Consider the following 60,948-nt stretch of genomic DNA (forward strand, 5'->3'; position numbering starts at 1 on the left):
GAGATTAAGTACGATTTTTGGTGTGAACGCGACATAAGGGGTACTCACGGAACTAAACGCGAAAAGTACGGTGAAAAGTACTCCGGTGTGAACGCGGCTATTGGTGCTCTAGGAGGAGATTCAGGTGATAAGGGGGGGGGGGGGGTACCTTGGTTGCTGATTGGCTAATGGTTACACAAGTCAAAACATCGTTATGACATCATAAAGTGGGCAAAATCTGATCAGCTCATTTTCAGACAGGTTTTTATATAAATGGATCAGGACAAAAAGAGAGAGAATCTTTTTTCCTGAAACTTTCAGAATCTCTTTACACAGAGGGGACACATGTTGATGTAGAAGAGACATGAACAAGTGGATTTTGCATAATAGGTGACCTTTAAAGATACTTCATAAACAGACACACAACTGCTAGGATGTTTGTGATATTTTGGTGTGTTTATCAAGACGACCGAGAATGATCAATGGTTATGGAGTGGTTTCTGTGTGTGTAGCTAATGATATTAATGAGCATCTTTTGAAGAAGTGTATTAGACAAAAATCACCAAACTACGGTCATTTTAAGTTTAAGTTTTATCTTAGGCCCCGCTTTGTGTGTGAGAGAGTTGAATGAGTGTGTAATGTGGTACATATGTTCTGTGGTTCTGCGTGTTTGTGGATCAAGGACTGGGAGCGCTTGGGAAAACAACGTTACCCAGAGTACAGTTCCCCTGGATCACAGGTTAGAGCCCCAGGAGGGTGTGGGATAGGCTGAGGGAGTGGATAGACCTGACAGGGACTCTGTGTGTGTGTGTGTGTGTGTGTGTGTGTGTGTGTGTGTGTGTGTGTGTGTGTGTGTGTGTGTGTGTGTGTGTGTGTGTGTGTGTGTGTGTGTGTGTGTGTGTGTGTGTGTGTGTGTGTGTGTGTGTGTGTGTGTGGGTGTGTGTGTGTGTGTGTGTGTGTGTGTGTGTGTGTGTGTGTGTGTGTGTGTGTGTGTGTGTGTGTGTGTGTGTGTGTGTGTGTGTGTGTGTGTGTGTGTGTGTGTGTGTGTGTGTGTGTGTGTGTGTGTGTGTGTGTGTGTGTGTGTGTGTGTGTGTGTGTGTGTGTGTGTGTGTGTGTGTGTGTGTGTGTCCCAAAATGAGCGGGAGGAAGAGACTGACACAAGTGACATCATCTCAAAGCTGTAATCACCTCTGACGTTCCTATTTTTTCCACATGTTTTGTCACAATTAAGACCATATGTGGTACAAAGGAGTCACAATAACAACTCTCGGACCAATGTTGTACATTTCAGGATGTTACTCTTAGCATCATAGCAGGTTCAAAAGGTGATTAATGATGATGGACATGCAGTGCATTTTCCATACAGCAGGTGGTGCCACAATGTCTAACAAGTGGAACATAAAACATGACTTCTATTTTAAAGAAGCTTTTTTTACTTTCAGCAACATGACACAGATAATTCTTTTGTTGACAAATCACAAATCCTCCTGACTTAATACCTTATTTTCTTTCAGCAAATGTATCCTCCTTAGGTGATAAAATGGTCATATAATGCCACAAACGTGTGCAGTTATCTCTAACATATGTTGCAATAAAATAAAACTCCAAGCAAAACTATGGAATTTACCACATTCCTCTAAGCTAATTTATCTGCTTCTATTTTGCCTTTTAGTTTCAGTTCTGTTTTTTATCACCGGACATGATGTTGATACTCCCCGTCTCCTTTTTGTCATTATCTTGTTTTTTTCTCCAGACCTTCTAGTAACATTACAACTCTTCACATCTGGGCAGCACCTGTCATGGTGAGAAGTCTGTTTTCCCATGAGGCTTCAGTCTCTGAAGTTTAAAACACCAGCCATTTAATACGTATCAATATTTACCTTCATGAGTTATGATGTAGTCGTTCTATCCTTTGAGCTGTGGTTTCACAAAGCCTTCTTCATCTATAATGAGAACATTGAGTTCAGTACAGTGTGCACGCATACTGTATTGATAACATAAATGATATGAAGACAACAACAAATGAACAATTTGAAGATTAAGAAAGTTAGTAAGAATATCAGGTTTTACAGTTAAGCAGCAACTTAAAGGTGGGGTAGGTAAGTTTGAGAAACCGGCTCGAGATACACTTTTTGTTATATTCCATGGAATGCTCTTAACATCCCGATAGCAATGAATATCTTACGTGCTTTGACAAAAAATCCATCTGTGGAAGCCGTAGTACTGTAAAAAGCACGACCAATCATCTGAGCCGGCCCGGCTAAAATAACTGGATGGCCTACCTGCCTGTCAGCCTTCCATCTGTGCACAAACTTATCTCGTGCCCTTATTGGTCATGTGCGCGTTCGTGTGTGTTGGAGGAGGGGCTCTGTAAGGAAGTGGCATATTTGTTCCGGCTGTGTATTTTCAAATTCTAGCGCACTCGAGCTGGTTTCTCCAAAATCACCTACCCCACCTTTAATAATAATAATAATAAGTTCATCTTTATTTTTAACTAGTTTCAATAATATGAAACCCCTAGTGAAAGGAATAACTCCATTATCCATGTCTTTTTGAAATTCTAATCACTTTTGCAAAAATTAAACAATTTTGTGACCTGAAAACTCTATAGTTAGGTAGTGATTAGTTTAGCCACAACAAATACTTGGTTGAAGTATGTACATGTTTATCCATGGCTGAAAGGAATCACTGTGTTGGCTGTCGGCACGAAATAAGAGTTGTCCCGTGAAAGTCTACTTTTGTTAGTCCCGTTTGTCTCCATGCAGACACTGTGGCAATAGACAAGTCACATTTCTAATGACCACAAGAGGGCTTTGGCACCTGAGTGTAAACAAACAGTATGCCCCACAGTTTCTGGAATATTCCTGTCTAACTCCCAAGCTTGGTGTTTCATGTTTAAATGTGGCTTCTATAGGTTTCGAAATCCTGCATCAGATGTATAGAACATTTAAAAAACAGTTACATTAGCTCAAAACCAACGAGAGGATATTTAGTTCCCTGTGTGTTATGGCTGTGAGACAACATACCCTCTGCTGTGTTTGTGCCTCTGAGCAGCTCACTGGGGAGAGGCTGGCACCTTCTTCTGTGCCGAGGTGAGAACAGTGCCAGGAGCTTTGATACAAAATGGAAACTGGTCTGCAAGGACTAAATGGGCAGACCTAAAGAAGATTGTGCACGTAACAAATTGTAGAATTCATGGCAAAAACATCATAATATAGTTGTTTTAGGTCCTGTAAAGCCTTCAAAATGTTTGATATAATTGATTTGAGCACTTCAGTATTTGGATTTTCCAACCTGTAGCCTGAAGGATTTTTAGTCTTCCATTATAAAAACCATTCACAATGCTTACTGTAATCTTCTGCATTACGATTGCTTGCAGGGATTGTCAATGGCATCCTGATTCACTTACCTTTCATTTCCCTCTCCACAGACTACTTTCTGTGTGCAAATACAATAATGACTGCGTTACAATGCGTATATGAGTATTGGCTGAAGTCTGTGTGTTATTGGATCATCCCCACAGCTGCCCTGAATCATTGTTTCTAAAGCCTGTTGCCGTGGCAGCGAGACGACTAAGGGATCTGACCAAAATACACACATAAATTTGCACTTAAAAGGAAAGTGCCCTTTGCCTCTTTTTGTGTGCGTGTGTGTTCACAAACCTACCTTAAAATATCATCTCCTTCCTGTGTCCTTCAGGGCAAGTGATGTTGTTCTGAAACAGTGGTTGACTGGGACCAAAAGTCAAATATAATGTCTGTGTGGCTGTCAAAAAAAGTTCACATTTTCATCCTGAAAGCAGAAGATCTTGTAAATCTTGATAATCCTTACAATGTTAGTCCTGGTTGAGGACTCAGTGATCCAGTGTTTTTTGTTTTTTGCACCTCTGAGTTGTAAGACTCACAAGGAACAGAAGCACTTCGGAATTACTTTTTTAGACATATAAAATCTCTTGAACGTTTGCTTAAACTGTGTTTGGATTCATACAAAAAAGGTCCTTCTTAATCATTATCTTTGACCGTATCTGTATTTTTCTCTTATTTTGCTTTGTTTGGGATGTTTTCAGGCGTGAAAAATAGCTTTTTATAGCTAATAAACAGCTATTTCAATACATTTAGGATCTTCTATATTCAAAATCTGTCCTCTCTGGAGGTACATTTGAAGAATTATTGCTAATGCTGCTCCCTCTCCATTCTTCACTCACACTCTCCAGCACAGCTGCTGGCTCCCGAGCTTCAGTCGGCCAACTTTAAATGCAGTGCGTTTTATAAATGGCAACCAACAGTTTATCTACTTTAAAGTTATTATAAAATGGAAGTTAAAGGCAAGGCAGTAAGAAAGAGCAAAACAGTTCCCAGGAAAGTGAAATACAGCCTGAAGAATAACGGCTCTTTTGTGATCTTGATTCTCCTATAGCTGTCATCTTCTACTTCAACAGTAGTTTATTAAGATCTCAAGTCCAACAAAGCAGACCCTAAATTGAATTTAGCGACTGAGCGTGAGAGAGAAGACCATGTAGCAGACAATGTAAGGGATTTTACCACGGAATGATAAAATGAGGATGAAAGCAAGCACTGAGATCTGGGAGCGTGTTTGGGAAATGTTAGGGGCTTTCTGATGTGTGAGAGACCTAATTGAGTTAACAGACATTAAGCAGGTCACAACTAGAACATGTACAATAAGTCATACCCCCTTCAGTGGAGGAATGCTGTCCTCGAGACATGCAGTGCTTGTTTGATTCCATTTCAGCTAACTTGAAAAAATGTTACGCTCAATGGTACAACTGGTTGCAAAACATGCCTCTTGGCAGCAACATTTCTCACTAGGGAAGAATAATGGTTAACTGTGAATAGACTCTTCCTTCCAGCTCTATCTGTTATTGAGAACTTCTTTGGATCACAACACACAATACATTATTTAGTTGAACCTCTAAACAAACTATTAGGGGAAGTCCTAATTTTAGTTTATATAATAACTGTTGTTAGCAACACATTTTAGCAAAACCTGAATCTTCATTAATTGTATATTTGATCTTTTTCTTGACAGTAGGGGTCAGTGCAACTAGCCGTAATCACAACAATGACACATTCTCACCTTAAGAAGTTGATGTGGAAAACTTGTAACCAAACACTTAAAGGTGGGGTAGGTAAGTTTGAGAAACCGGCTCGAGATCGCTAGAATTTGAAAATACACAACCGGAGAAAATCTGCCACTTCCTTACAGAGCCCCTCCTCCAACACACACGAACGCGCACATGACCAATGAGGGCACGAGATAAGTTTGTGCACAGATGGAAGGCTGACAGGCAGGTCGGCCATCCAGTTATTTTAGCCGGGCCGGCTAAAATGATTGGTCGTGCTTTTTACAGTACTACGGCTTCCACAGATGACATTTTTTTATGGATTTTTTGTCAAAGCACTTAAGATATTCATTGCTATCGGGATGTTAAGAGCATTCCATGGAATATAACAAAAAGTGTATCTCGAGCCGGTTTCTCAAACTTACCTACCCCACCTTTAATTCCTGATTTATAAATTCAACTTTTAAGCACACAAACAAAACCACAATAAGGCCGAGGAGTAAGTGCTTGGTTACAGACCATCACTAATATGAAAAACAGGCCTCTTTGGAAAAACATAATGTTGCACAGAGTCATGATTTGGAGCTGAGAGTAATTCCAAACAGAGCACAAGTTGCAGGAATTTATTGTGGAGCAGTGCTATCGCTCTGTGTGTGTTTGTGCAACAGGGTTGAGTGTGTGTGGGTGCTTATCTTGCTCACTATGAACATAACACTGACATCCAAAACATGTTTTCACTACTGTGTACACCACACACACACACACACACACACACACACACACACACACACACACACACACACACACACACACACACACACACACAGGTTGCCGGTGAGATCATAGGATCCACCAGTGGTCTTGCTTACTTTGGCCCCTGTGTCTCTTTTCCTTGCTATCCCTCCATCCATCCCTTTCACTTTGTTTTCCATCTCTCGGTCCATCCTCTCTCCTTACCCAAACTTCTGGCTGTCTTTTATACGCGATCAAAGGCTGAGCCCCTCCCTGTGCACACTCATTTTCATCATACCACAACACAACTATGTGCAGCACTCTCCAAACTCCCTGCCTGTCTGTCATGACATACGCTGCTGCTCATAACCAATTGCCCCTTGCAGGATTAATAAAGTTGTTGATTGATTGATTGATTCACACACAAACAAACACACAGTGCATGCAAAGATACTTCATTTGCTCTTTAAGCGGATTTTCAGTCATTTGCATAGCGAATATTTGTAATTAAATGCACTTATATATACGCACACAGTTTAGAGGGTGTGTCTGGTCGTGGGGTTATAGTTGGTCCAAATCTATACCTTGCTTTTGATCAGCAGACAGACCGATGACTCCCTGGAGACTGAAGACTGTCTACCATCCTTTTCTTCAAATTCTTTCCTTCTTTTTCACTTTCTCTCCATAGTTAGCCCTGGGCTTAGACCAACCTCTGGCTTGCTCTATAAAAACAGAACCTTTTGGGTATTTAAATCCTCACCATCTGTTCGGCAAGCCCTCCAAACTTTTCATCACTCACAATCCGCGCTGCTCTCAGTCAGTCATACCTATGACAGTATATCCATCTTAAAACTTGTTTACTACTGAGACCACAGCAGCTGTATTCATTTAAATGTGGATTGCACAATACTGCAGGAGCGTTGATGCTAATGGTTATCCTCCCAGCACTGCACGCCCCAAATGAGCCAATATACAGTTGCTTTAAAGGGTCACATTACTGGTGCAGCAATTTCACTCAAACAAAAACAGCAAGGTGGAATGCACAACATCCGAGCTAACTCTGAATTCCAGCGTTTACAGAAGACTGCATACATAATTTGTGATGTAATGTCAGAGGTGATTTTTTAAAATGCATCACTTGACTTTGTGCAAGTGAAACTGGTCTATAATTGTTACAAACACACATGTTTTACAGCCTGCAAGTTTACTGCGTGGGTTGAGTCTTTTTGCACTCGTACAATTTCAGTCGCTTACAGACTTTTTCTCTGTGAAAAAGCTCTTTACCACTCTTGCATACTATCCTCCCAGCACTAAATATCAGACAAAGTGAGAGACTTCATCGTAAACACAGTGGAGCATAAGCCACCCAAAAAGACAAATATTTTTCCTCAACATTTGGTAGAAACCAAAAACAACAAATGGATGTTAATAATAATTTTCCATGTCTTAAAACATTTAAAAGATTGACCATATTCTTTTCTAAAAGTGTGCTTAGTACAGTTCATTGTGTCATCTTGGGGGGGCTGCAGAGTGTTATTTCATCTTAGCAAGAGGAATACTGCCGTTCCATCCCCAGTTTAAATAAACCAACCGTTCTAATCAGATCTCAGCAGTGACGCAGGCAGGTATTTGCACATTCAGCACTGAGTTTGAGAACACGTACACCCTGTGTGTTCACCATTATGATTATTGCTCACACAATGAAACACATGTACAGTAGCATTTACACACCTAACATCAATGAGAGCAGTGGTTTATGGTTTAACTTACACAAGCTCTGACCTCCACCATACTGTCAATATCAGTGCTGATGTTTTGTTCTGCAAGTCACCTTTTAGATAACCTCTTGTGAAACCTGTTTGGAGGTGAAACAGAAAATACACTGTTCTGGATTCTCAGACAACAGAAGGTATAATTAAGCCAACAGTTTTGACTCAATGCACTAAATTATACTCTGATTCTGATAAGCAATCATGAGCTCCAGGCCTGTACTTTCATAAGGCCCCATTGTCTTAATGTGTGTAGGTGTGTGTGTGTAGGAATCTAGCACTGAGCCGAGTGATATTATCTTAACTCAAGAGTGTTTTAGTGTATTTCAATCATACATTTTTATGAGTTTAAACGTGTATTTTTGTTTGATGGAGTGTAAATATCTTTTGGAGGCTAATGTGTATTGGTGTTAGTGCATTTCTGTGGCGTGAGCTCTTGCATATGTATGTGTGTGGGTTTATAAGAACATGAAGTGTGTGTGTGTTGGCAGTGTGTGTGCTTGTCTGGCCCCAGTGGGTTTGAGATGTGTATCTGGCAGCTGCCTGGTCCGGCATCTGAAAGATCAGAAATAGAACTGTTATTCTAGAAAATGGTAAAAGTGAGATACAGTTTCACACACACCTACACACACACACACACCTACACACCAGTGTACTGTACTTACACAAGTGTACCGTACTCACACACAAACACACGGCCCGTCAGTTGCTTCTGTTCCAAGCTATTCCTCTTTCTCGATGCATTCCTCAATCTGCATTGACCTTTCAACACAGAGGTCAGGATACATCTCAGGGGATGTCCTCTACTGGCGGGGTTTTTCTTAAATTGTTGACTCAGAAACAGTAATTGGTCAGAATTTAGCTCCATGAAGGCATTTCCTAGCAAAGTATTCACCGCAGACATTTCTGACTTGGAAGCTTGGGGGATTTCGCTCCCCAATATTTTTGGCTTTATTCCTCGCCTCAGGCTGTTCAAAGGAGGAATGTACATGAATATCTGAGCACTCACAATTACTTTATTAAAGATGTGGTTTTATGTGTGGAATGTGTTGTTAGTATTATGACCTAAGTCTTATTGTTTGTTATCAAAGATAAATGTCAGTCATGAAATATCTTTTGTATCTTTCATTCCTGGGAAAATCCACAGATACAGGGACTTTTTATCCAAAAGCAACAACATTTGAGTGCACGGACACACACACACACACACGTTGGGGAAAAAAACACACACTGAGCTGCAAGTCATGTCTCAATCAATGTAAGCTGATCCTTGTCATCTGGTTTTGGTTTAGATGGAGCCCATTTCAGGACTGATTTGATCTAAGTTCACCCTGTGGTGTTTCTCTTTTCCAGGGCCTATGTGACTCACACACACACACTGCTTTTCTAGCTGTACATTACACACACACACACACACTCACAGACCTGCACCGGTAGTGAGAGAACAAGAGATGTTTCCTGTGCACTCCCGTCACTTGACCCCATGTCCCAATATGTTAATCATTTCCTGCTGTATAATCCAATGAAATGGTTCAATTCACTGACTTATTAGATTAGTCCGACTGGTGTCCAAAGCGGGGAAGCAACGGCAGAATCAGGATTTTGGATCTGGATTCAATTCGGTGAAGTGATTCCATTACAGACTCTTACCCCTTTTTTTTATATTCGTCTCTCCTGAGGAAGCACTTAGCCGTTTGAGATGCAGTGGGTTCAAATGCCTCTTTTACAAGATGCTGTGCAATGTGATCGATGTAACACAAGATAAATCTCTGATAAGACTCACAAGGCTTCAGTGCTACAGTCAACATGCTAACATCACAATGCTAACGTGCAGATTCTTAGCAGGTATTCTGTTTGCTATGGTAACCAAAGGTATTAGTTAACTAGTTGCGTATGTTAGCATGCTAACATTTCATGCCTAAAATTCAGCTGAGGTGGACGGCATATATTTGGTCGTAAACTAAAGTAAAGGACAATTTAAAAAGTGTACCTGGTAATACAGCTAGATTTCTTAAAGGTCCCCTATTACACTGTTTTTCATCAATATATTATAGGTCTCAGATATATACAAAACATGTCTCTGAAGTGTTTGGCTCCAAATACCAAACAGATCATTGCAGCATCCCATAATCCCCTCTGTTTCAGCCCTGTTTCAAAAGAGCTGATTCTCTGTCTGTTACTTTAGATGAAAATAAGGAGCCCCTCCCCACGCCCCTCTGAGAGATATTTGGTTAAAAAGAACACAATGGTGCTCTAGGAGGAGATTCAGGTGATAAGGTGGGGGGGGGGGGGGGGTTACCTTGGTTGGTGATTGGCTAATGGTTACACAAGCCAAAAAATCGTTATGACATCATAAAGTGGCCAAAATCTGATCAGCTCATTTTCAGACAGGTTTTTATATAAATGGATCAGGACGAAAAGAGAGAGAATCTTTTTTCCTGAAACTTCCATAATCTCTTTCCACAGAGGGGACACATGTTTGTGTATAAAAGACATGGAAAAGTGGATTTTGCATAATAGGTGACCTTTCATTCTTAAGCAGACATAAAACGCTACAGTAAAATTCCTCACTATGGGACCACATTAATGTTGAAATATCAACAACAAAAAAATCAAATATACTTACCTTGTTGTGGCGCTAGAGGCAAAGTCACTTGGCTTGTTGTCTATTAGCCATCAATGTTTGACATACATTGAAGGCCAATTCATCTAAGAGTTGTGCGAACATTTAAATCTGTAACAAAGAGGTAGACTGACCAACAGACTGACATTGCCTGCAACCACTGATGATGGTGAGACTGAACAATAGGCTATTGCAAATACATGTAGGATTCAATTGGGAGATATATTTAATTGACTACAGGTTATGCCAATAAATGCACGTTATTGCAGTAACATGGAGGCGGGACTTCCACAAAGGTCAATATGCTACTTACTTTGAATTCATAAGGTTATAGTTCAGCACATTCGGCATCCATAATATTAAAAAACCTTTAAAATGTGTATATATATAAACCTAACCTGTCTAACTTACCCACTGGGGAAGATCTTTGGATGTCAATTGGCTTCTCAATTAAACTTTGACCCCCACAGTGATTTCCCTTGACCTCGCAGACAGACCCAAATGTCTTCTTCCTGTCTACTTGGACTCAACAGTAATTGGGCCTCTAGTTCTGATGACGCCCAAAGGCTAGAACATGCAGCCAAGCTTCACAGTAGTGGATGACACATTGTGCTGAGGAACATCTGCTGTGTTACTTTCAAAACGTGTACAACCGACCGGCTCAATATGGAGAGACTGAAATGAGTGGTAACTATGACAAGTTTATATTGGGACAGAGATTGCACACAGAGTTTTCCCTGCAGTAAATTCTCCACTCTCACTCCTAATTTCGTTTTGCTCTCTGATTTATAGTGTTCCCCCTCTACTTCTCTCCATCTCTACTTTAACAACTCCATAGCATCTTTTATTCATGGCCTCTTTAAAGCTCCATCGAGTCTCAGAGGGCCTGCATTCATGTGTTTATGTGTGTATGAAGAGGAACATTGAAAGTGAAAGAAGGAAGAGATTAATGTCTCAGCCACCGGATGAGGGAGATAAAGAAAATTGAGGGAGGGATAGTCAAAGGTGATGGAGAAAATGGGGGTTCGAAGTGTGGGTCTACTTTTTGTACTAAGATCCTTACAGCTCTGTGTTTCTTCTCCTGCACCTGGCTAGGGGGGGGGGGGGTGGGGGGGTGTGTGTGTGTGTGTGTGTGTGTGTGTGTGTGTGTGTGTGTGTGTGTGTGTGTGTGTGTGTGTGTGTGTGTGTGTGTGTGTGTGTGTGTGTGTGTGTGTGTGTGTGTGTGTGTGTGTGTGTGTGTGTGTGTGTGTGTGTGTGTGTGTGTGTGTGTGTGTGTGTGTGTGTGTGTGTGTGTGTGTGTGTGTGTGTGTGTGTGTGTGTGTGTAAACCTGTTATATGTTTTAATCAGTGTGCATCTGAGGGGGCTAAAACAGTGCATCTTTGTGTGTGTGTGCCTTTGCAGCCACACAGGGGTTCTCTTATTAGCTCCCCATTGTGTGTCTGAAAGAGCTAGAACAAGCAACCCAACAAAAGAAAGACACAGTCGCATGCAGCAGGATCAACATTCACAGGAGAAACGGAGATCTGTTGACAAAACATTCCTATTACCTTGTCTTTATTATCTCAACAAGGAATAAATGTTAGGATTTGATTAAAATGATATCAGGTCATGGCACAGTGCTGCATACTAATAAATATGTATACATACATTTCCTAATATAAAGAACACTCACAGAGAAGTTAAAGTGGACCTATCATGCTATATTTGAATAATATAGTGTAGGACCATACCTATATAAGGCATATTTATACTTTTTTTTTTTCAAAATACCAAACCGATTATGCATTTTAGCCATGCCTCATTTCGCTCAATTTGACATTTTTTAGCTCTGTTTTTGCCAGGGCAGATTCTGTGAGAACAGCACCACCTACAGGCCTGGCATATGTACTACATCGTCTCCAGCGCTTTCGAACGGCAATGGCCGTGGCTGTCTCCTCCTGATTGGTGGAGTTGGCCCAATAGCCGTAGCGCCACTGTCCTGACGTCAGGACAGTGTTCAAATCTGGATCAGTTTTTATCAGATCCGTTGCAGCCCCTTTTTTAGAGATTTGGGTATGGAGGAAAATAGAGAGGGTTGTGTTTTCTGACACTTGGTGAGTTCCCTGGAACACCGGGGACACATATTCATGTATAAAAGACGTACAAAAGTGCATTTTGCATGATAGGTCCCCTTTAAGTTGCCACATTCAGAAGCAACTGATCACTAAGAGGGTTACAAAGCTTTTCCACCATCAGATAAGGTGATGGAGTGCCCCTTAATGGTATTGTAAAGCAGGCCTACAGTAAATGATCTGTCACAAATCCACACTTATCTGACAGTGTTGAAGTCTATAGTAAGCAGTGAACTGAAGAGGAATAGTGAGTTAAAGACAACCAGATTTTCTTCTCAGAATTTGAAAGATGTCACACAGGTGGCGAGACAGTTGCAGCGTGTCTGATACATGGGTATTAACTTAGGGAAGTCTTTCTTAGAACAATGCTAATGCAGTAAATAAGATATAGTATTTATATTTGTAATATCTAACCAAAGATAAACATTCACATTTTTACTGAACGAATGTGTTTTTCTTGACAAACCCAGTTTTTTCTATTCTTAACTTGACCTCACAAGACGAAAATTACTGCACAGGAATTGCACAAACATTTTCTGTTGGCACAAACTGTAAATAAATCAAGCAGTCGTGACTCCTGTACCCAGGATGTGAGACACAGCCTGTATGCATGGATGCAAACCGAATGATCTGAACTGACTAAGCAGATAAGGTGGTGCTGCACTGCTGGCTGACGCAAGGGAGGAAAAGCAAGGCATCATTTAAATGATAGATGCAACATAGTAATTGTGTAAATGTCAATGTGGATTTAAATGGGGCTTTCTAAACAAAAGACATACAGTACCGTCATTCTAATCTATGTTGTGCTACAGCAAAAGCTAGATGTTTGAATTTCTTCACTGAACAGATGTCAACGTTGGGGTTTGGCATAAGCAGGTAGCATACAGTGTAAATATGAGTTAAAACAGGGTTGATTAGAGTTAAATTCCTTCTTATTCTCCAAAATAATTAGTTAAAAAAAGTTAAAAAAGAGAAAGAGATGCACATTTGTCCGATAGTTTTCGGTAGGCGCTTCACTGAGCAATGTATTTTTTGTGAAGACACCGTAGAAAATGTAACCAAAAATAGAATTCCAGTCATTCACATCACCAGCCACCATTCAAACTTCACAGATAAGTGTATCCACGTCCAGTTTACGTGTTCGTGAGATGGATGTAGGTGACATTATGTCATCATCCAGAGTAAACACTGAGTGAGTCATGGCTGGCCTCGGGTGAATTTCATTAACCGGCAAAGTGCAAACAGCGCCTATCTTTATCTCAACAATCAGACAACAAGATGAAAAGACAGACACGGCACAAGAGGGATAAGCGGACAGAGATTTAACAATAAAGTTGTGACGCAGAGTTATAAACAAATTAGAAATGTGAGAAATATAGAGGGCGAGATGAAGTTAATGATAACAAGAAGATAGGATAGAATCAGCTGTGTTGACCGCATTTTTCATAAAGCAGAACTCGGCCTCTCCCTCCATCTTCCATCTCCATGGTGATTTGAATGTGCGTGCGTGCGTGCGTGCGTGTAAACGTGGCAGACACAGGGAAAAATAGAGCAACCCTTAGAGGATATTAAGGGAAATAAATAAATAGTGTATGAGAGCAGAACGGTTCTCCAAGGTAGATATAGTTATTTATGGTTCCTTCTGGCTTACACAGAGCACATTTACTGCAACTTATAACAATGGCTGCATTGGATACACACATTAATACACACACAAAGAGAGGCACATGATGAAGCACAGATCTATCATTCTCTGCGGTTAAACTTAATTACAACAAGCTCTACAGAAATAGTCAAACACTTCTCTCTCGTACTAACAATTATTTCCCCCTCATTTGCAGTTTTGTTTTCTCGCTCTTCTCTCTTGTTTTTTCTCTCACATGGCTGCATGTGCAAGATGTCAACCCCCTTATCAGTAATACATTGGTTAGCAAATTAATTACACTGTTACGAAGACGCTGTAGCCTGGTGTCAGTGAATGCTTTTCTTCAAGGATCATGGATAAAACATGCACTGGACACATCACAAACATGCTCGTACAGTTACTCATGCTCCCATGGTCAATCACAGGAAATGCATTGAATCTTGAAATGTTTTATTTCCGGAATTTGCGTGGTTTGTTGGTCTTTTTGTCGACAGGATTACGGAAAAACTACTGGCCAGATTATTTATAAGGGTGTAAGGACTGTGTAGGACTGAAAAAACAAAAATATTTGTCACTTATGGAAACAACCTTCACCTTTGTCTGCTGTCTTCAAGCACCCTTTTAGTTTGGCATATTTTGTGTGTACAGAGCAAACATTTGGATTATGCTGCACAAACATCTTAATTGATGTATGTTGTTAGTGCATATACAGATACTATCTTTTTATCTAATTTGGGTAAACTATGTGGTTATGGTCAGAGGAGAGATTCCTTCAATTCTTTAAAGACACTAAGGTTGGTTAGGAAGGAGGACAGGAAGTCTAATGGCCAGGCCTAGCCATACCGAGCGGGGCCGAGCGAGGCCGTGTAGTGGAAAAGCGCCATAAGTCACACACAGTCGCTTTTTCTTTCAAGCTAAGGACCCAGAATCAGAAGTTCTCTAACAGGGCTGAAATAGAGGGATATGAGGGATGTCTAATGGCGCATTTCCACTACACGGCCTCGCTCGGTATGGCTAGGCCTCGTTAGGACTGGCTCACTTTATGGCGCATTTCCATTACAGTTTAGGAACTGGGGTAGTATCTATAGTAACGCAGTGTAGGCGGAGCCGTGACGTGATCTTCAGAGAACCCCAGAAAAACAACACAGCCGTTAGCTGTTAGCACTCAGAGCTCACAGCTCCTCATATATGTTCAGAAACTAGACAAAAGTTAAACAAGTACAAACCACAGACTGCCTGTGTCATGGCGAATACAGTCGCTGCTTTATTTATGTCTGTATAGGCCGTTGTTGTGAGTGTGGACGGTCGGAGCATATACTGCGTTAGCTTAGCCAATCTCCATTTAGAAAACACGCATTTTAAAAGGTTTTTCGCCTGCCGTCTGTCTGCAGACTTGTCAAAGCATTAATTCATGGTTTTTACTAACCGGTATCAGTATGTTGTTACTTCGGCATCATTTTGAAACGTGTATTACAATTAAATCACGGTCAAATATGTCCATCTTGTTGTAGTTGTAGCCCCCTTGCCAGCGATTCTCTCTCTAGTTTAGCATACTCAGCCCGTCTCAGCCTCGTTGTCTCTGGCCCTAGACCCACGATTTTATGAGGCCAGAAAAACTGTGAATTAGGACCCGCCGGCCGGTACTAGGCCAAGTGGAAACGCAACCAAAAACGGGCCGCTGACGTCACAGCCCTCTTAAACCGTGCTCCGCGCTGTAGTGGAAACGCGCCATTAAAAGCATGATCTGTTTGGTATTTTGAGAAAAACACATCATAGACATGTTTTTTATATATTTCTATATCACTGAGACCCATAATATATGCCTAAAAATAGCATGATAGGAGACCTTTAAGGCTGACGCACTTATACACAACTGCACTGGTATTCAATGCTAACACATGCACAGTTACCATAGTTACACCCTAACGATGCTCTGTAGATATCACACATCAACTATATTTAATAATGCTGAAGGCAATTCAAATGAACCTGACTCGCACACACACACACACACACACACACACACACACACACACACACACTGTCAGAAAATGGGGTCGGCCTTCTCTCTTCTTAAAAAAGAAAAATAACTACAAGGAGATACAAGGTTTTTTTTTGCAGCTTCAAACTTGTTTTAGAAATCCACACACACACACACACTTCCTCTGGATATGCGCTGCGTTTGAAGCTGAATGAGAATAGATCTGAGCCATCTTCATCTGGGAAATGTACAAAGTACGTCAGGTGAGTGTGAGGGAGGGAGACAATAAGAGGTTGAGAGAGATGAGGAGACAGAGCAGGGAAGTGAGAGGGATGTGATGCAGGGAAGCTGCAGTAGGAACATCTGTTCATCAGTGCAGATACTGCAGGGTGTGTGTGTGTGTGTGTGTGTGTGTGTGTGTGTGTGTGTGTGTGTGTGTGTGTGTGTGTGTGTGTGTGTGTGTGTGTGTGTGTGTGTGTGTGTGTGTGTGTGTGTGTGTGTGTGTGTGTGTGTGTGTGTGTGTGTGTGTGTGTGTGTGTGTGTGTGTGTGTGTGTGTGTGTGTGTGTGTGTGTGTGTGTGTGTGTGTGTGTGTGTGTGTGTGTGTGTGTGTGTGTGTGTGGCGTCAGATCTGAAGTTAAGCGATTTTAAGGTGCTCTCATGCTAATTTAAGTTTTATTGTAGTTTTATCCTCCTTTTCATCATCCCTCCATCTTCCCTTCTCCAGCTTTTATACTTTTTAAGGAGTCATCAGGCTCTGCAGTTTCCTCTTGGCTGAATTACGTCCATCCAGGGACCCATTTGTCTAAATGCACTGATGCAGCTCTCTCTCTCCTGAGGTTGTAGTAGAGCATGCTGTTAATCACCTCTGAAACAAATACTCCCCATATAAACACACTCATACACACACAATCACCAATCGATACACATTCACACGCACACACACTTACACACACTATCAGGCTGGTTTGGGACCAGCTGTTCAGACTTGTTTGCCTGTTCCTGCTGTTGTGCAGAAGCTGTTTATTAGGCCTGTTTGTGTGTGAGCAGCTGCTGAGCTGAGGCTAACGATCCAATGCCTGGAGCGAACACCTGTGGGAATGGCTGACTTTAAAAGAGCTGCAAAGGATCACGGGATGCGACCCATGGTGCCTCAAAGACACGCCAGAAAACGTGGCTTTAAGTCACAGCACTGCCAATTAGCAGTGTGAGCATCTCTGTGTCAAGCCTATGTCAAACTGTAACTGTGCAGGCTTCACAAGGTTTCTGTTAGCTATCAATTGAGATGGGTAGCTGCACAGCACACTGGAAAACACAATGTTTAGAGGACCATTCCAATGTATCGTTAGATCTTTTGATATTTAACCTAAATTCAAGTTTAACATTTAAAGAATCCTGCCGCTTACCCCTCCATTTCCAAGGGTGTCAGAGAACCAATATGGTGACCTCCACACATTATATAGATATGAAGAGCTCATTCTAATGAAAACACAACTGTTTTTAGTTTCCAATAATGATATACTAACGAAAACATGGCCATGATCATTTTGTGCCAATGATTCACACTAACCCAGAGTGAATCATTGGGCCCACAATAACTCATTTTCAAAAACATGTTTCCAATGCTTTTCTGGAAATAGCAAGTGGTCTCTAAAGGCCCTGACACACCAGGCAGTCACCAGAGAACTCGCCGACACCGACATCGACTGTTGCATCGGCGAGTTCTCCTGCGTCTTGGCCGTGTGTCGCACTGGAAAACACCGCAAAGACTTCAGCCGAGCACGTACGAACTGCGCATGCGTGAGTGGCAATAACTCTCCTTACCAGCAGGCGGCGGTAGTGTGTATTTGTCATTCAAAAGAGGCAACAACCGGAAGACAGAGAAGAAGAACAGACTGATATACAAACAAATAGCGTGTGCGTTCCATTTTCACTCTCGTCCATCGGAAACATGTTTTAGAATATAAAAATACATGAATGATGAAATGAGCACATAAAGTGCAGACATACTATAAAATCACAGTTAATAGACCTGCATCTGATGATCGCAGTGTTCTGGCGGGTGTGTAGTTTATTGAGTCAGCAATGTAGTAATGTATGTAATGTAATAATGGCCACTTCTTGCTAGATTTACATTTCCATGTGATGCTTTTATCCGAGGCGACTCACAATAGGTAAATGAACAGCAGTAGACAGTATCTCATTTACTTAGACACTGTACTTAAGGACAATGTTGAGGTACTTGAGACTAATCCTGCAACTTTATACTGACAAATAAACCGATGAGATGAAAAACCGGACTTGACCAAACAAATCACGGAGCTCTCAGCAGAGGACAGCCGGGGACGCTCCCGCCGATATCAGAGATGTCCCTGCTATGTGTGGGAGGTAAGAGAGGACATTTAAGGGCTATGTTTGATGTCTTTAAGTATCACCTGCTGGGGTTTAGCTGCTGTCCTGTGCCTTCTTAAATCGTTTGTTTACGTCCCTCACTTCCGTTTCGCTTCTCATTTGCTAGCTGAACAGCTGGTCAGAGTGGTTTCTTGGCCCGATAGCTTGTGTCCGACAAATGGCCGATTCAACATGTTGAATCGGCCATGTGTCGACCGTGAAAGGCCAAGTAAGGCGTGTCACGGCCGAGGGTTCGGGACACACCAAATTGACTTTGGGCGACAGGGCACGCTTTGTCGCCAGACAACCGAAGACGGCCGATATCTGCCTGGTGTGCCTGGGCCTTTATTTGTACATTTGCTAATAATTGATTGAATATCTTTAACACTACTTGTTGATGTAGTATATCATTTTCTAAATCAAGTCCAGCAGAGTATAGAAAAAGAAGAAGATACACTTTATTAATCCCTTACAGGGAAATGTCTTTCCCCACTCTGTTGTGTTTACACACATTACACACACAGGGGAGGATATACATGCACAAACACAGAGGATATACATGCACACACACAACCATGTGCAGATACAGTAGGAGAGGTGACAGAGCAGAGAGGCTGCCAGGTACCCGGCGCCAAGGGAGCAGTTTCAAGGTTAGGTGCCTTGCTCAAGGGCACCTCGGCAGTGGCCTTGGAGGTGAACTGGCACCTCTCCAGCTACCAGCTCACTGGGGGTGTTTCTCAATCTCGAGTACTTGCTTGGTAGCACATGTCCTCCGAGTCACTTGCTTCAGAAGCGAGTCAAGAATACTTCCTGGCATTCGGAAAACAAAGAGTGGAACAGGCTAGCAAGTGTGCAGGTGTGCGTCATATGAGAGGCCCCCGGGACGTGAACCGGCGACCCTTCGGTTCCAAGACCAAGTCCCTACAGACTGAGCCACTGCTGCCTCTATAGAACGAATTCCAAGAAAGAAAGAGTCCATTTCTTTCCGGATTGTCCTTAAAGTGGCTACACAATTAATCTGTTCAAAATAGAAAAAACACCAACAATATCCTGCTCAATCTTTCCCTGTTTGCCAACACACTCTCTTTTTGTATGTATTGCCCCCTTTATATACTGGGTATTTCCATCCCAACTACTCCTGGTACGTGTAGTAAGGATTCGACACTGCTCCATCAAAGCTGCAGTTTAATTTCCTTTTGTAAACATAGAAATTCAACAATGTCAAGTCGCCACTATAGTTTTATCTATTTGCACTGCACGAAGAGGCTAAAAACCATTACAACAACCATCATTTGTTTGGGCTACTGACATAACAGTGTGCCCATCTTAAAGGTAGGGTATGAATGTAGAAACCAGTTTGAGTGCGCTAGAATCTGCCACTTCCTTCAGACTTCCTTACAGAGCCCCTCCTCCAACACACACGAACGCGCACATGACCAATGAGGGCACGAGATAAGTTTGTGCACAGATGGAAGGCTGACAGGCAGGTAGGCCATCCAGTTATTTTAGCCGGGCCGGCTCAGATGATTGGTCGTGCTTTTTACAGTACTACGGCTTCCACAGATGACTTTTTGTTATGGATTTTTTGTCAAAGCACTTAAGATATTCATTGCTATCGGGATGTTAAGAGCATTCCATGGAATATAACAAAAAGTGTATCTCGAGCCGGTTTCTCAAACTTACCTACCCCACCTTTAATCAAATAATTGATTAGGCTAATATAAAAACTTGGGTTTGGTCAAATGTTGGGACAGACAGGATTCGGGATTCAGGACTGTTTCAAATATTTTGGGACGTCTGTTGCAGCCCACCCTCTCTCCTTTGTTCTTCCCTCTTCATCCACCTCTACCACCCATGTGTCAGAGAGAGTAGCAGAAATGGAGGGAGGCTTCTTCTGGAGAATGTGTTGAATAATAAATGCCTGTTAGAGCGGCGCCGAGGAGGCTGACGTGGATGGAGGAGAGACTATCGAGCTGGATATAGAGTTTTGATAGTGTGTGAATATGAAGCATTTATTATCATAATGTATGAGCAGGTAGGTTAGTTACAGACTGGAAATGTGATATTCAATAAATCTATTACATTCATTCTTGCAAAAGGGAAAAGTGTAGCAGAAGATTGTCTTTTTCAGATGCCCTAAATGTGCACACAGACCACATCCATCAACTGATAAGAGCCAGTGCATTGTGGTTAAACCTCATTTACACATGTGGGAGAGGTATTGACCCCACTCTAGTCTGACATATGAGGAAGCAGAGAGAGTTGGTGTGTGTATGTGTGTGTCTCAATGTGTGTGTGTGTATTCTTGCAGGTTCAGATCTGACAGATATGATGGGTCACTCCTGCCCTGTAGCCCATTGACCTCATCAGACAGTGGTGAATTATGGGTAGTGTCCCTCAGGTCTCATAGTTGTCTCTCTGCTTAGGGCACAGTGATAGTGACTCATCTCTCAGACACACACACACACACTCTCGCATAAACTCCCACACTCACACAGCCGCTGGACTGCGGGGAAGCTGACATTTAGAGGTGGAAGAGAAAGCGGTGAGTGTGAGCTGGGAAAAACAATGATGCAGCCATGATGGTATCATACAAGCCAGCGTAACACAGAGTGCGTAACAAGTGAAAGGTGTACTTGTGTTTTCAACGTACAAACTGAACTTCCTTGATAGTTTACGGCTGCAACAAATTGAATTATTATCATGTTAGTTAAACTCAATTAACGAATTAATTGTCTATTAGCCATTTGCTTACCTCCAAACCCTCAGTCTGTCAAGAATTCCAATCTTCCTATGCATTTAACAACAGAATTTGTATTTAACATTCCTTCCTTGTGTAAGAAAAATGCAGTACATTTAGTAAACTGAATTTACAAAACCATTACTCCCAACTTTTTTACCACAACCTTTTTCCCCAAATAATGTAGCTAGCTGGGTATGAGCTCTATTGCTGCAGATAGTAAGCTAGTTAGCCAGAGATGCTAACAACAATAGGAGTTTACATTGGAACTGATAAACTTACTGTTTAATACCCATTCCTTACACTTTTGCTAGCTTTTCTGTTTTTGTCAAAACAAGACACCAGCATCCAATTTCTTTTATACGATGTGTTTTTCTCTTATTACAGCGCCACACACACCACTTCAGCATGTGGACAAATCCAAAGCTGTGGCAGCTGCTAAGCTATGATTGATACTTGCTGATCGGATAAGAGGCCTAGTGACAAGTCAGTTAATGCCTCATTCTGCGTTTTAGTCATGTTCAATTGATTTTGTAAGAGACATTCGAATAGGCTCCCGTTAGTTGTGGATGGTTGCTTTCTCATATTTTATTTGTTTAATTTCTCAAGAGCAACCAAGATGGCTGCCACGAGCAACAGTGCTGCTGCAATGGACATACGAAGGAAAGAGGTTTCAAACACACACACACACACACGCACAATTTATAAGCAATTCAGCTGCATAAATACTATCTATGGCAAATAACACAGCCACCTGCTGAATATTTGATCAGACACCATGTTTAATAATTCATCAGCAGGCCTTTACGTGACTCTCACTGCCTCTGTCCTTGGAAAGGAATGTTGGACAGTAGGGAAGCGTTTCTTCACAGGATATTAATCCCCAATGTTGCTTAAAGGCCCCTCTAAAGTAATTTAATCCATAGAAAAGGTCACATGCCTGGAAAACGTCCAATAGTCGTTTAAAGCTCACGTAATTATTTTTGACAGTGTGACCTATACCATCAACTTTGCAGTGGTGGGGATCATTTGTATCTGCAGCTCTCTGTGGGCCACATATATTGATCTCCTGTATCACTGTAAAGCAATTACAAGGAAAATTACATTGTGAGGTGGCAGAATAACACTTAAAGTGACACGTTAAGAGTGTTGTGGTTCACCTCTCACCTTGCTTAAGAGACTGAAGACAAACCACAAGGTATTTGACATAGATGCACATGTGTGTATTAACAACAAACAATTAAGTGAACTGGGGGTGATTGGATATGTGCCATCACTGTTTAGCAAATACATAATAAACCTTTAAAAATCTTTATACAAATAATCCTACCTTATATCAATTTGGCTCAATTAATGCTTTACAATAAAAACGTTTGTTGTGTTCTTTGACTAAATGGCATAGATATCAAAAACACTTTTAGTAAATAAGAATAGCCTATACAAAATGAATCACCCATTGACACACTTTTATTTAATTTATTGTTAGAGGGGTAAAACAACATGGAAAAATAAAGCGATACAAAAACTGAATTAAACCAGTACAACTTCAGTATAAAGTCCGAAGTAAGTATGATGTACCATGACGTAAAGAACATAATAGGGATATAGTGGGCACATTGTGGCGATAATCCTCGTGTCATAGTGCTCACGAGGGCGGACTGGAACAACGACGTCCGGTCACCTCGGTGTCTCCTCGGTCGAGGGCAGAACAGGAAACAAACCGGGTGAATAATACACCGTGTCGGCGGTCACATGTCGTGCAGCGGGCTCCTGAATGATTTAAAGCTTTTTACATCATCGGCCTCACCCTCCCTCTCCTCCGCCTCCCTCCCTCGCGCTGATGCACCGCGCAGCCCGGAGATGCTGATGCTGGTGACCGACTGCAGCATCCGACATGGGCATCCTTTAATCCCGCCACAGTGAGTGTTTTTCCTCCACTTTTCTCTATCCCATCGTTATCTCAAACTACATCATATCACTGTCAGTGTCTCCCTCTCACTTCACCTCCTCCTCCCCCTTTTTGTTGTCTACATTTGTGCAGTTTTTTTTTTTGTGTGACATGGCGCATAACGCAGCGTCCTCGTAGAGGTTTAGTGAGTCCGCGGAGTTGACGGAAATGTCGGTCTCTTCCTGTATGCGCAGCTCACCTTAGCGATGGGCGTCTTTGCGTGAGAAAAGAGAAAGGAAAGGGAGAGTTTAGGGCGGGTGTTGTCGCTTCTCCCAGCGGACAAGAGCTGCAGCAGGCTGCGTTTGGAGGGTCGACCAGAGTACAGGAAGAGACAGAGGGGCGGCTGGGACCCACTGACACAGGGTGGGACGTTTAATAAAGTGTTTCTGCAGGTGAGAGCATGAGCAGTTATTGCTTTTTTGGTGTATGTGTAGGTGTGTCCGAGGGAGAGGAGAGGAACAAAGATGGTGAAAGTTGTTGTTGGACTGGAGATGAGAGAGATAGACGTTCAAGGCTCTAGAAGTGGAGAGGTATAGAGTTGTGTTGCCTTGTCTGTCCTAATAATATATTCTAAAGGATATATAGTAATATAGTATAAATTATCATAGGATAAACAGTCTATACTTAACATTCACGTGTTTTTTGCAAAAGGCTGAATGGAGGAAATCCCATCTATCCATCTATCCATCTATATCTATCTTCAAATTCAAATAGCTTTATTGGCATGACGACATACAGTACAGTGTGGCAAAATCAGCTGCAACTACAACATGAATCTATATGAACACATTTGGAAAATATGATTGGGTCTATATATACATTTTGAACAATAGTAGATTCATGTGTTTTTCTTTACACAGAAAACAATAGACTTTTATTTAGCTTGAATAAACACACTCTGTCTCATCTCTCTCTCTCTCTCTCTCTCTCTCTCTCTCTCTCTCTCTCTCTCTCTCTCTCTCTCTCTCTCTCTCTCTCTCTCTCTCTCTCTATCTATCTATCTATCTATCTATCTTATCTATCTATCTATCTATCTATCAAACAAACAGTGTTTTAGTATACTGTGCTTCTGTACGCATCTGTGTGTGTTTGCGTACGTGAAAACAAGAGCACTCAGACACTGAAAGCCTCAAGCTGTGGAACTGGGCTAATCCCTAATGACATGACCAGCTCTCTCTTCCTCTATCTGCCATAAGGTCTCTCTTTTCCCCCCCTTATTAATTCTTTTTTGTGAGGACGTGCTGTCCATGGTGCTGAAAACAGTCATCAGCACAACGCTTGCTAATATGCTCGAGCTTGATGGCTCTGTCACCGCTCAACAGGTGCCTATTACTAACCTAGAGAGTGCATAGAAATCAATCAAAACATTTTTTTTTGTTGAACGCATTCACTTTAAATTGGAGGTTGCGAATTCATGCTAGAGTTGTGGAGGTTTTTTAAAGAATTATATTGGAAAATTATACTTTTTAGAGCATGATTGGCTATTAAGGTCTTTGGCTGACAGATGCTGGGTCAATATTTGTATAGGTAATATTAAAAGAGAATATCTAGTATGGACATGAACACTGCTTGAGTTTTGTAAATAGGCCTACACAAGGGTGGTATTTTTAAAGCTAAATCCTGTGATATTGTACTGCTCAGCAATTCCATAAGCTGTACATACGTTATAATGAAGAGTTGAACTGAGCCCTCTGCAGTTCTAGCCAGATCAAGGAGGCCAACCAGGAAGTAGTAAAACATGGTAATGATGACCTGGAGGCTGAAAACAACAACAATAAAAAGAACAGAAGATTATGTAACTGACCAATTTAGCAATTACAGTTTGTCTACCAGCATAACACACACACACACACACACACACACACACACACACACACACACACACACACACACACACACACACACACACACACACACACACACACACACACACACACACACACACACACACAGCCTGTAGACCTCCAGGTCTCACATCAGAGGACTGTCACATTAAGGGCTTCACCATGTGAGGACCCTGGGGTGCAGTGACTTGCTCCTTGCTCAAGGGCACTTCAGCAGTAACAGTGGGCACACATCATTTTCAAAATAACATTATAGTAACGTTTTTTGTGAATACTTTCCCTTTTGAGAGTTGTTATTTTGGTTATTCAATGTCTGCTGGAGTGTCTGAATGATCTACAAAGGACCCATTATTTTTATTATTATTATTTTGTTCTGCATTGCCCTCCTCGATATAGATAGTCAATAAATAATAGGCAGCAAGGGAGAAAGCCAAGGTGCAGCAAAGGTTCCCAGCTATCTTTACCTCTAGCCCACACCTGAAACTTGTGCTTCAGTAATAATGTTCTTCTTGAATATATATTAAATTATATTACACAGTATTCATATTGTGTAATTCTTCAATAAATTAGGACAATCAAAGTTGAAAACATTTCCTAAAAAAAAACCCAATAAGTTATTTGCATAACAATCTTTAAATATACCCATCCTATTTCCCTCCTTAATACAGGGCTGTGAAGGAAGACTGAGAAGCAATCTGAGACTTCTGTTTTAAGGGATGGGCCGCCAAAAAGAAAATAATGAAACCCTGTAAATGGAAGCTGTGATGTAGGCTGTGGGCTGTACATTTGATTGGTTTTGCTAACTTATAACTTAACTTAACATATGAGGTATTTTACCTCACATAGTGAGTGACCTAGCCCTTATGTTTCGGTATGTGGCCCACTCTAAGAATACAATCTTGAGTATTGAGACTTTTTTTTCATGCAGAACATAAAAAGTTGTACTTTCTCTAGTAATCATAACAGAATAATGACACATGTTCACGTTTAAGGTGAATTGAGCACAAGTAGAAACGGGTTACAAAGCACCCAAAGTGACTTTCGGTTTTTCAGCAATCGTGTTTCTGTCCACCTGACGAATGTAAATCCAATATTCATTCTCCTTTAGCTCTGTTTTCAGTCTCTTCCAACTCCTGAGGGAAATATCTGCCTCTTTAGCAGTTAAGTACTGCACAATGTTCACCAGTTAGTCAGTCTGTCTGTTTGGTGCTGAGCAGGTAGCATGTAGATTCCTGCCATGGCCCAAAAACAATGCTGTGATAGGAGTGAACCAACATATTAAATGTACGCAGACAGCTGAACAATATTCTAAAATATACCATTAAGCCTTTTAACATTTCTGATAATAATTTTCCAAAGTGAATTTAAATTATTACTCTTTTTTATAATGGCACATTGTCTTTTAACCATTATTTTTATACATCCTTACTATACAAATATTGTCTGTTAAAATTAAGCCTAACCAAAAAGCTCAAAATACACAGAGTAAGAGAGTGTCACTGCAGGGCTTATGAAATGCTGCTGGATTCTCATTCATCCTTATTAGGGATAATGGATGCTGAATGAATGTTATGAGTCCTTTAAATAATTTATCATAAAATATTGTTATTTATTACAGAAAAATACTTAATATAGTTGTGTGCTCAGTTCCCTCTTATGGAAAAATATAGATGTGACTCATGCAGGGTAGACACACACACACACACACACACACACACACACACACACACACACACACACACACACGACCTTTAAGCCTTCATATTTATGAATGGCCCCCACCACCCTTTTCTCCATCAGATACTGCTGCTTAGCCCTGACGTCAGTGAACCTGCCTGCGCATACAGGCTATTATAATAAGGACCTCACACACACACACACACACACACACATTGCATCCCTTCCTTTGTCTCAGTCAGCAGCACACACACACACACACCCCTAGATGATTGGCTCAACAGGCTCTAAAAAGAGAGAAAAGAGTACAACAGACGGGGAAAGCAGACAGTGTGTGGGAGGTGGGCGGCCTTGATCATTATCATTATCATGTAATCCGATCACTGTTATAAATTTGGGACTGTGGCTTCTTTCCTATTGGCGTATCAGTAGAGTTGCTTTTTATCTCCATCTCTTGTTCTTCTGAGCGGTTTCTGGACACGATGCTCCAATCTTCACTTCATTATATTGATAGGATAAGGAGGATTAACAAGGAACATGTTGATTCTCTTACCTTCAATGGAAAGTGAGTTTGTATAGGCTCCCATCATTTAAAAAAAATATAACATTGCAGATAGTGACAATCTGTTGCATTGACAAACAGTCAATCATTTAGCAGATGCACAAAGAAGTTCCAGTTGTAAATCGGATTGAATGGAAATATTGGCATGTCTCTGAGGCTTTCCCCTATTATCCCCGTAATAAGTCTCCGCCCATTCATTTCACTGGGAGCTTCACAAAGGACAGCTACAAGAAGTTGTGTAAAACTAACCCAATATTTAACCCTCTTCAACTCCAACAGACGAACACTCCATAACCCTCCAGACATGTAGTTTTCAGCATGATGTATTTAGTTTGTCAAGGCACCAGTACACAGGGTGGGTAGCAGCTGAAATGAATTCACACTGCACTGAACACACCATTGGTCAATAATGTGACAGGAGAAGAAACTATTTCACTGGTATTGTCTTTTCTTGAAGAGTTCAATGTGAGAAGTAAAAGCTCATAAAACATTTCTGTTTTTTTTATTTCTTTGAGACAAAACTAATGCTTGGAATCCCTTTATGCTCCACTTGTATGTTTATAAACTAATGGACCCCCCTAAAATGTATTTTCTTGAGAAGAGTGAACAAAAAAACACTTGAATGGTGACAATAGTTTTTAATAGCTTTTCCCCCAAAATGGCTGCTAGGATGACACCTTTACTTAGTATATTTTCTGATGGACTTTACTTCACAAAATAGAATAGAATTGGAGGGATGAACCCCTCTTTAATGGTCACACATGCAGAGCACACAGCACACAGTGACATGTGTTCTCTGCATTTAACCCATCCTAGTACCAGGAGTCTAGTACTAGGAGCAGTGAGCATGCTATTGTACAGCGCCCGGGGAGCAATGGGAGTGGGGGGTGAAGGGGGATGTCCGGTGCCTTGCTCAAGGGCACCACGGCAGGGCAGGAGGTGAACTGGGACCTTTCCAAGTAGCAGTCCACACTCCATATTTAGGTCCGGTCAGGGAATTGAACCAGCGACCCTACGGCTCACAGTCCAAGCCCCTACTGACTGAGCCACTGCCGGACAAATATACATTTGGATCCACATCTGATGTTAACAACTTTTGTAGATGCCTTTTAAAATAAGAACAAGATTCTGATATCAGCACAGATACGCACAAATAATTCTCACAAAGTGCTTTAATCAAATAAATAGGGCTTCATTGACCTACAACAGTCGGTCTGCATTGATACATTTCAAGATGACTCTTGGTAGCTCACCTTTAATTTTCAAACTAAATAAGAAAACAGGCTGTTGATGCAAATATAAGAAGTCAAAGTTGTTGTTGTTGGATTGGAAAGCTGGTTGCCAAACAAAAACTGGAGTTCAAGGAATATACATCTGGTTGCTTTGGTAGAGTGTGAAGCACATCAAGGCCATACTCTGAGAAGAGATGGAGAGAAACATAGAAATCAGACGGTGAGAGAATGAAGGGGAGGAAATACACTTGAGGATGTGGAGAGGGTAACAGGTGATGGAGGGATCGATAAAACAAAGGGACCGTCCATTGTCAGAAGACTGTTTGAACATAGCGAGCAGTCAACACAGCAGGGATGACATTCATTTCCTGGCAAGCGATACACACTGATAAACAGGCCAGAGACACCAGAGAGGGAGGGGCAAGGTTAGCGAGAGTGACGGCAAACAGATAGATACTGTATCTAATGGTCTGTGACAGGTGCATTTTTATCAGGTCGATCCAAAAGACCACGCAGATATATTTTCATGTCCTGATGCGAGACGGAAAGCTTTCTCAGATATTAAAGAAGCACAACACTGCCGCAGAAATTATGATCATTAACAAATTAGATCAATGAAGACATTAACTCAGAGGTGGAAATATCTTCTGGCAATCACTGGCAATATTTCCTACCTCCCATTAGAATAGAAGCATTTATTGTCATCATACAAGTACATAGAGAATAGTAAATCATGTCTAATTGTCACCAGTAGTTCATGGTATTGGAAAGAGGTGGAAGAAGTACTCATATTTTATACTTAAAGGGGACCTATCATGCAAAATGCACTTTTTGATGTCTTTTATACATAAATACGTGTCCCCGGTGTGTCGGGGAACTCACGCAGCGTCAGAAAATAAAACCCTCTCTCTTTTCCTCCGTACCCAAATCTTTTAAAAACGGGGGTACAACGAGCGGTTACAGATTTGCTGCCGATCTGACGTCAAATCGGCGGCGGACCCACAGAAAGTTGCTATCAGAAACAATGCCTGATGTGTTTTGGACGTAATCTCGTCTGTGTTTACATTAGCAAGCCTCGCTAACACTCAGAGCTAACCTGTACTGGAGAGAGCATGTGTTTTAAAAAGCAGGAAATAAAAAAAGGAACTCACCTTGTGATAAACCCGTAAGAGAAAAAGCATTTGAGCTCCATGCTGTTTCAGAAATAATCCTTGATGTGGTTTAGAACAGAATGGCGTTTTATCACAGCAGAATTTAACTTTATCTCCGGTAGAATTCTGATCAGGCATTAGCTCCGCCTCCTCTTTTTTTTTTTTTTCAAGCTAAGGGCCCAAAATCCGCGTTTCTCTAACAGCTGGAATAGAGGGGTATGAGCAGTATGAGGCATGGCTACAATGGGGGATCTGTTTGGGATTTTAAGCAAAAAACTTCACAGACATGTTTTGTATAGGTATAGGCCCTACAATATATTTTTCCAATAAGGCATAATAGGTCCACTTTAAGTAAAAGCAGCAATACTAATCTTTAAAAATACTCTATTACTACTATTACAAGTCCTGCATTCAAAATCTTACTCAAGTAAAAGTATTTGTATTGGCATCAAAAAATATTGAAGTTCCACAAGTCAAAAGTACAATGCCTAATGACCCATTTCTAAATCGTATATATTAAATTGCTGGATTATGAAAACAGCATTAATGTAGTCATCACTGCTAGTAAAGTCTGAGCTAATGTTAGTGCCTTTATATACTACTGCTGGACATTTTAAACTAATTAAATAATTACATGTCAATTTGTATTTGTAGTGAACAGAACAATATTTTCTTCCTAAATGTTGTTAAGTAGAAGTATTTGAAGCATAACATGAATATACAAGTACCTTAAGATTGTAACTACTTCAGTAAATGTACCTCATTAAATTCTACCACTGTTATTGGAGCTCCTTAATGATTAGTCAGCGTATCAAAGAGCCAGTTTTAGGGCAGGTTTTAAGTCTCCTATTAAACTCTGTCTCTGCAGTCAAGGTTTAAACTTGCACATCAAGTTAGTTGGAGTTTATTCTCTGAGTGTGAAACGACCCTGTTACTTTTTAGAGCTTCAGGGCCCTCAGACAGAGGCATCATCTGTACGGATGGTTAGCCAGGAGCCACAGGCAGTGACTCTGTTGTTTTTATTTATCTTGCAGTCTGGAGCCAGAGCCAGTGTGCTCAAAGCTCCAGGCTCACTGTGTGGCATTAGGGGAAGATAGATGTGGATGGGGCCGGCCAAACTGTCAGTGAACCGGGCTGAAAGGTCAGTCTCGCAGAGCTATTTGTCTGCAGCCTGGCACCTGCGCCAACACTTTCCATCCATCTTGGAACATTTTGACCGAAAGGAATGATACACCTTAAACTGAGAGACAACTGCAATATTTCTTCTCTGTGTCTTCTAAATTCTTAAGCATTATGCAACACATCTAGAGTACACATGAACAGGCTTGAGCCTTATGGTAAAAATGTGAGAATAATTAAAAAGCCAGACATGAGCCAGATATGTTGAGTCAACCAGTCAGACCGCCAAGCGAGTGAAGCAGAGGGACATTTGAGTTTTGCCTTTTACCAGTTCCAACAGTGTGGATCAACAAATGACTCTAAATGCTAACATATTAAAAAAGTATGCTGGATAGTGTCAGCAGTCATTAATTTGTTTATACCAAATAAACATTTTGTAGGACAATTTTCTTCTTATGTTTTTTATCTCTTGGCATACTGAATATCTGGCCTGTGTAATGGCTGTTTTGATGTATTCCATGTTCAAAGACCAGTGAACAGTCTCATTGGATTCTTCTCTGTTGTTTTGCTTGTGTTCAATTCAATTAATAAGCCAGTACAGCCAGGAGGAAGGGGGAGTGGTAGATAAGGATTTATTTGAGTATTTAACAGCATGAAAGGGGATTTTTAACCATCATGATCTGTTGGTTTACTTAATCTTTTACACCTATTATACGACACAGTGTAACAGCATTATCTCATGTCATACATTGGTTTCTGTTTGTGTATTCTGTATTCTACTAGTGGCCTTTCCTGTGTCGTTTGGTACCTTGCATTACCTCTTAGATTAGTCTTTGCCTCCCAAATTAGCTTGAACATGTACAGTTTGACATGAGTTAATCAAACAAAGACTATATCAGTAAATGACAGTCAGGCAGCCATCTCAGTGAAACTGATGAGAACATGACATTATTCATAGAACATCTGCTTCTGAACAGCATACAGAGACAGGGATAGTTCATGTGTTACTGATGAGAGAGAGGCTATTTTTCTCTTTTGTGTAAATGAAGAATCAGATTCATTAAGCCTGTCGGATAAAGCGAGCCAGTCAACCAGGCAGTCACCAAAGTCAGCCAAGCGAAGGAAAATCAGTCTCCATGTATCCACTTAATATCCAGATATTACTGCTCATACCATATCCGTAAGACTTCTCTAGTAATTTCATGGTTTGCCGTTGCTTTTAAAGACATGACATTTGAATATTTGTTTACACAAAGACAAGTCGTTTCTTTAAAGTTTACACAATAATACTGTATTTAAAAGCAAACAATATTACAAATCAAATTCCTTTCTTACAGGGCCGTACTATATATACCAATAAGGTCTAAGGGAGTAGCCGTGATGGATATTAATTGATTGACTGCAGACTGTATGTTGCTCTAAGCAATCCTGTATAACACTCCACAGAGGACGGCCTCATAAATCTTGAGGCACTGAAGTAGAGCTGTGCACACACACATGAATTATGCACATTCACTTTTCATTTTTTACACATTGCACCGCCTGTATATCCAGCTATCTGTCTATCTTCAAGCACACATATATTATACACCAGGGGTGCCCAATACGTAGATCGCGATCGACCGGTCGATCGCAAAGGTAGTGTGGGTAGATCGCATGGCATTGAAAAGAAAAAAAATATATATATTTTTCTTTTTTAATTAATTTTTTTAAAGTTAGCCTATCATCCATCCATTGACGTACAGGTAAGCCAGTCTGAGTTGTATTGCGCCATACGGGTTCATGCAGCTATGAGGGGGCCTCACCTCCTCATCTGAAGCGCAAATGCGGCGCTATTATGCGCTTATGCGGCACAATTATTGTAAGCGCGCCACAGTTTATCCGCCGTTTAGTCCACTAGCACCCCCCCCGCGCTCGCTACACAGATTGGGCAGGGGCGGCCCTGTAGGTAGATCATTTGGGCTTTTAAAAGTAGCTCCCAAGCTGAAAACGTGTGGGCACCCCTGTTATACACAGTATAGTGGGCTGGTTGTGTAACATTGTTCTTTACTGCCAGACAGGCAAACGTACAAAATTGTCAACATGCACATTTTCTGATAATGTAAGTGCTAAAATGCTGATTTTTAAGCATGTATAACACTCAATGTTACACAATGTAATCTTAAGTTTAGCATATTAGCATGCCAACATTTGCTTATATGCACTAAAACCAAAGACTTGGGAAAAAAATAAATACAAATTTCAGTAGTGAGAAATATTTCCCTGACTCCTGGATTTCTGAAGGACGATGACGGCTACTTCCTGTTCTGTCTGTCGACCATGAGTACAGGGCTGTTTGCCAGAGTTATTGTTTATGGGAGCTTGAGCAACGCAAGCCTGTTGCCAGGTTGGGTTTGAGTGAATCAGAAGAGCTCTCAGCCTTATTAAGGCAATGCAGCTCTTACTGTAAAGGCAGTGAGAGCTCAATCAGGTTTTTCATCCAGTAATTCAGACCCAGGCGGTGCGGACACACAGACGGGCTTAGTCACGGCTGATTAAACTCCATGATGGATGCTCTGACAGCCCTGTTATCTGGAGAGGAAACGCTAATGCTAAGACGCTAGAGGTGATTATGATGACAGGGATTCAACTATTGATCTTTAAACTGCAGCACTCTGGCAGAGCACATGATGTGTGATTTTTAAGTATATTGGAGAAAAGACTTGTTCGAAATTCTATTACACTGCTTGTCCGTGTGAAACAAAGCTGCTGTTAAACACACCAGAAGTTTATTGCGCACACTGACAAGATGACATTGATGACAACAGATTATATAATTCTTCCAAATCTTTCTCTAACACGTCTTGTCTTTATTTTGCTGTGTGTTGCTGTGTGAAAGAGAATTACAGTTATTTCCATGGCTACGTTTTAAATATAAAATGTATTGCCTTCGCCCACACTATGTTAAATAATTCAGTAGCTAACGTCGCCTCTGGCACTTTATTCTGTGCTCAGAAGATTATCACTGAGCACTATGATGCAAATGTTGCAAAGAAATGTAGCTTGAAGAAATAGTTTGACTTTTTGGGAAATATTTGCTTCATTGCTGAGGGTTAGATGAAGAGATTGATACCACTCTCATTTGCACCGTATGGAGCTGAAGACACAAGGTGCTTAGCCTAGCTTAGCATAACGACTTGAGGCAGGAACAAACTGCAAGCACAATAAAGGAGGCGTGTGGGTTGTGCGTTGGTGTTCGGATCAGGGGGTCACAGGTTCAAACCCCACTGCAGTCAGCATGTCGTTGTGTCCCTGGGCAAGACACATCACCCCAAATTGCTCCTGTGGGGATTGTCCACAGTATTGAGTATGTAAGTCGCTTTAGATAAAAGCGTCTAAAAAGTGACATGTAATGTAATGTAATAAAGAACCCAGTTTTACCTTGGATAACCTCACTTTAATGACAAGAATCTACTTTGGACAGAGCCAGGTTTCCCCCTGCCTTCAGTCTTTATGCTAAGCTAAGCTATTCGCCTCCTGGCTCCAGATCCAAAGTGCTATTGATCTTCTAATCTATTTCTTGGCAAGAGAGCAAAGGATATTTTCCAAAATGTCAAAGTATAATTAAAAGGCTGTCTGCATCAGCCACTGCAATGTTACTGAAAGCTAGAGAGCACATACCTTACACACATCTCATGCTTTAATTATATGAATAGAAAAGTATACACATTTAAACTTGATAACATAACATCATGTGATTCCTGTACTATTTTGACTAAGTAAATGAAGTGATGCCTGGGTATGTACCTGGGTCTTTATCTGCACCGGATCGGAAACCACATGGCCTTGGTGGATTAAGAGGTTAGCATCAGTTCAGATTGCTGAAGCTCCGCGCTGCATTTGATCCACTCCTGACCACTGTGACACTGACCTCCTAACATCATGGGGTCCTGTTTGGGGCCCGTGGTTAGCTCTTTTCAGTAGTTTCTAACTCAAACCCAAATGTGGCCGAGCCCTGTGCAATGTACAGGCAAACAGATGTTTTGTTTGTTGTTAGTGATTTAATATTTAATTCTATTTAATCATTCCTTGTTTAGTTTAATTGTAGAGTTTAGAGTGAAAACCTTATTTTCTAGAAGTCACATAAGCCTTGGTTCTATAAAGGTTAAATGCTCTTAGACTAACCTTTATCCCCTGGAGGACTGTGTTAGTGAAGTGAAGTCCGCCAGCGCTGATGGAACACCTGCTGCCACCACGCTTTGTGCAGATCGTGTTGTTGATCTACGACTGTTCAAATAGCTCCACCAGCACAGGGCCGGTGGTGGTCAATGAAACTAGAAGGAGACCATTAAAATGTCACAGATGTTGAGAAAAACAAGCTTGTGATATTGAATCATGAAAGTGTGTGTGTGTGTGTGTGTGTGTGTGTGTGTGTGTGTGTGTGTGTGTGTGTGTGTGTGTGTGTGTGTGTGTGTGTGTGTGTGTGTGTGTGTGTGTGTGTGTGTGTGTGTGTGTGTGTGTGTGTGTGTGTGTGTGTGTGTGTGTGTGTGTGTGTGTGTGTGTGTGTGTGTGTGTGTGTGTGTGTGTGTGTGTGTGTGTACGTATTTTGTTCCCAATGGACACTCTTTTTTTCCAGTTTAGCTGATTGTGATTGGATACGTGCAAAGGTATCAGAGTCTCCAATTATAGCTGTTAAGGGCTGTCTGGCCATTTCACACACACACACACACACACACACACACATACAATGTTAGTCATAGGGTAAATGAACTAAAAAGCCTAATTTCATTTTGTATGGTATTAACTCGTATACAGCATGATATAATTGTTGTTGCTAAATTGAAGAGAAGCACGCTCTTACTAGTGCAAATTGTTCAGTCGTGTTTTCAGGCCACTTAATTGCAATATGAAACACAATAGGCCGTTAAAGGGAATAGCGCAGTTTTTTGAAGTGGGTTTGTAACAGGCACTTGTCCTTAGTCAGTGTATTACCTACAGTACAGTATGGCTGCCATTGTTTGTACTTCATTGTGGACTGTTACTTTGTTCCTTTAGTGAATCCAAACTCACCCTTTGAAACACAAAGCTCACACAACAACACAGACCAACTGCAGCCACAGACCGAGGCAGCAGGAGATCAGCAAACCTGTGATCTTCCTGTTTTTGTCAAAGGTGTCCGGTGGCTTTGAAGAGAGATAGCGACGGGGCTGTCTGAAGGCAAGATTTATTTTAGGTGGTTCAAATACAATTTTCTCTTACCCCCGTCATCAGCAGTACTTTGCTTTGCTCCTGTGACGGTACTCCTGTCTCAGTATTGCCATAACGTCATCTGCTGGGCCCCCCCACTGACACTTTACCTCAGCCACAACGCAGACTCTATGCATTACATTAATGCACATAATACACAACAATATTTTGCATTACTGCTGATTTTTATTCCATATTTCATTCCTTCTATTCCATTCCATTGCAATGTAAATACTGTTATATTTGAGTATATTTTTTATAATTTTTTATATTTTTTCTACCTGTGTTTTTAATTCTTGTTTTTATGCACCATGACATCAAGTCATTCCTCGTACGTCTAAACCTACCTGGTAATAAACCTGTTTCTGATTCTGATTCTGATTTCTGAACTACACAAATAAGCTGAAATGTACCTTTATGAGAACTGGTCCTCTTAGTGAAGGTCAAAGTGCGACCAGACAAAATAATTCAAAAGATCTTGTAACACGTTTTATTGGAAAAAATGTGCAAATACTCTTTATTTGCAGCCTGAAGTTTTGACCACGAGTGAAAACAGGAGAAGAATGTGGAATTATTAACACTAAAATGGCTGCACTTGTGTTTGTGGGACAGTTCCATACTCACTCACTCACTTTTGAGTCAGGGTAAAGAGTGAAATCACATTTTTATTGCAGTATAATCAGGATGCAGGTGAGCTTGTGATGGTTTAATAGCCCCCGCTCCACCCCACACTCACCATCACACACACATGAAATCACCTTTAGAGCTTTTTCTACCTCTGCACACACTCGTTCTCGCACTAAGTGCAGCGACAATAGCAGCCCCGGCGCTCTCTGGTTAAACAGCTGGGTAATTGCAGCCATTATTTGAGTGGCTCATATTAGAGCCGAGAGGCAGTGTGAGTGCACTGTGTGTGAGTGTGTGTTTGTTCAGTAACTTGCGCCTGTTGTTCAAAGTGGATGAATGGTGATTGTTAGTTCGCTGATGTTGAGTGAGAGAACGAAAGAGAGACTACATTTGATGACAATTATAGCTGTCCTTTCAACAGCAGTTACTCATATGACATCAGAGGCTCTGTTCAAAAGCTGTAGTAAAGTATTTTATAGCCTCTGCGGTTTGAAGTAGTTCGAAAACATTATACATAATTGTCGCAATTATTCTACACAAAAGAGCTTCAGTTATGAATTGATTTACTGCCTGCCTAGAATCCCATTCAGCTCCATGTTCCTGTGGTATGTTGTGCTGCTGCACATATGTTTAACACAGAGCCTTTTCCATTGGTTGATTCAATATGATGTTGAAAATATTTAAAACAACCAAGCACAGTTTAGTGGCTTTTGCATTGTAGCTGCAGTATAATTATACAAACTATTTTTATTTCTCAGACATTTTCAAGTAAAAGTCATGCGGTCAAAAAATAAGTTTGGTTGTTTTATGTACAAAAATTATTAAAAAACAAAAAATGTATCATTATATAGAATAACGGACCCTGTGAGCATCATCTCATTTTAGTTTGTTATATTATATATTTTAATTATGGCATAGACAAACTGGTGGGTCATTTTTTTAGATTTCTGACTTCTTTGGCTGATAATTTATTTTCATTTTATTTGACAAATACAGATATGACTGTTTTGTAACCTGTATTTTACAGGGTTACGTTTTAAATGTACAATCTTAAAGTGGACCTATCATGCTATATTTGAATAATATAGTGTAGGACCATACCTATATAAGGCATATTTATACTTTTTTTTTTTCAAAATACCAAACAGATCATGCATTTTAGCCATGCCTCATTTTGCTCAATTTGACAATGTTTAGCTCTGAGCAGATTCAGCACCATCTACAGGCCTGGCATATGTACTACAGCGTCTCCAGCGCTTTCGAACGGCAATGGCCGTGGCTGTCTCCTCCTGATTGGTGGAGTTGGCCCAATAGCCGTAGCGCCACCGTCCTGACGTCAGGACAGTGTTCAAATCTGGATCAGTTTTTATCAGATCCGTTGCAGCCCCTTTTTTAGAGATTTGGGTATGGAGGAAAATAGAGAGGGTTGTGTTTTCTGACACTTGGTGAGTTCCCTGGAACACCGGGGACACATATTCATGTATAAAAGACGTACAAAAGTGCATTTTGCATGATAGGTCCCCTTTAAATGTAATGAGTAAAGGTAGACAGGAGTACAAAACACATAAACTCAGGTAAATTGCAAGTATCTTAAATATGTTATCATGTAAAGTATTACTGAACTACATGTATGCATTCGTAAAGGGAGCCTAAAATGAACCGGGACAATTATTCTGAATATAATGCCACCAAGCAGTAGAATTAAATTAAATCCTGAAAGCCCTTTCTTTCATTTCTACATTGGAGGGAGGTTAAGTAGACATATGAGTACAGGTAAAGCCCCTTCTCACACTTAGAAACAAGAAAAAAGGTTTAGCATCCATTGTCATCTCTAATGAGCTTGGCTACTATAGCAACAGGGCTGCAGGCAGAGCACTGCTAATTAGTTGCTTCCTAGTTAGTTACGCTTCATTTGTGGGAAAATATGTCTCCTCTGTTGGGCTCCTGTGTCTTGGCGTGCATGAAAGTAAGCATGGTGTGAACAATAATATGAGGCAATGTGCTGTGAAATGCTGAAACGATAAATCATTTTCCCTTTGTTTTTCAGATAGCTTTCTCACCATGTGGGGAACAACTACGATGGCATTTCACTAAACCTGGAAAAGAGACAAGAGGCAAGGGCAGCAACACAACAGATCCTTCTTTTGAATATACCATCATTTGGAAAAGGAATATTCTTTTTCCACAGTGCGTCCAAGGAAACAGTGAACTTAAGAGAAGAGTATCAAAGAACTTCCTGCTCTTCTTCCCTTTGACTCTGACCCTTGACCTTGAGCTCTCACTATGAGCAGTCTGTTAGTGAAGCTAGACCCTCGGAGGGTACAATGGCGCTCCACGTGGAACACCTTCACGTCCCGCGTCCTGAGGACCAAACCGGTGGAGTCCATGTTGGATTCAGCCACGACGGGCACAGGCGCTCATGGGACCAAACTGGCCCGGGTCTTATCCACCGTGGACCTGGTGTCGCTGGGCGTGGGCAGCTGCGTGGGGACGGGGATGTACGTGGTCTCTGGACTGGTCGCCAAGGAGATGGCCGGTCCGGGGGTCATTGTGTCCTTCATTATCGCCGCTGTGGCCTCCATACTGTCGGGTGAGAAAATGCACATTGCAACTTTTTTCTGCTGTCTCTCTTTTGCGCACACACACACACACACACGCACACGCACACGCACACGCACACACAAAGCATTAAGGTTACTGCCGTTTTTATCACAATTAGACTGATATGATTTATATTAAGAGCCTGCAATACGATCATGGGCAAATACATTATTAGGGCAAAGCTATAATGTAAAAGGCACTCAGGGGATGTTTTAGTACTACCTACAGTATCGTCTCCTATCTATAATCCAACATCTTTCAATTGGATGATAATGCAGTCCTTTCACTGATGTGTGTGTCTGTGTTCTCCTCCGTCCCACAGGAGTGTGTTATGCAGAGTTTGGCGTGCGCGTGCCTAAGACCACAGGATCGGCCTACACCTACAGCTACGTGACGGTGGGCGAGTGCGTGGCGTTTTTCATCGGCTGGAACTTGATCCTGGAGTATCTGATCGGCACGGCCGCGGGGGCGTCGGCTCTCAGCAGCATGGCGGACTCACTGGCCAATCACACTATCAGCAACTTTATGATCACACACATCGGAACGCTCAACGGCTTAGGTGAGTGAGGAAGGATGTGTGCCGGCAACAGCTTTAGTTTGCCATTAAAGGTCCCCTAGTATACTGTTTTTCATCAATATATTATAGGTCTCAGAGATATACAAAACATGTCTCTGAAGTGTTTGGCTCCAAACACCAAACAGATCATTGTAGCATCCCATAATCTCCTCTGTTTCAGCCCTGTTTCAAAAGTGCTGATTCTCTGTCTGTTGCTTTAGATGAAAATAAGGAGCCCCTCCCCACGCCCCTCTGAGAGATATTTGGGTAAAAAGAACACAATGGTGCTCTAGGAGGAGATTCAGGTGATAAGGTGGGGGGGGGGGTTACCTTGGTTGGTGATTGGCTAATGGTTACACAAGCCAAAACATCGTTATGACATCATAAAGTGGCCAAAATCTGATCAGCTCATTTTCAGACAGGTTTTTTTAGAAATGGATCAGGACAAAAAGTGAGAGAATCTTTTTTCCTGAAACTTTCAGAATCTCTTTACACAGAGGGGACACATGTTGATGTATAAAAGACATGAAAAGTGGATTTTGCATAATAGGTGACCTTTAAGGTTGAAAAAATATGATTTCCTCTGATTTTAGTTTAGGAATTTGGATGAATATTAGATAAAGGTAATGTTTAATTTGTGTACAGTACTTGCGTCAATTAATACTAAACAACAGAGTTAAACTAATAATAAACTTTAAAAAAAATGAAATGTTTCTTGCTTGGAAAAAATGACTTTGGAATAGCAAATTCTACTTTTTGCTATTTTATTTTCTATTTACAAATGCAAATAAGATCTCAAAAAACATTTTGATGTTTGCACTAGAAAAGTGAATCCTTTCACGTCATTATCTTCCACTTTTTATCTACAGCTTATTATTTATCAGCCAACTGTCTACTGTCAAGCAGTGATTGCTTCAAAAACAGACATTCACCCAATCGAAATCTAAGCGAAAAGTATGCCTTTTACTCCCCGTCTTTCATCAAAGCTTCATCTTAGATTCTGTCTTTAAATATCACCTTCGTATTGGCTTGAACCTGAGTCCTCCTGGGCTGCGTTACAAACCGTTTGAACCAAAGAAACAGATTTAATATCTTTGCTGTCATTCTTTATTCTTGCAGTAATGTTTGTTTTCTGTCATAAATTGCCTTCTCAACATGTAACAGAAGCACACTGTTATCTGTATCACTGGACACAGTTTGCATGACAGTGGCTTGATGTCCTGTTTTGGAAAAAGTGATTGCAACATTATCTGGGAAATCATCCAAACCGTATCAGAATATTACCACGGAGCGTCCAAACAATGTTTTGATTCTTATCTCGGAAATTGTGTCATTATGTAGAGAAATAGAGGACGGAGCATCTTGTATTTCTAAATGATTCATGGAACATAGTTTTCCAGGTTGTAAACGTACCATGAGGGGACTGCCTGCCTCTGTGGTGTTACACTAGAGCTGATGTGTGTGCCAGGGGTGTCTCTCTGTGTGACCCCACCCTGACAGCCGCTTCCTGTCGGACACTGACACAGCAGAGGTATTAGTCACATGGTAAGCAGCATGGCCAGCTGTTCCCATCCATAATGGAAAGTTCACGTTTTCCTTTTCCTGCTGGAGATAAACGGCTGTTACTCCTAACTGCAGGAAAGTAAGGGAAATATAACTCAAAATATGTCTCGTTAGTTTCTGTTTGGCCACCTGTGTGTGTGTATTTATAAAGACTTAGCAGAGTTATGTTAAATAGCAACTAATGATATTGCAGGTCTACACTGGCTACCAGTAAAGCACAGAATTGATTTTAAAATACTTATTTTAAAGGGGACCTATCATGCTAAATGCACTTTTTGATGTCTTTTAAACATAAATATCTGTCCCCGGTGTGTCAGAAAACCAAACCCTCTCTCTTTTCCTCCGTGCGCAAATCTCTCTAAAAACGGAGGTACAACGGAGCTGATCCAGATTTGCTGCCGATATGATGTAATATCGGAAATGTGAGCAGGCATAAGCTCCGCCCCCTCTTAAAAAAAATCAGCACTTTAGTAAAAGGGCTGAAATAGAGCGATATGAGGCATGGCTAGAATGGGTTTGGTATTTTGAGCAAAACACTTCCTAGACATGTTTTTTTAATATATTTTTATATATCTGAAACCTATAATATATGCCTAAAAATAGCATGAAAGGAGACCTTTAACTTACAAAGCGCTAAATGTTCAGGCACCGTCTTACCTAAAATATATTTTAATCCACTATTGCCCCGCCAGAACATTACGCTCCCAGGGTGCAGGTCTGTTAGTGGAGCCCATAGTCTGCAAAACAAGATCAGGTGTCAGAGCGTTCAGAGCTCCCTTTCTCTGGAACCAACTTCCTGTTTTAATCAGAGAGGCAGAGGCCGTTTTTCAATCGCGACGATATTGGCTTCCAAGCCAATATTTCAAGGATGCTACGTCATCAAGTGGCGCAGCAGGACCGTTCCAATGTCCAGCATACTTGGAATTCCACCGAGGCCGCGTCCTTGGTTTGGGGGAAATTTCGAGGCTGCACATGGGTAGACTTCGCGTCCTTAAAATCCCCACAATGCTTTGCGCACGGACCAATTTCCCCAAATTTGTGGCGGAAAATGTAAGGCGGGGCCTCTCATATGACGCACACCTGCACACTTGCTAGCCTGTTCCACTCTTCATTTTCCGAATGCCAGGAAGGATTCTTGCCTAGCTTCTGAAGGAAGTGACTCGGAAGACATGTGCTACCAAGCAAGCGTACACGCGATTGAGAAACACCCAGAGAATGTCCAAACCTTTAAGAGTGCGTTGAAGACCTACATTTTAAACAAAGCCTTCAGTTAGAGCTGGCATTTTATGGTTTTCATTTTATTTTATTTCTATGGTTAATTTGAATGTTTTATGTATTTTTATTGTCTTTTGTTGTATCTTATTTTATTTAGTTTATTTCTATTTGTATTCCACACACTATCTTGTCTTCTCATTTAGCTGTAACTCCATCATATACAATGTTGTCGTTTGTTTTTATCTGTAAAGCCCACTGAGACAAACGTGTTTTGTGGTATTGGGCTATACAAATAAAGTTTGATTTGATTGCTTTACAGTGCAAATGTGCATTCCCCACTGCTGCTATCACAACTACAGCATCTGTGGTTTCAGGTAAAGGCGAGCAGTCGTACCCCGACCTGCTGGCGCTGGTCATCGCTCTGCTGGTGACGGTCATCGTGGCTCTGGGAGTGAAGAACTCTGTGGGCTTCAACAACGTGCTGAACGTCATCAACCTCGCAGTGTGGGTGTTCATGATGATCGCCGGGCTGTTCTTCGTCAACGGAGAGAACTGGGACGATGGGAGATTCCTGCCCTTCGGCTGGTCGGGGGTATGCACACGCACACGCACACACGCACACACACACACACACGTACACACACACACACACACACACACACACACACACACACACACACACACACACACACACACACACACACACACACACACACACACACACACAGGGGAGGCATGTGGTGCAGTGGTTTGTGCGTTGGTGTTCGGATCAGGGGGTCACAGGTTCAAACCCCACTGCAGTCAGCATGTCGTTGTGTCCCTGAGACACTTCACCCCAAATTGCTCCTGTGGGGATTATCCACAGTATTGAGTATGTAAGTCGCTTTGGATAAAAGCGTCTAACAAGTGACAAGTGACAAGTGACACACACACACACACACACACACACACACACACATGCAAATTGAGTTACATGGAAGGAAGGTCTGCTGATGTTCTCTATGTATGTTCTGTTTCTTTCTGTCAAGTGGGAACTAAGTATTTAGTTTTGTACGTTTTTGTGTTTCTCTTAATTTCCTACAATACTGTTATGATTGGCTGTGAATAAGAAAATATGAATGACGGACCATCTATTTCTGTTTATTTATTTTTAGAAAGGGGCAGGTAATATAAGATGATTTTCTTCTCCCTGCTCCTTTTCGGGTATGGTGTGTTTATAGAGACATGTTTTGTGAATAATTGTTATACATTAAGTTGTGCATACCATGAACGGAACAAATACAAATTAAATTAAATGAAAATTAAATGTAAGCGTTATCTTCTCCTGTTCCAGGTGATGCAGGGTGCCGCCACCTGTTTCTATGCCTTCATTGGATTTGACATTATTGCTACAACAGGAGAGGAGGCCAAGAGTCCCAACACCTCCATCCCCTACGCCATCACTGCCTCACTTATCACCTGCCTCACTGCCTACGTCTCTGTAAGTTACCTTGAGGAACACAGACCCACTGTGTACACAAACACAAAGTAAAAGTCTCCATTTGTTTCTCGTTATTATTATCATTTTAGAAGTGAGAAATGGGCTGTGGATGCCAAACCCTTATCTTGTCATTCAAAGTATCACTACAGCAAATAGATCAGTTGTGATGAGGAGAGATTTGAACATGGCTCACCGACTCCAATGTTAGTGAATACTTGTTTTACTTGACAGTCGAATCAGATCACATGAACAGGCTACAATCACCGAGTAATATACACCCTTGCTTAGTTTTTGAAAACATTTTGAAACAGAAGCAATGCAATTGAATCCTCAACAGTATTGAGTGTATGTAAGTCGCGTTGGATAAAAGCGTCTAATAAGTGACATCCCAAGTTGTTATTGCGAGAGTGTTTGAAAAACAAAGATCTGAAGATCAAATGTCAAGATGTTCCCCCTGCGCTCACACTGTGTGGGTGTGTGTCTCATCTCTCATCTTTGCTCCCACAGCCTTCCAGATTTCTGACTTTGACACATATGTACTGGAAAGTTGTTGCTATGGGTACCATGTAACAGCAGCCAATCAGGAGGGGGAATCTTTCCAAACCATCTGGGGCCAAGGATTACATCAACTTTAAAACTTCTCTTTGAATACCTCCTCCTTCTCTTTCTCTCTGTCTCCCAGTCACACCCATTCCTCCAAATAACTCTACCCTTGTCTTACCATGGTCTTTTCTCTCAGCCTCTCTTAATCTCCATCGTTCTTTGATCCGTCTCACTCCGTAGGCATCTTAGATATTTTAACTTCGATATCTTTGCTCTAGTCAGAATCCTTTAAGATCCAGAATAACTTTAATCACTAAGCAAATAACATGTCATGTTTTCTTTGGTGGCTTGGGTTTAAGACACACTGTAGCTTCATCAACATTGTCAGAATAAGTATGGATTCTCCTGTGTGTTTTCATGTTTTTCCAGGTTACATTTCCTTACAACGACTTATTCACGTTGGGTAGCTCGAGTCTAACCTAATGTATATGCAAGCTCAAAAAATGTGCCGACAGCTGGTTCAAATACTCACAGTAAGAAGCAGTTTCAAACACACATGTAAACCATTTGTCGCAGGGTTCCTGGTAGATTAGTAGAGTCCCCTTTGACCGGTTCACTCACACTGTCCCCCAGCCTGTGCTCTGATTGGTCGGAGGGTTAAAGAGCACCATGATCACCATGAGGAAGATGATCTCTACATCTTCCTCTCTGTCAGGGTTAGTCTTTTTTATTGTGCCACTCTCTTTTCTGCAAGCTGCTCAAGCAGATCCTTCTCTATTGCAGCACAGTAGCTGTGACAGATGGCCCTGCATGATTTAACACGTCAGACCCGGGGATAAAAACCGCTCACACACACTAATACATACTCACAGTGAGAAAGTAGAATGACTAATGAGCATTTTGCATGTGATGCGAAATGCAGTGAGCTGAACACGCTAGCTGTTTAAAGCTAGGATGTGCAAATATAACTTAACACTTGTCAGTAATTAAAGCTTTTATGTTTACAGTACATGATTAATAAAGCATTAATCAAATGAATCTGATGAGGTGGGAAACAGTCACACATTTAGTTCCGTTTAGTAGCTGTACTGCAGATTTTGATCACATCATATGATCCTCAACAGGTTTCGTACTTACTGTGAAAACGAGTTATTAATACCCTGCATTGGGCTGTGCAGAAGTGTGTTTTTATATACTACCACTGGGGGCGCCAAATTCTACACATAGTGGATAAAGAACCTTAATAATCAAATATGTTATCAATGAGTAGTTTTCAGAAATAGTTCAAGCTTATACAGCAACAGAAATGTAATTAACAAACTTCTTTTGTCAACCCTCCTCCATCCAGGTTTCTGTGATCCTGACTCTGATGGTGCCGTACGATGAGATCGACGCAGACGCTCCGCTCATGGAGATGTTTGCCGTGCATGGCTGTATGTTCGCAAAGTATATCGTGGCGGTGGGCTCCATAGCAGGACTCACTGTATCCCTCCTGGGGTCCCTGTTCCCCATGCCCAGGATCATCTATGCCATGGCAGGGGACGGCCTGCTGTTTAAGTCAGTAATTTATTAAGTGTTCATTTTCTTCAATCTAAATAAAAAAAACTGAGTCTCTAATCTTATTTTCCTGTGTGTTCAGGTTCCTGGCCACTGTGTCTCCATACACAGAGACCCCTGCTGTGGCGTGTGTGGTGTCGGGCTTCCTGGCTGCCCTGCTGTCTCTCATGGTCAGCCTCAGAGACCTCATAGAGATGATGTCCATAGGGACTCTGCTGGCCTACACCCTGGTGAGTTTTATCATTCTGGACACATCACATTTTTTACATTTGTTCCAGAGATTTTGAGATGATAAAAAATGCATTCTTTCAGCAAATGATTGTGTAATGCCCCAGAGATTTTTGCTGGGAAAACAAATTCCTCCTACACTTGAATGATAATTATGTGAAAACTTAAGACAAGTAGGAAGAGAGTCTTAGCTGATATGCTATAAGTTAAAGGTCCCCTATTATACTGTTTTTCATCAATATGTTATAGGTCTCAGATATATACAAAACATGTCTCTGAAGTGTTTGGCTCCAAACACCAAACAGATCATTGTAGCATCCCATAATCCCCTCTGTTTCAGCCCTGTTTCAAAAGTGCTGATTCTCTGTCTGTTACGGCCCGTCCACACAGCAGTGTGCGTTGCTTCCCATTCACTTTGAATGGGGTGACGTCACGCTTTGCCGAACTGCATTGTGGTTCCGTTGCGTCGCTTTGCCTCCGTTGCTCGCTTCGAAAGTTGAGAAAAGTTCAACTTTTCAAGCGTCGACGGAAGCGCCAGCCAATCAAATCATATGCCAGTACAAGCTCTAGCCAATCAAACTGCGTGCTTGTGTGTCCGGGGCGGGAGATTAATGCGATTGGTTGTTGGTCGCGCTCCAGACACGCCCACCAGCAAGCTTCAATGCACGCTGCCGTGTCGACGTACCGTTACTTTAGATGTGTTTCAGTCTGAATTGACGCTGTTTGACATCACAACGCTGTTATGAAAGTTTCTCTGATATAAAATGGGTGATGTTAGCATAGCAACCAAAGCTAAACTGACTATCTTGACTACTTGTTGCTATCCTATTGTGGCATAGGCCGTTTTCTACAGGCACATTTTACCGGCGTATTTTTCATTATGATTCTACTTGTGATAGTCGGACATGACAACCTGTGGAGCCCATGTATTGATTCCATCCGATAGCTGCTATAATACAAAACAAAACATCTGCCTGCTCTCCACAATGATCAATAACAGCGAACGGATGGTCAAAGTAAGGTACAAATAATCAGAATCACACGAAGCCTGGTTAGTGTTGCCTGACTTTATAAAGTGTGTTTTTTTACAAGTGTGTGGTTGCGTTCTAGTCACTTTGCTCAGCGCTACTGCTTGTTACAACTTTTATTTGCTGTACTCGAAATAAACTGTTGGCTAAGGTTAATCTCGCCCCCCTCCGACGTAAGCGTGACGTATGCGGTTCTTACTTCTAGACCGAAAATGTTTTGGTGCTTGGTAAGAACCGGTTTTCGGGGAAAAGAGCCGGCTCCGCTGCGGTGTGAACGGGAAAAAACAGTGCTTATCAGGCTCAAGCTCCGAACCGGCCCTGGAACCGCGTTGGTGTGAAAGGGGCATATGAGGAGATTCAGGTGATAAGGTTGGGGGGGGGGGGTTACCGTGGTTGGTGACAATGGGGTCCTTCTGCTTTGAATGGAAACACGTTTTTTCCCTCCTGGCTGCAGGTTAGCCTGTGTGTGCTCCTGCTGCGTTACCAACCTGAGGGGGACATCCATGGCTTTGTGAACTTCCTGTCTGAGGAGCAGAACAACAAGAAAAAGGAAGGCGTGCTGGCTGAGTGCGAGAAAGAAGCCTGTTCACCAACCAGCGAAGCAGATGAGTTCGGAGGCGCGGCCACGAACACCTGCGGAGCCAAAAACCTGCCGTCGCTGGGGGACAACGAGATGCTGATAGGCAAACCAGATAAAAACGCCTACACCGCCAGCCACCCAAACTACGGCACGGTGGATATGACCACTGGCATCGAAGCAGAAGAGGAAGAGGGCGGCTTGTCCCGGCGGTTGAAGAAGCTCATTGGACCCCGCTACTACACCTTGAGGATCCGATTGGGCCTCCCGGGAAAGATGGACAGGCCCACTCCAGCCACGGGGAAAATTGTCACTATGTGTGTGCTGCTCCTCTTCATTTCCATCTTCGCTTTCTGCTCCTTCATCATCTTTGGTGAGAACGCAAGAACACATTCAGACAGGAGTTTACTATATAATGTTTAAATGAATTTCAACAAATTGTTTTCTTTCCTTCCAGGAGCGAGCAGTATTGGGGAGGGTCGCTGGTGGGCTCTGCTGCTGTTAATCTTCATGATCACCTTCCTTGTCCTGCTCGTCATCATCATCCTCCAGCAGCCAGAGAACCCAAAGCGTCTGCCCTACATGGCGCCCTGTGTGCCCTTTGTACCTGTTTCAGCCATGCTGGTCAACATCTACCTCATGCTCAAACTGTCTGCCATCACCTGGATACGATTCTCTATCTGGTGCCTCGTGGGTAAGCCCCCACCTCACTGAATAACAGTTTGTCTTACATTTAGATGTGTGTCTTTTATTGCCAGATTTAAAGACAGGTTCTGCGTGTAAATGTCATCCTAGATAGATGGAAACTCCCCATGTTATGATCGTAAACCATGGAGTGATACATTTCATTACTGTGTCGATTTCTCACCGGCTCTGTGAGCCAGTTTGTTTTTCGATGGGAGAACAATGAAGTCTCATTTCACTTTTATTTCCTGCCTCCGTTGTATCTGTCTGTACATCTGTATTTATCTGTGTGTGTGTTTGTGTATGTGTGAGTGTTTTGGTTTGTGTGTAAATGCTCCCAGCATGCAGTTCAACTTACCATTGTGTCGCTTCTTTGTAGTTTTCAGAATATATGCAGTTTTTGTACAAACAGAATAACTGCTGTATTCTTCCAACTCACTGAATTGTTTTTACCACTTGATAGAGCATTTACTCTTTCTCTGTGCTTTTACATTTGTGTATGACCTCCTACAATATTGCTCAAAGCTCTGATTGTGTATGTATTTGTGAATATATTTTTGATATGTGTGTCCCTTCAGGTGTTCTAATCTACTTTGGCTACGGCATGTGGAACAGCAAGCTGGAGAAAACGGCCCGAGAGAACGAGGTGCACGCCTCCACCTACCAGCGCTACGACCACGGTGTGGACGAAGGCTTCTGCGGCTTCGACGATGATTTCCTCCCGCCTACCACTGACGCCTGGGGTGCGCAGGCGGGAAGTTCGGGACTCACCCCGCCCCCTGTGGCCAAGCCCGAAATTGACGGGTCGCCAGCGAAAGATGGAGGCAAGACCGTTGCCAAACAAAACCTCGCCGAGGAGGATCCGATGGATTTCTGAAGGGACTGACTCTGTGTTACCCTGAATGTACTGCCTTGTCTGCTGCCTGGGGAAAGGGAGGGGGAACAGTAGTGTGAACGCATGAATGATTGTGTGTGTGTGTGTGTGTGCGTGTGTGTGCATGCCTGCATGTGTGTGTATTTGTTTGTGTGGCTAACCCTTGGGCTAGATAGTTTCTTGACAGTGGAACGACTTATTATTCAGTTTACTCAACCACGCTCCGCAGCTCACACTGCAAATGAGGACTTCAAGGTCAAATGTCTTGTCACACTCACTTGTTATTCACTGGAGTCCACCGCCTCCCCAATGTAAAGACAGATAGGAAAGTGTTGACGTTGCAGGAGATACAATATATTGTGGTTCACTACACTTTGACACGTTTATTGGGCAATCCGTTTACTGAATACCTAGAAATGTACGGGATATAGGAGAGGAGAAGGTGGTGAGGGAGGGACAGATGAATCAGCACCTCTCTTCCTGTTTCAACGGAGACAGACAGGAAAGCTAGATGACAGAATGCCAAACCCAAACTACTTCCTATGAACAGGTCTGACTTTCTCTGCATGTTTCACAGGAAAACAGCTTCACATGCTCTCAAAAACACCAACAAATCATAAACGTGTATCTCTGTCCTCAATCATTTCCCCCTGACCCCTGATATCTAGCCCAAGGGATAAGAACTGGACTGGGAAGAGGGCGTTGGTGTTTTCTGTCACAAATAGTACTTGGACTTTGCTTGCAATAGTGCCTTCATCTTCTGTATGTGTATGTGAGTTTCTTATTATGTCTGTTTTCTACTTTAATTTTGCCTGTGTATGTGTGAGGGTGTATGTGCAATCTAACTCAACCTTTTACATTGATGCTCATGACTGTGTGTGTGTTTGTAGATATTAAGTGAGGTTATTTTACCGTGTATGTGTAGGTATTTGTTTCGTTAAGTTCTTCCCAATTCTTACCCCAGCATGAAGCTCAAAATCAACCCGCCCGCCACATATCAGCTCATGGTGCAATATAACACAAACACACAGCTCATTGGGGTAACCTAAAAGAGGAGAGGGAACACAGGTTGAATCCTAATTGACAACCTTCATGGTTTATTGTGATTAACGTCATTTTTATTTTATTTGCGTCTCTCCACTGATGCAGTTCTTGCTTTTTCCTAGGGCTGGGAAGGAATTAATTTTCAGTTCATTCAATTCAGGAAATGGGTTTTATACGGAGCGTGCAGCTTTTCTCCTAGAGATGAGAAAAATATAGAGACTGTAGAAAAATGGTTATTATTGAGAAATGTGGGGATTTTTGATGAAAAGAGGGCAGTTTGAAAAGTTTTGTAAGAGCAGGTGAGGGTCACTTTTTTTCTCTTCTCCCAGATTGTTTGCAAATTATGAATGAATTAAATTGTACTTTACAATTACATTTGTATTTAATATTGGGGTAAATTACTTCAGATTTAGTCTCTAAATCAGAGGGATTGCATTGTAAATACTTAGAGAAAGAATTAGACACTGACTGAACTGAAATATAATCCCTCCTCTTCCATCCCTCGCCCTTTCTGATCCCCTCTTTTGCTATTAAATATCATACATTTGTATATTCTCTTCTTCCACCACCCCTTTGCTCTCCCAGCCCAACTCTTCCTCTTCCTCTTCCTCTTCATCTGTTTGCCACCTCACCGCTCTTGATATCCATCCGGCCATGTCAGCAGGGAGTTTCCACTTAGTCACAAGTGATGGAGCCGGGATTGCTTTTCAGTCAGGATGTGGATGCCAATCTGTTCATGGCCGGATGATACCTTAACTCCTGTTTCACCTCAGGGTGTCTGCTATCTCCCTTCTGATTTGTCACTGGAGAATTTACTCCTCTCCAACCCCTGGTCTGAACTAGTCTAAGTGAACCTCCCTGTTGACCGTTCCTGTTCATGTAGCTAGTGTTGAAGTCCCACTCCTTTCATGTTACCCTACACTTTTGCTGCACCCCGAAGAGATTTTGTGAAAATCAATCAAATCAAAAATGTTCCTGTTGAGCTCAGTGTGTAGGACATTTAAGCTTTAGCTGCCAGGGTTGGGGGTTTGATTCCATACTAAGAATGTAAGCACTCATGGTACTGTAAGGGATTTTGGCACACACCAAATAGCAAACAGTTATGTTATTATGCTGAGGGCCGGGGCACTCCTACAAAAACTACTGTATGCCCAAATTGTCCTTCTTGTACCTTTTCTTCTTGCCCCCTGTTGCTGCATATGTCCCTTCCAGGGAAGCCTTATTTGTCTAATGCACTAAATCTAAGGATGCCACGCTAAACCCCACCCTACCTCTGCTACTCCCACATCTATCCTCACTCAGAAAAACCTGTTTCTTTCATGTAGTGAAAGCCCTTTGGTGTTGTCCTTTGAAATTATTGTAATACCCGTACCCAAAAAAACAGCCCATTGTTTCGAGGAATTACACTTTTATTGGATGATTCTGCAACTTTCTAATAAAGGAAGTCGTGAGCGTTTCCGTAGTGGAACATTAGGATGATGAGGTTGTAGCGGTGCCCATCAGAGACCAATCATGGCCGTGGCTAACATTAAGCTCATGTCTAGTGTTTGCTTTCTAGAAATGTGGGTGGTATAGTGACTTTGACGGTGTTTACATTCTACAATGGTGTATATTTTACAATTCAACTACATGTTGGCCAACAACACGGATCAGTATTTCATGTACTGTAGGGACCTTCATGTAGCGAAATACATATTTATGGAAAACAAAATAAAAAAGTATATACTTCTTTTTGGTGTCTTGTCAAAATTGTCAGAGAGGATAAGACTGCGTTTTGGGGGACTTGGACTCATGACTAGTATTTTTGAAATTGTTGCTATAGCTCTTAGTAATACAATTGTAATGCCTTCTTTTAATGTAAACATATTTCGGAAGTCATTTGTTATAGTAGCCTATGTAACCTTTACTGTAGTGTAGACAGTTAGGAAGGACATAGAGAAAGAGATTGTTATGCGAATGTAGTTTATATTTTGGCACAAAGAAACATCAAGCTCAGTACAGCAGGGGAGTCGGGTGTTGTCCCAAATACCAAAACCATAATATCAAATAGTTGTTGCTATGCATTTGGATTGTAGATATTATATTTAAAAAGTTATTGCCATTGAACATATTTTGAGGTCTTGCAGAATTGTCCAATATTAAAGTTTTTTTCCGGGGTTGGAAAAAAACAGCACATCCTTAAACATTCACACACTTTATCTCACACAAGTTCAAGCATTTATTACATTATATTCAACTATTCCCTCCACCCAGATCGCCTCATCTCAGCTAAAACAATCCAGATGTTTTCATTCATAGCTCAAATATGTGTTCAGCCAAAACAAGGCAGCAAATACAGCCTGACACTTCGACACTGTACTGTACAGTCGACCTACCATAGCCTATTACCGGCTGTGTGTGTGTATGCAAGTGTGTGAGTGCATGTACAGTGTGTGTGATCTATGCCTGCGCCTCAATGTGACCCTGTGGTGAATGTGTAGCATGCTTTCATGCATGAGGCTCTGACCATAAATGTTGTTTCTGCATGTGGTGACTGAGCGCTGCGAGACATAATACAACACTAAACCAAAACAAACGCAGGCCTACTTCTTACACCTGGGAGCGCTGGCCTCTCTGCTCTGAGAAGATTTAACAGGTGTAATACAAGCGAAGCAGCTTCAAAAACCTCATTGTTCTAAACTCTCAGCGAGTGAACTGAATGCTGTATACAATGCAGACTCCTATGATTTAGATTCAGATTCAAACCCAGACCTTTTCTTTATGTTACAATTTGAATTGTACCGGCTTAGAAGATTATTTTCTGGATTCTCTCCTATTTCTTAAAGCTCACACAGTAATATTCTCACATAGAAATTGGAACCAGGGCTCCTCCTGAAAAGGTAGTAGAACATGTAGCAACAAACAAGGTGTGACAATGACTCCTCTCTCACCCTCCCTTACAGTATGCCTACTTCCTGTAAATCCCTTTTCTTAACCAAAACTTCTGCAAACCAAAGTCCACCATTTTTTGTTTACTGATCACACACAGGAGACTTTAGTTTCTTCAAAGTAACCACTTAAGATACAAAAGAGGTAACCATTTTTGCTTGGTGGTCTGCTAATAAGCTACTGATTTCAGTTTGTCACAAGGAGATGTTTTTCTTGTCACAAGCAACAGTGCAATGATGATTTTTAAAACCCTAGTTGCTAAGTATTAGTCTAGATTTAATTGACTACAGCGGATCAGTTTGTCCAAAAGTAAAAAGAAACATTAAAAAAGTATTTTTCTACAACTGTTTCCCATCCACAGGTCCTCCTCGAGTAGGTGTGCACAACAAAAGCTGGGTAGGGTTATCAATATCAGCATTCACCTTCTCCATTTGTGTTAAGTCATAAGGAGGCCTGGGAGAAACTGCTGCAGTATATTTTTAACAAGTGTAGTCTGTAGTGATAAGGCTCATTTATAAAGCTTAATCCCTTACTTTCAAGGGTTTCGAAAAATGGTTTCTTTTGACGTCAATAGGAACATAGAAGGTTTGGAAAATACTACAGAAAACATGCAGAAACTATTTTAATACAATCCTTTAAAGGGAGAATATACAAGCATAATCCAATTTTGCCACCATTGCTTTGAAAGTCAGCTACTATTTGTTTATTTTCTCTCGGAGAAGGAGTGCCATGTTCTTCTTGTGCTCTGTGTTCGCTGTGGCCAAGTGTCGACTCAGTGTGTGTCAGACTGTTGAGGTTGGCTTCTCTTGCAAACAAATAGATATTCCTTTACTCTTCTGTATATTTTGGCACAAAGCTGTATAATGTAGTTGTTTTGTATGTACATTTTTGTAATGGTTTCTTCCATATGTGTGGTTATATTTGCTCCTGGTTGCACTGTTTTTTGCTGAGTTGTTATTGCTTCCATGCGACAATGAAAGCTATTTATTGCAAATACAAAGAGGCTTGCTCATTTTTTGAACGTTTTCTGTGCTTACAATTACAATGACAATACATGATATACAATGACATAATAAATCACTCATATTACTGACAGCAGACCAGCTAGACCAGGGCTAGACTTGAAAGAAAAAGAGACGGACAGTCGAAAACAGTACAAGCTAACATTAGCCCATTAGCATCTTCCACTTTGGTTGGTGCTCAAGCTAGCTACCTTCCTGAGCCAGCTAGCTTGGAGAGGTAATGCTACTGAGCCCAAGCATGTTCCTACTAGCTTGCTAACATCCTTGTGGGTACGATACGATACGATAATACTTTAACGGTCAGATCAAGTCTGACATTTGACTTGCATCACAACACATATATAACAGCACAATCACTGAGAGTAGTCACTACACCACCAAGCTTCTAGCACCATTGGTCCCCTATTATACTGTTTTTCATTTCTTTATTATAGTTCTTAGATATATACAAAACATGTCTCTGAAGTGTTACCTTGGTTGGTGATTGGCTAATGGTTACACAAGCCAAACATCGTTATGACATAAAGTGGCCAAAATGTGATCAGCTCTTTTTCAGACAGGTTTTTATATAAATGGATCTGGAGAAAAAGTGAGCTAATCTTTTTTCCTGAAACTTTCAGAATCTCCTTCCACAGAGGGGACACATGTTGATGTAGAAAAGACATGAAAAAGTGGATTTTGCATAATAGGTGACCTTTAAAACAAAGTGTGTATCCCAGATTCGTTGGTTGGCATGATACACATTCAAGCCAAAGGATTCTTTCTACACACTGATCAACAGGTGGCAGTCACATGTCATGAAAGGCAATAAGGAAGACAACAGGCAAGTAAACATGAATCCTAACAAAACAGGGTTCAAACTATTAAGGAAAGTTGTGCAAATGCTTTATGAGGAATGCAATGCATTCAACCTTTTTGATGGACCTCAATGTCTATGAAATACTCAGCAGAGCACCTTCAATATTATTGTCTGGCTTTTTACAAAAGCTTCAAGTTGTTCACTGCATCTTTCCCAGTCAAATTTGCACGGTCAAACCTTTAACACAATTATTTCATAGATGGTATAACATCCCTTTGAGTTAAGCAGCACAGTTATTGTACAATTTTGTTAACCGAGAGTGAAAGCTGTGATGTCTTTCACTCAGAACAGTGGTTTATATTGATTCTTCACAAAACTACAAATTCTTAGAGCAAAAAAACCCTATTTGTCCACCGGCACTTCAATAAACCAGAACACAACACATGAGTTTATATCAGAGGGCTCGACTCTCCCTCTCTCAACTGTTAAAACTTGCTGTATTCCTCTAACATGATTGCTATGATTTTCTCTTCTCACCTCCCACACATCCGGAGGGGAGACGGTCATGGGAGTTATCTGGGTGTTGATAAACGGTATTCTGGGAAATGAAACAGAAATGTACACCGAAGTAGAAATACACAAGTCAGGTGGAAGGACTGTGGATACAGAAAAGTAAAATACTTAATCAAAACATAATTGCTGGAAAGGAATATCACAGAGGACTAGTGTTTGTGTATGATAATGTCCTGAATCTCTGTTCAAACTTGAGTCAACAATAAAACATATTGGTAGATAGAAACTAAAGATAGCACCTTTTTAGCATAGCGTATAATAACAGCGCCAGTCTCTTACAGTAATATAGGACCGCTTGGTTAGCCACTATCCTTCCCCTGGCTTCCTGTGGACGGGATGGCTGTGTGCCTCGAACAGCATCACATTTCAGAGTATACACACACACCGACATGATCGCAAAATCCTGATACATTTTCAGGAATGATGTGCAGAAAGGAAAGACGGCTGTGTGTGGTTGTCTGAAGATAAGCTGAGGACAAAGAGAAGAGATAGCAAATATTGTTTTGAAAAGTATCATGAAATATCTAGGATTTGACTCAGCGACCTTGATATGAACAAAGGAGCACAAAGTGAACCACACGCTGAACACAATTCTCTTTCTTTGTTGCTGTGTGTGTGTGTTGTGGTTAGCAGGGGAGGGCTGGTACAGTGTGTATCGCTGAGTGTCCGAGACAGATTCCTCTGTGCTGACCTGACACAAGGTCACTGAGTCTCATTACAGATATGGTGCGTAAATACCATTCATGTTTTTCTCATTGTTCTCAGCTTATATTCACACAAACAGGGAAACATATACCAAACACAGCAGGGCAGTGATTGCTGTATCACACACACACACAACGCTAACTTACTGTATCATGTTTTTATTTAATATTAACAACCAGATAGATTAAAGAAAATGGATTCACGGGGTTAGAAAATCTTGTCGACTCAGCGTGACACACTCAAGACAAAGGCACTTTTAATTACATTGTCTTTATTATAGAAAATCAAAGAAAAGCACATCAATGAAACAATAAATAACCTACTATACTAATACTGCTTCTGCATGGATCTGAGTTTTCCATTACTGTTCAGAACACGTTTGTGAAATCAAGTCATCACATTCCTTCAAGAGAAGCTAATACCTCTAAAATAATACTGATATCTTTTGGTGCACACAGACATTCTTTCAGCTACAGACCTGTTCTATGTAAAGATGTTTGATAATTATACAGTTGAAAGGTAAGCTGCTTTTTGGTCTTTCACTCACTGTTATTCAAATAAAAAAAGTTAGTCACATTAGAATATGTAAGCATTGGTTTATAAAAAACTACTAAGATGGGTGAGGAATCAACAAAAGATAAGGTTTTGTACTCTCTTATAAGTCATTTTTGCCAAGTCAGTGCACATATTAAGGCTCCGATACAGACTGTAACACGGCTGGCTACATGCTGTGTTATTTATGTCGCCTTCATCCTGCAGAGGCTGGGAAAAACAGTGCTGCGTTTTTTAATCAAGTCGGTCAGTCAAGAGGCACTAGAGAGTTGTACAATACTGTCAAAGAAAAATCAATAATGTTACTGAACACATTTTCAAATACAAACGTAATACTGTCATACCCTGCTCTTATCAAAACAACAGACCATGATATATGATTTTTCAAACAAGGGAAACACACATTATATTTCATCTGTAGGAGGATCTAAATAGAAAAATATAAGAAATGTAGAAGGTCAATATCTCAGCCCTTAATGTCTTAGGTGATTGGGACCTCAGGCTTCTGTGCACACAGGAGCTTGTAGAACTATTTAACAGCAGGGAGAGTCCACACCACGCCTAACACGAGGAGGCGGAGAGATGAGCTCTGTGATGCAAAAACAATCCCCAAAAGCTCCAACAAAAACAGTCTTTGTGTATGTGTGAATGTCTCTTTTATGTATGTATTCAAGATTTGTGTATTTTTCTTGAACGTGAATGGGTGTGTTTATGTTCTTCTATGCCTGTAACTGTGATCGTATGTGTATGTCTGTGCTTGTGTAAATGTATCTGTACATAAACTACAGTCCCCTAGGCGTCCTCTTCAGAAATCTCTCCCCTCTCAGACGTGGGCGCTCTTGGCGTGATTGGTGGAGGCTGCTGCTGGCGGGTTGCCACCGCCTTGTTTGGAGTAGTAGAAACGATTGTTTTCCTGGTAGGAGCGAGATGAGGAGGAGGACTCTGAGGAGCAGCAGGTGAGAATGCACCCGCCCAGCAGGGAGAAGATAGAGCCCACCCATCCGGTGTAGAGGGAGAAGCCGAATGACATGAGGCCGTGCTGTTGGTGAGCACCGATGGGAAACCAGACTGTGGATACCAAACCGCAAAGTGCTGAGGAGAAACACACAGAAACATGGTCATATTACATTTCATTACAAGACATTTTAGTTACATTGAAAATATACAAACTCTGCCTCTGAAAGTATTATAAACAACCACACACATACAAGTAACTTTAAGAAAAAAAGGGTTTATTCCGAGTGCAGTTAAATGGGGAATGCAAAAAAGTTATACAACACACACAATAAGCTTGAATGAAGTGTAACTAAATGATGCTGCTGAATGTTGTACGTATACACACGTCTTCCATCAACACACAGTGCTATCTTTGCAGGGCAATGATAATAAATAATACAATTAGGGATGCAGAATGGTGCTCATAAATCCTGCCTATCATAAAATGTAACTAAACTCTGCATGCAAAATGGTGCATCTAAATCCTGCCTTTACACAAACATCCTGTAGCATCATCATTCATAGAAGTGACAAAAATACAGACAATAAAATGTTTGTGAATTAAGGTGGTGCAAAAGTATAACGGCACCAATTCTGAATTACTGCGACCAGGGCTAGTGTGAGATATTTAACTCTCACACTAGCCCTGGTCACGGTTATTAAACTGTGGAACTATTGCAGTTTTGTAATAATTTATTCTTTCAAGACAACACATGGGGATGTCACATTGGAAGAAAGAATGTGTGAAATAATATTAGCTAGCAACAAGACTTATTGGTGTTACATACGCCTTGGTGTTACATAAGCCTTGAACTACAGAAGAGAGGCAGGATCTAAGACTTGTACAAATATTGAAATCCCTTCACAGCTTACAGGGACACCCTTGGTATATGTTGGATTTTTGCCAGTATGCAACCCAGAAAGGGCAATAACCAAATCCACGGTGGACTGAAATCTTTCCAACTGCTGCTTCAGAGGACACAGTTTGCAAAAATAATTAGAGTTGGAATTAAAATAATTGCTAGTGGGATGATTTTGTTGCCAGTATGGTTGGCAACATGGTGATGTGTGCAACAAGCGTTCAAACACACAAACAAATCCTCCCTGATGTAAAAATGTTCCCAGTGACAAAAATACATATTAACTAAGTCAGGGTTTTATATTTTCCTATGCACGTAATGGTGATGTTTGAAAGTGGAGAAAGCGTGGGCAGTGGAGAATTCATATCACAGACACAGGTGTTCAAATTAATTTAACGGATGTAGGCGTTGGAAAACTTCAGCAGGACCAATCAAATATGTATAAGCAGAGTCAACTGGACAATTCAGAAAATCAGTTTCCATGTGTTTTAGGACAAAGGCAGGGTGTGGATGAGAGTAGGTGGAGGAGAGGAATGTGAGGGGATCTGGGGGGAGGGTTCAATGAAACAGCAACATATAACGTGTGTGAGTCCATCTGTGTGCACCCTTGGGAGGAAGTCAGTCATATTCTCTGCTCTCAGCAGCTTGTAAGCATTTGAGGTGGGGTTAAAAGAGGTCACAGGCAGGAAGGTTAGACAGGATCCTAATGTGTGCCTGTCAGCGTTAAACAATTCCCCCTGCTCTGAATTACTCTATATTTTGTCTGACTGTGACATTCCATCTTCATCCAGTACTGTGAATAAAGTAAAGTTGAGTCTCTTACCGACTATGAGAACAAGCACTCCTCCCAGGATGGTGCGTTTGTTCTTGGAGGCCTGGGGTTCATTTCCGAGGCTGATGCAGGGCATGGACATGAGGATCATACCCAAAGCTGGGAGACCCAGGATCGAACCAGTGATCATCAGGGCACGAGCCGTCTGGATGTATGCTTTAAAAACACATATAAAATGACTGTCAAAAAAACATCTTCATACATGTATCACAGAGTTAAGATTGTGGGTATTGCTTCATGTGAGGTAGGAAAATAAGAAACACAATGGGGAAAAAACGTGTAAATAAACTGCATAATTCCAGCTGAGAAAAAGAAATACATCTTAATGTCTCTAAATGATTAAAAAACACATTGGTTTGGGGGGATGTACACAGAACTATGTCTACCTGGCAGGTCCAGGATCTGCGTCAGGGAGATGCAATGGTAGAGTCCAGTGGAGATGACACAGTCCGCCCAGGGTCCTTTGGCTTCCAGCTCATCCATCTTCTTGCATGTGTTCAACCCGTATTTACACATAATCACCCAGTCATTGGTGGCTGTTGCGATCACGATGCCCAGCCAGCCGATGCAGGTGATGAGAAATCCGCTCAGTTGAAGACAAGAGTTTGCCATGGCGGAAAGTGTGCGTAAAGACCACTTTTCCCGCGTGAAAAACCGTTAGAAACCGTAAAAATGCAGTTGAGTTATTAAACAAATTAACAGATTTTAGAAGTGATATTCCACAAGTTAATCCAGTGTCAAAGTTTACTTTTCCCCTCGCAGTTCAGTTAGTCCATCAATGGAGCTGTGGTGCGCACTTCAGAAGAATGAAGCTCTCTCATCATGGTTTTATAGGGGAGAGTTTATGAAGGGAAAAACTACTCTAAAAATGACAACCAATCAGAAACTTAGATAGGGATTTTGTTTTCAAGTTAGAAAATAACACACCCCACTTTATTCCCCTGCTCTGCCCCTTCATTGCCTCTAATGATAAAACCCAGCTGCAGGGTGGACTCACTGTGTTGGAGCTGAGGAGATGTAACCTAAACTCTGCTGCCATCTACTGGCCATTTTATGAAGGCCTATCACACATCTGTATTATACCCACACAATACTACATTTGGATCCCTAAAGAAGCAGTGCTGGGAACATTTAGCAGGGGTGGAAGTAACGAATACCATTACGATCTATTGTAGTTACTTCGACCAACTTGGAGGCTATTTTGTGTATTTTTTTCAGACCTTTTCTTGCACTTAAGTATTTGTACCTCAATATATGTATTGTACTTCGCCATATTTCAAGACAGTTACCGAGTA

The 60,948-nt window shown here is 41.4% G+C and overlaps 2 protein-coding genes across 3 annotated transcripts; one reads left to right on the forward strand and one right to left on the reverse strand.

Moving 5' to 3' along the window:
- The first annotated feature begins 22,939 nt into the window (after positions 1–22,939).
- slc7a14a (solute carrier family 7 member 14a) lies at positions 22,940–54,314 on the forward strand. 2 transcript variants are annotated; one of them, XM_034144459.1, is made up of 10 exons: positions 22,940–22,969; positions 38,484–39,026; positions 39,360–39,596; positions 42,746–42,963; positions 43,705–43,851; positions 45,743–45,951; positions 46,034–46,181; positions 47,662–48,157; positions 48,242–48,478; positions 49,047–54,314. In XM_034144459.1, the coding sequence occupies exons 2-10, from the start codon at positions 38,720–38,722 to the stop codon at positions 49,343–49,345; spliced, it is 2,298 nt and encodes a 765-aa protein (XP_034000350.1). In that variant the 5' UTR covers positions 22,940–22,969; positions 38,484–38,719; the 3' UTR covers positions 49,346–54,314. The 2 variants fall into 2 exon arrangements, with proteins under 2 accessions (XP_034000350.1, XP_034000349.1); XM_034144458.1 differs by lacking the exon at positions 22,940–22,969 and adding an exon at positions 23,296–23,390.
- Positions 54,315–56,618: 2,304 nt separating this feature from the next.
- cldn11a (claudin 11a) lies at positions 56,619–60,436 on the reverse strand. The gene is made up of 3 exons (XM_034144354.1): positions 60,040–60,436; positions 59,645–59,809; positions 56,619–58,057 (listed from the first exon to the last, which is right to left on the reverse strand). Exons 1-3 carry the CDS (start codon positions 60,263–60,265, stop codon positions 57,789–57,791), a joined length of 660 nt encoding a protein of 219 aa, XP_034000245.1. The 5' UTR covers positions 60,266–60,436; the 3' UTR covers positions 56,619–57,788.
- Positions 60,437–60,948: the final 512 nt, after the last annotated feature.

The sequence above is a fragment of the Trematomus bernacchii genome, unplaced genomic scaffold (assembly GCF_902827165.1).
Source record: "Trematomus bernacchii unplaced genomic scaffold, fTreBer1.1, whole genome shotgun sequence".
Taxonomy (NCBI): Eukaryota; Metazoa; Chordata; class Actinopteri; order Perciformes; family Nototheniidae; genus Trematomus; species Trematomus bernacchii.

Excerpts from the sequence above, each read along its gene's own strand:
- slc7a14a (XM_034144459.1), top strand. The coding sequence starts at position 38,720 with ATGAGCAGTCTGTTAGTGAAGCTAGACCCTCGGAGGGTACAATGGCGC. Across the intron at positions 45,952-46,033 it reads GGGGACGGCCTGCTGTTTAA|GTTCCTGGCCACTGTGTCTC; the intron begins GTCAGTAATTTA and ends CTGTGTGTTCAG. Across the intron at positions 48,479-49,046 it reads CTCTATCTGGTGCCTCGTGG|GTGTTCTAATCTACTTTGGC; the intron begins GTAAGCCCCCAC and ends GTGTCCCTTCAG.
- cldn11a (XM_034144354.1), bottom strand. The coding sequence starts at position 60,265 with ATGGCAAACTCTTGTCTTCAACTGAGCGGATTTCTCATCACCTGCATC. Across the intron at positions 59,810-60,039 it reads GCAGATCCTGGACCTGCCAG|CATACATCCAGACGGCTCGT; the intron begins GTAGACATAGTT and ends GTGTTTTTAAAG. Across the intron at positions 58,058-59,644 it reads AGTGCTTGTTCTCATAGTCG|CACTTTGCGGTTTGGTATCC; the intron begins GTAAGAGACTCA and ends GTTTCTCCTCAG.